Below are 72089 nucleotides of genomic sequence, written 5' to 3' on the forward strand. Positions count from 1 at the left end.
ATCCTCCCTAACCTAACCTAACCTAACCTAACCTAACCTAACCTACCCTAACCTAACCAACCTAACCTAACCTAACCTAACCTAACCTACCTAACCTAACCTAACCTAACCTAACTAACCTAACCTAACCTAACCTACCCTAACCTAACCTAACCTAACCTAACCTAACCTAACCTAACCTAACCTACCTAACCTAACCTAACCTAACCTAACCTAACCTAACCTACCTAACCTAACCTAACCTAACCTAACCTAACCTACCTAACCTAACCTACCTAACCTAACCTAACCTAACCTAACCAACCTAACCTAACCTAACCTAACCTAACCTAACCTAACCTAACCTAACCTAACCTAACCTAACCTAACCTACCTAACCTAACCTAACCTAACCTAACCTAACCTAACCTACCTAACCTAACCTAACCTAACCTAACCTAACCTAACCTAACCTAACCTAACCTAACCTAACCTAACCTAACCTAACCGAACTAACCTAACCTAACCTAACCTAACCTAACCTAACCTAACCTAACCTAACCGAACCTAACCTAACCTAACCTAACCTAACCTAACCTAACCTAACCTAACCTAACCTAACCTAACCTAACCTAACCTAACCTAACCTAACCTAACCTAACCTACCTAACCTAACCTAACCTAACCTAACCTAACCGAACCACCTAACCTAACCTAACCTAACCTAACCTAACCTAACCTAACCGAACCTACCTAACCTAACCTAACCAACCTAACCTAACTAACCTAACCTAACCTAACCTAACCTAACCTAACCTAACCTAACCTAACCTACCTAACCTAACCTAACCTAACCTAACCTAACCTAACTACCGAACCTAACCTAACCTAACCTAACCGACCTAACCTACGACCTAACCTAACCGAACCTAACCTAACCTAACCGAACTAACCTAACCTAACCTAACCTAACCTAACCGAACCTAACCTACCTAACCGAACTAACCTAACCTACTACCTAACCTACCTAACCTAACCTAACCTAACCTACCTAACCTAACCTAACCTAACTAACCTAACCGAACCTAACCTAACCTAACCTAACGACCTAACCTAACCTAACCTAACCTAACCTACCTAACCTAACCTAACCTAACTACCTAACCTAACCTAACCTAACCTATCCTAACCTAACCTAACCGAACCTAACCTAACCTAACCTAACCTAACCGAACCTAACCTACCGAACCTAACCGAACCTAACCTAACCGAACCTAACCTGACCTAACCTAACCTAACCTAACCTAACCTAACCTAACCTAACCTAACCTAACCTAACCTAACCGAACCTAACCTAACCTAACCTAACCTAACCTAACCGACCTAACCTAACCGACTAACCTAACCTAACCGAACCTAACCGTAACCTAACCTAACCGAACCTAACCTAACCTAACCTACCTAACCTAACCTAACCTAACCTAACCTAACCTAACCTACCTAACCTAACCTAACCTAACCTAACCTAACCTAACCGAACCTAACCTAACCTAACCGAACCTAACCTAACCTAACCTAACCTAACCTAACCTAACCTAACCGAACCTAACCTAACCTAACCTAACCTAACCTAACCTAACCTAACCTAACCTACCTAACCTAACCTAACCGAACCTAACCTAACCTAACCTAACCTAACCTAACCTAACCTAACCTAACCTACCTAACCTAACCTAACCTAACCTAACCTAACCGAACCTAACCTAACCTAACCTAACCTAACCTAACCTAACCTAACCTAACCTAACCTAACCTAACCTAACCTAACCTAACCTAACCTAACCTAACCTAACCTAACCTAACCGAACCTAACCTAACCTAACCTAACCTACCTAACCTAACCTAACCGAACCTAACCTAACCGAACCTAACCTAACCTAACCTAACCTAACCTAACCTACCTAACCTAACCTAACCTAACCTAACCTAACCTAACCTAACCTAACCTAACCTAACCTAACCGAACCTAACCTAACCTAACCTAACTAACCTAACCTACCTACCTAACCTAACCGAACCTAACCTAACCTAACCGACCTAACCTAACCTAACCTAACCTAACCTAACCTAACCTAACCTAACCTACCTAACCTAACCTAACCTAACCGAACCTAACCTAACCTAACCTAACCTAACCTAACCTAACCTAACCTAACCTAACCTAACCGAACCTAACTAACCGAACCTAACCTAACCTAACCTAACCTAACCTAACCTAACCTAACCTAACCTAACCTAACCTAACCTAACCTAACCTAACCTAACCTAACCTAACCTAACCTAACCTAACCTAACCTAACCTAACCTAACCTAACCTAACCTAACCGAACCTAACCTAACCTAACCTAACCTAACCTACGACCTAACCTAACTAACCTAACCTAACCTAACCTAACCTAACCTAACCTAACCTAACCTAACCTAACCTAACCTAACCTAACCGAACCTAACCTAACCTAACCGAACCTAACCTAACCTAACCTAACCTAACCTAACCGAACCTAACCTAACCTAACCTAACCTAACCTAACCTAACCTAACCTAACCTAACCGAACCTAACCTAACCGAACCTAACCTACCTAACCTAACCTAACCGAACCTAACCTAACCTAACCTAACCTAACCTAACCTAACCTAACCTAACCTAACCTAACCTAACCTAACCGAACCTAACCTAACCTAACCTAACCTAACCTAACCTAACCTAACCTAACCGAACCTAACCTAACCTAACCTAACCTAACCTAACCGAACCGAACCTAACCTAACCTAACCTAACCTAACCTAACCTAACCTAACCGAACCAACCTAACCTAACCTAACCTAACCTACCTACCGAACCTAACCTAACCTAACCTAACCTAACCTAACCTAACCTAACCTAACCTAACTAACCTACCTAACCTAACCTAACCTAACCTAACCTAACCTAACCTAACCTAACCTAACCGAACCTAACCTAACCGAACCTAACCTAACCTAACCTAACCTAACCTAACCTAACCTAACCTAACCTAACCTAACCTAACCTAACCTAACCTAACCTAACCTACCTACCTAACCTAACCGAACCTAACCTAACCTAACCTAACCTAACCGAACCTAACCTAACCTAACCTAACCTAACCTAACCTAACCTAACCGAACCTAACCTAACCTAACCTAACCTAACCGAACCTAACCTAACCTAACCTAACCTAACCTAACCTAACCTAACCTAACCGAACCTAACCTAACCTAACCTAACCTAACCGAACCTAACGAACCTAACCTAACCTAACCTAACCTAACCTAACCTAACCTAACCTAACCTAACCTAACCTAACCTAACCTAACCTAACCTAACCTAACCGAACCTAACCTAACCTAACCTAACCGAACCTAACCTAACCTAACCTAACCTAACCGAACCTAACCTAACCTAACCTAACCTAACCTAACCTAACCTAACCTAACCTAACCTAACCGAACCTAACCTAACCTAACCTAACCTAACCTAACCTAACCTAACCTAACCTAACCTAACCTAACCTAACCTAACCTAACCTACCTAACCTAACCTAACCTAACCTAACCTAACCTAACCTAACCTAACCTAACCTAACCTAACCTAACCTAACCTAACCGAACCTAACCTAACCTAACCTAACCTAACCTAACCTAACCTAACCTAACCTAACCGAACCTAACCTAACCTAACCTAACCTAACCTAACCTAACCTAACCTAACCTAACCTAACCTAACCGAACCTAACCTAACCTAACCTAACCTAACCTAACCTAACCTAACTACCTAACCTAACCTAACCTAACCTAACCTAACCTAACCGAACCTAACCTAACCTAACCTAACCTAACCTAACCTAACCTACCTAACCTAACCTAACCTAACCTAACCTAACCTAACCTAACCTAACCTAACCTAACCTAACCTAACCTAACCTAACCTAACCTAACCTAACCTAACCTAACCTAACCTAACCTAACCTAACCTAACCGAACCTAACCTAACCTAACCTAACCTAACCTAACCTAACCTAACCTAACCTAACCTAACCTAACCTAACCTAACCTAACCTAACCTAACCTACCTAACCTAACCTAACCGAACCTAACCTAACCTAACCTAACCTAACCTAACCTAACCTAACCTAACCTACCTAACCTAACCTAACCTAACCTAACCTAACCTAACCTAACCTAACCTAACCTAACCTAACCTAACCTAACCTAACCTAACCTAACCTAACCTAACCTAACCTAACCTAACCTAACCTAACCTAACCTAACCGAACCTAACCTAACCTAACCTAACCTAACCTAACCTAACCTAACCTAACCTAACCTAACCTAACCTAACCTAACCTAACCTAACCTAACCTAACCTAACCTAACTAACCTAACCTACCTAACCTAACCTAACCTAACCTAACCTAACCTAACCTAACCTAACCTAACCTAACCTAACCTAACCTAACCTAACCTAACCTAACCTAACCTAACCTAACCTAACCTAACCTACTACCTAACCTAACCTAACCTAACCTAACCTAACCTAACCTAACCTAACCTAACCTAACCTAACCTAACCTACCTAACCTAACCTAACCTAACCTAACCTAACCTAACCTAACCTAACCTAACCTAACCTAACCTAACCTAACCTAACCTAACCTAACCTAACCTAACCTAACCTAACCTAACCTAACCTAACCTAACCTACTAACCTAACCTAACCTAACCTAACCTAACCTAACCTAACCTAACCTAACCTAACCAACCTACCTAACCTAACCTAACCTAACCTAACCTAACCTACCTACCTAACCTAACCTAACCTAACCTAACCTAACCTAACCTAACCTAACCTAACCTAACCTAACCTAACCTAACCTAACCTAACCTAACCTAACCTAACCTAACCTAACCTACCTAACCTAACCTAACCTAACCTAACCTAACCTACCTAACTAACCTACTACCTAACCTAACCTAACCTAACCTAACCTAACCTAACCTAACCTAACCTAACCTAACCTAACCTAACCTAACCTAACCTAACCTAACCTAACCTAACCTAACCTAACCTAACCTAACCTAACCTAACCTAACCTAACTAACCTAACCTAACCTAACCTAACCTAACCTAACCTACCAACCTAACCTAACCTAACCTAACCTAACCTAACCTAACCTAACCTACCTAACCTAACCTAACCTAACCTAACCTAACCTAACCTAACCTAACCTACTAACCTAACCTAACCTAACCTACCTAACCTAACCTAACCTAACCTAACCTAACCTAACCTAACCTAACCTAACCTAACCTAACCTAACCTACCTAACCTAACCTAACCTAACCTACCTAACTACCTAACCTAACCTAACCTAACCTAACCTAACCTAACCTAACCTAACCTAACCTAACCTAACCTACCTAACCTAACCTAACCTAACCTAACCTAACCTAACCTAACCTAACCTAACCTAACCTAACCTAACCTAACCTAACCTACCTAACCTAACCTACCTAACCTAACCTAACCTAACCTAACCTAACCTAACCTAACCTAACCTAACCTAACCTAACCTAACCTAACCTAACCTAACCTAACCTAACCTAACCTAACCTAACCTAACCTAACCTAACCTAACCTAACCTAACCTAACCTAACCTAACCTAACCTAACCTAACCTAACCTAACCTAACCTAACCTAACCTAACCTAACCTAACCTAACCTAACCTAACCTAACCTAACCTAACCTACCTAACCTAACCTAACCTAACTAACCTAACCTAACCTAACCTAACCTAACCTAACCTAACCTAACCTAACCTAACCTAACCTAACCTACCTAACCTAACCTAACCTAACCTAACCTAACCTAACCTAACCTAACCTAACCTAACCTAACCTAACCTAACCTAACCTAACCTAACCTAACCTAACCTACCTAACCTAACCTAACCTAACCTAACCTAACCTAACCTAACCTAACCTAACCTAACCTAACCTAACCTAACCTAACCTAACCTAACCTAACCTAACCTAACCTAACTAACCTAACCTAACCTAACCTACCTAACCTAACCTAACCTAACCTAACCTAACCTACCTAACCTAACCTAACCTAACCTACCTAACCTAACCTAACCTAACCTAACCTAACCTAACCTAACCTAACCTAACCTAACCTAACCTAACCTAACTAACCTAACCTAACCTAACCTAACCTAACCTAACCTAACCTAACCTACCTAACCTAACCTAACCTAACCTAACCTAACCTAACCTAACCTAACCTAACCTAACCTAACCTACCTAACCTAACCTAACCTAACCTAACCTAACCTAACCTAACCTAACCTAACCTAACCTAACCTAACCTAACTACCTAACCTAACCTAACCTAACCTAACCTAACCTAACCTAACCTAACCTAACCTAACCTAACCTAACCTAACCTAACCTAACCTAACCTAACCTAACCTACCTAACCTAACCTACCTAACCTAACCTAACCTAACCTAACCTAACCTAACCTAACCTAACCTAACCTAACCTAACTAACCTAACCTAACCTAACCTAACCTAACCTACCTAACCTAACCTAACCTAACCTAACCTAACCTAACCTAACCTACCTACCTACCTACCTAACCTAACCTTTTTTTTTTTTTTTTTTTTTTTTTTTTTTTTTTTTTTTTTTTCGCTGGAAAAACGCATTACGCGCTTCCCCCACGTGATGGAAGGTGGGGGGGGTGTGGGACTCCCCGGAGCCCTGGACGCCGAGTGCGCCCAGGTACGCCGGGTTTACCCACTAAAAAACCAGCGGTACCCTCTCCGTCTTTCGGCGGGCGCCACGGGATCGCTTGCGCATGCTACCGTGACGCCCTGACGGTCGGCCCGCCTATGCGGGCCTCCAACACCTAGAGGGGGTTCTCGGGGTACTGAGACCCCCCTAGTCCCTGCGACGCCTATTGAGGCGGGGGGAGAAGGTGCGCGTAGCGCTTCTTCCTCCTCCCCGGTCGTCTTCGGCGGAGCGGGTCTGCAGCGGCATCCTCTTCCCGCTCCCGCTCCGCGGCTTCCTTCTGCGACATCACGCTTTCGCAGAAGGAGCGCATCTCCGACCAACACGTCTCACTACCGAGCATTTCGTTGACGATGCTCGGCAGCGAGAGGTCTCCGCCCATAGTCGCCGCAAGGGTGTGCCTCTGGGGCCCCCACGCAGCACACTCACTCAGGGTGTGGTGCGCCGTGTCGACTGGCGCACCACACTCGTGGCAGGAGGGTGACACCTCCCGCCGCGCTATCCCGTGCAGGTACTTACCGAAGCATCCGTGCCCGGTAAGTACCTGCGTCATCCTGAAGGTGAGTGTGCCCTTCTTCCTCTCGACCCAGCGGCTCAAGTGGGGCCGGATCGCCTCCACTGTCGCCAGGCCCGCCGTGGGTGACCCCAGATCCTCCTGCCATCGGGCGATCAGGGCTCGCTGGGCTAGAGCCCTGATCCGCCCGACCTCCGCCGACCCTGGACGGTCGCCGCGGTTCCTCGCCTCGACCCGGAACCGGTACACTTCCGCGAGCACCTCCGCCTGGAGCTCCAGGGCGGATCGCCCGCGAGAAGTGTCGCCGCAGCCCACGACACCGTACGGTACCCTCTGATGCCTCTCACCGCTATGACCCTCTGCGGCTTACGCAGCAGGGCCCGGTTGTCAGCGGTGAGGGCGTCGACCCAGATCGGGGCACCGTACAGCGCCATCGACCTCACTACACCGGAATATAGACGCCGGCATAGCGATCCCGGCCCCCCCACATTCGGAAGGAGGCGGCCGAGAGCGGCGGCGGCGTTGATGAGCCTCGGGCCGAGATGGACAAAATGCTGCCCGAAGCTCCATCGACCGTCCAGGATGAGGCCCAGATACTTCATCTGGGCCTGCACCTTGATCACCGTCCCCCGGACGGTGATACTCGCCCCTCGTGGGGGTCCTTGCCGTGGACCGTGGAACAGGAGGGCCTCCGTTTTGGATATGGAGACCCTCAAGCCCAGCATTCCCATACGGTCCACGGTGAGAGCCGTTCCGACCTCGGCGAGGCGTGCCGCCTCCCGAAAGTCCCGCCCAGTCGCCGTGACGAGGGTGTCGTCAGCGTAGCACAACACCCCCATCCCGGGAAGGACGGGAGCTCGCAGGAGCCAGTCGAAACCGACGTTCCACAGGATTGGGCCGAGAACCGACCCCTGTGGAACGCCGCAGCCTACCCGACGCCGGACCAGCCTCCCATCGACCCCCGCCCAGAGGACCTCCCTGTCCTGGAGGTACGCCTCCAGCAGCCTCCTGAGATAGGTCGGCACCCCATGGTATCGGAGTGCCTCCCGTATCGTCTCGAAAGGGAGACTGTTGAAGGCGTTCGCCACGTCGAGCGAAACCGCCAGGACGACTTGCCCCCGGGCCACCGCTTCCGTCGTCCGAGTCTTCAGGGCGTCCAGGGCGTCGACCGTCGACCGGCCCGCCTGAACCCGTACTGAGCCTCTGAGAGACCCGGACCGACCTCCTCGAGGTGCTGAACGAGACGGGCTGCGAGGACCTTCTCGAAGAGTTTGCCCGTCTCGTTCAGCAGCACTATTGGCCTGTATGCCGAAGGGGAATCCATCGGCCGACCTTCCTTCGGCAACAGGACCAACTTTCCTTCCTTCCAAGGCTTCGGAAACTGCCCGCTGCACAGGCACTCGTCGAACAGCTCCCGAAGCCTTGCACCCAGGAATTCCAGGGCGTCGCACAGAACACGCCCTGGAACCCCGTCCGGACCCGGCGCCGTGTTCTTGGCCCTCAAGCGGCCGAGGGCCATCTCCATCTCCCGCTCCGTGATCAGTGGTGGAGCCACTGCGTCTTCGATCACGGAGCGGGGGGCCATCTGCGGAGGGACATGCTCGCCTGGATGGGGAAAGAGTTCCCCGACCAGGCGCAGGAGGAGTTCCGGCGGCAGCGTCTCAGTGACGGGGGCGCCTTGGGTGCGGAACTTTCCGCGTACGCCGCGGTACGGGCGCCCCCACGGGTCTCGATTGAGACCTGCCAGAAGCTCCTCCCTGGCCTTCTCCTTGGCCTTGCTTATCGCCAGCTGCAGATCTTTTTTCAACTGGCGATAAGCGTCCAGCATCTGTCCCTCCAGGTCCGTGTCGAGGCCGTTGCGCCTTCGACAGCGGACGTAGGCCCTCCGCGCCCGGCAGCACGTCGCCCGAAGGTCGGCGATTTCGGGCGACCACCAATAGACGTGCCGGCAACCTAACCTAACCTAACCTAACCTAACCTAACCTAACCTAACCTAACCTAACCTAACCTAACCTAACCTAACCTAACCTAACCTAACCTAACCTAACCTAACCTAACCTTTTTTTTTTTTTTTTTTTGTTTAACGAGGAGGAAATGCATTTACGCATGCCGCCCGGTCGGGGGACCGGGACGGGTATGTGGGACTCAACCGGGAACTAATGCCCCGTGCCAGGGCACGCTAGTGCTAATGCCCTGTCCTACCCACTAAAACCATCCTCGGGTTTCCACCATGCCGCCGAGTGGTGAGGCCACGGGATCGCCAAGGGCATGCAACCGCGACCCCACCAGCGGCAGCCGCCGTAAGGCGGCTGAATATACATGGAAAGCGCGCCTAGTGCGCGCCTTCCTCCTCATCCTCCACGCGGGAATGTGGCGAACTCCCCGAGTCCGCCACTGGAGGCTGGGCGTCAACGAAGCTGACGCCCTGCGGCGGATAAGATGGTAGGCTCCGCCGCAAACCGCCGGTGTAAAACACCTGGGAGGCTCGAGTAGCGAGCCCTCCCACTCCCTCCTAGCCAACGAGGCCACTCACATGGTCCGCCCTGACGCCGATCAGGGACGTACCAGGAGCAGCCCCGCGGCATCCCTCCCGCCAGTCTTAGCCGTGGCCGACGAGCAAGCTCAAGCCGGCCCCGTTGCCCAGGGTACACCACGAGGAGGTGACTGACATGTACCCCAACCTAACCTAACCTAACCTAACCTAACCTAACCTAACCTAACCTAACCTAACCTAACCTAACCTAACCTAACCTAACCTAACCTAACCTAACCTAACCTAACCTAACCTAACCTAACCTAACCTAACCTAACCTAACCTAACCTAACCTAACCTAACCTAACCTAACCTAACCTAACCTAACCTAACCTAACCTAACCTAACCTAACCTAACCTAACCTAACCTAACCTAACCTAACCTAACCTAACCTAACCTAACCTAACCTAACCTAACCTAACCTAACCTAACCTAACCTAACCTAACCTAACCTAACCTAACCTAACCTAACCTAACCTAACCTAACCTAACCTAACCTAACCTAACCTAACCTAACCTAACCTAACCTAACCTAACCTAACCTAACCTAACCTAACCTAACCTAACCTAACCTAACCTAACCTAACCTAACCTAACCTAACCTAACCTTTTTTTTTTTTTTTTTTTTTTTTTTTTTTTTCTCGCTGGAAAAACGCGTTACGCGCTTCCCCCACGTGATGGAAGGTGGGGGGGTGTGTGGGACTCCCCGGAGCCCTGGACGCCGAGTGCGCCCAGGTACGCCAGGTTTACCCACTAAAAAACCAGCGGTACCCTCTCCGTCTTTCGGCGGGCGCCACGGGATCGCTTGCGCATGCTACCGTGACGCCCTGACGGTCGGCCCGCCTATGCGGGCCTCCAACACCTAGAGGGGGTTCTCGGGGTACTGAGACCCCCCCTAGTCCCTGCGACGCCTATTGAGGCGGGGGGAGAAGGTGCGCCTAGCGCTTCTTCCTCCTCCCCGGTCGTCTTCGGCGGAGCGGGTCTGCAGCGGCATCCTCTTCCCGCTCCCGCTCCGCGGCTTCCTTCTGCGACATCACGCTTTCGCAGAAGGAGCGCATCTCCGACCAACACGTCTCACTACCGAGCATTTCGTTGACGATGCTCGGCAGCGAGAGGTCTCCGCCCATAGTCGCCGCAAGGGTGTGCCTCTGGGGCCCCCACGCAGCACACTCACTCAGGGTGTGGTGCGCCGTGTCGACTGGCGCACCACACTCGTGGCAGGAGGGTGACACCTCCCGCCGCGCTATCCCGTGCAGGTACTTACCGAAGCATCCGTGCCCGGTAAGTACCTGTGTCATCCTGAAGGTGAGTGTGCCCTTCTTCCTCTCGACCCAGCGACTCAAGTGGGGCCGGATCGCCTCCACTGTCGCCAGGCCCGCCGTGGGTGACCCCAGATCCTCCTGCCATCGGGCGATCAGGGCTCGCTGGGCTAGAGCCCTGATCCGCCCGACCTCCGCCGACCCTGGACGGTCGCCGCGGTTCCTCGCCTCGACCCGGAACCGGTACACTTCCGCGAGCACCTCCGCCTGGAGCTCCCAGGGCGGATCGCCCGCGAGAAGTGTCGCCGCAGCCCACGACACCGTACGGTACCCTCTGATGCCTCTCACCGCTATGACCCTCTGCGGCTTACGCAGCAGGGCCCGGTTGTCAGCGGTGAGGGCGTCGACCCAGATCGGGGCACCGTACAGCGCCATCGACCTCACTACACCGGAATATAGACGCCGGCATAGCGATCCCGGCCCCCCCACATTCGGAAGGAGGCGGCCGAGAGCGGCGGCGGCGTTGATGAGCCTCGGGCCGAGATGGACAAAATGCTGCCCGAAGCTCCATCGACCGTCCAGGATGAGGCCCAGATACTTCATCTGGGCCTGCACCTTGATCACCGTCCCCCGGACGGTGATACTCGCCCCTCGTGGGGGTCCTTGCCGTGGACCGTGGAACAGGAGGGCCTCCGTTTTGGATATGGAGACCCTCAAGCCCAGCATTCCCATACGGTCCACGGTGAGAGCCGTTCCGACCTCGGCGAGGCGTGCCGCCTCCCGAAAGTCCCGCCCAGTCGCCGTGACGAGAGTGTCGTCAGCGTAGCACAACACCCCCATCCCGGGAAGGACGGGAGCTCGCAGGAGCCAGTCGAAACCGACGTTCCACAGGATTGGGCCGAGAACCGACCCCTGTGGAACGCCGCAGCCTACCCGACGCCGGACCAGCCTCCCATCGACCCCCGCCCAGAGGACCTCCCTGTCCTGGAGGTACGCCTCCAGCAGCCTCCTGAGATAGGTCGGCACCCCATGGTATCGGAGTGCCTCCCGTATCGTCTCGAAAGGGAGACTGTTGAAGGCGTTCGCCACGTCGAGCGAAACCGCCAGGACGACTTGCCCCCGGGCCACCGCTTCCGTCGTCCGAGTCTTCAGGGCGTCCAGGGCGTCGACCGTCGACCGGCCCGCCCTGAACCCGTACTGAGCCTCTGAGAGACCCGGACCGACCTCCTCGAGGTGCTGAACGAGACGGGCTGCGAGGACCTTCTCGAAGAGTTTGCCCGTCTCGTTCAGCAGCACTATTGGCCTGTATGCCGAAGGGGAATCCATCGGCCGACCTTCCTTCGGCAACAGGACCAACTTTCCTTCCTTCCAAGGCTTCGGAAACTGCCCGCTGCACAGGCACTCGTCGAACAGCTCCCGAAGCCTTGCACCCAGGAATTCCAGGGCGTCGCACAGAACACGCCCTGGAACCCCGTCCGGACCCGGCGCCGTGTTCTTGGCCCTCAAGCGGCCGAGGGCCAACCTAACCTAACCTAACCTAACCTAACCTAACCTAACCTAACCTAACCTAACCTAACCTAACCTAACCTAACCTAACCTAACCTAACCTAACCTAACCTAACCTAACCTAACCTAACCTAACCTAACCTAACCTAACCTAACCTAACCTAACCTAACCTAACCTAACCTAACCTAACCTAACCTAACCTAACCTAACCTAACCTAACCTAACCTAACCTAACCTAACCTAACCTAACCTAACCTAACCTAACCGCACGTTTTACCCCGACGACTCTGTAGAAACTGAAAATGACAAACAGCGATCAATAAGAGCGATCGCTGAGGACAAAACACCGGAGGAAATTCAAGATCTGTCGGACAACGATCCACCTTTCACCGCCGCGGAACTGGAAATGGTTCTTTTGAACCTAAACCCGAAGAAAGCTCCAGGCCCGGATGGACTGACGTCCGACATATGCACTGCGGCTATAAACTGTGACAGGGAGGTATTTTTGGCGTTGGCAAACAAATGCTTGTCGCTATCGTACTTCCCCAATCAGTGGAAGGTCGCCCACGTGTGCATCCTCCGAAAACCAGCCAAAGAGGACTACACCCACCCGAAATCCTATAGGCCGATAGGACTTCTATCAATCCTCGGCAAGATAGTAGAGAAACTCTTAGTGGGTAGGCTTCAATACCATCTTCTCCCGACCCTGCATCCCAGCCAGTACGGATTCATGCCACAGCGTGGAACGGAAGACGCTCTCTACGATTTGGTTGGGCATATCCAGAAGGAAATAAGATCCAAAAAAATAGTACTTCTGGTATCGCTTGACATAGAGGGCGCCTTCGATAACGCATGGTGGCCAGCCCTTAAAAAGCAGTTGGTTCACAAACATTGCCCGAGGAACTTATACGCCTTAGTGGCATCATACCTCCAAGACCGGAGAGTCATAGTGAACTATGCCAGAGCGACCAGCGAGAAAGGAACCACGAAGGGATGCGTCCAGGGCTCAATTGGTGGACCGACCTTCTGGAACCTCATCCTGGACTCGCTACTTCACGAAATGGCAACTAAGGGGATTTATTGTCAGGCCTTTGCGGATGACGTGGTCCTGGTTTTCTCCAACCATCACACAAACCAGTTACAGGCAACAGCGGAATCCACCCTAGCTACCGTACAAGTACCGTACTAACCTAACCTAACCTAACCTAACCTAACCTAACCTAACCTAACCTAACCTAACCTTTTTTTTTTTTTTTTTTTTTTTTTTTTTTTTTTTTTTTTTTTTTTTTTTTAGTTTTACTAGGAGGAAATGCATTGACGCATTCCGCCCGGCCGAAAGGGGGTTGACCGGGACGGATATGTGGGACTCCCGGGGCAGAAGGCCCCGTCCTACCCACTAAAACCTCCTAGGATTTTCGCCTCGCCGCAAGGCGACAGGGCTACGGGAACGCGCGTGGCTCACCACCGCGGCCCTGCCAGCGGCCGTCGCTGTAAAGTGGCGACGCGTCACGAAATGTGCGCCAGGCTGTTACGGCGCACCTTCCGTCTCCACCTCCGTCAGAACCGCGACGGACTGCCCCCCGAGTCCGCCGCTGGAGGCTAGGCGGCAGCGGATGTAAAGTTCCGCCACCGTCCACAATGTGTCAAGTCCGGTTTTTAGGGCATCCGGCCTAGATGGTCGCGGCGCCGCCGACCAGGTCTTCGTCGGCGCAGCGGGAGGGAGTTGGTGTCGTCTTCCCGCTGTCGCTCTGCCGCCTCCTTTGCGGACATTACGGTTTCGCTGAAGACCCGTAATGCCGCCCACGCCTCTGCACTCGCGACCATCTTTCGCACTAAGGCCGGAAGCGAGATGTCATATCCGATAGCCGTGAACAGGGCAGCGCGAGGCTCCGCCCAAGCTGGGCACTCTGCGCGCGTGTGTTCGGCCGTGTCCACGGCTCCGTTGCCACAATGGTGGCACGTCGTTGTGGGCTCTCTGCCGGCCACGTCACACAGATATTTTGCAAAACATCCGTGGCCGGTCAGAAGCTGTGTCAGGTGGTAAGTGAGTGGGCCGTGCTTTCGCTCGACCCACTCTTTCAATGATGGCCTAATGGCCGCTACGAGTTCCCGACTCACTCCCGGAACCCGTAGCCTCTCTTCCCATTTTGCGAAGAGCCTTCCGCCGGCCTCCTCTCTCCAGCTCCGAACTTCCCGAGGATGGGGTCGGTCTCCCTCCGCTCTCGCTGCCTTCAGCCGCCAGTAGACGCTCGAGTTGATCTCGGCCTCGAGGTCCCATGGCGGGCTTCCGGACAGCAGGCAGGCTGCAGTGAACGACACCGTACGGTACGCCCGAGCCGCCCTGAGCGCCATCGCTCGCTGCGGACGTCGCAGGGACGCGACGTTGCGTGTACTCAGAGCGTCCGCCCATATCGGCGCCCCGTACAGTGCCATCGATCGCACTACGCCGATGTACAGGCGTCTGCACGAGCCTCCCGGTCCTCCGACATTGGGGAGAATCCGCCCCAGCGCTCCGGCTGCAGCCACCAGTCTTGGGGCCAAGCGCCGGAAGTGCTCCTCGAACTTCCACCTGCCATCGAGGACGAGTCCCAGGTACTTCATCGTCGACCCGATGGTGATGGAAGTTCCGCCCACTGTGATGGTCATGCCCTGAGGTGGCGCGTTCCGAGGTCCATGAAAAGCAAGGGCCTCGGACTTGTGCAAGGCCACCTCGAGGCCCAGTGCACGGATGCGGTGAACCGCGTGTGCGACGCCGGCTGTGGCTCGATAAGCCGCCTCGCGATGGGAGCTGCCGCGGGCCGACACGAGGGTGTCGTCGGCGTAGCATGTGACGCTGACCCCCCGCAGAGTGGCCCCGCGCAGCACCCAGTCGTACCCGATGTTCCACAGAAGGGGCCCCAGTACCGAACCCTGTGGAACACCGCACGTCATCGGTCTTCTTCTCCAACCGTCGCTCGTCGGGTAGGAGACCGCTCTGCCCGCAAAGTAGTCACCGATCAGTCGCTGCAGGTAACACGGCACGTTGTGGTACCTCAGCGCTTCTCGGATGACTTCCCAGGGCAGGGAGTTGAAGGCGTTGGATATGTCCAACGAGACAGCCAACAAAACCCCACCCTGAGCCACCTCCTCATCTGCCAGGTCCCTCACCCTGGCGATCGCGTCCAGCGTCGAGCGGCCGCGGCGGAAGCCATACTGTCGCTCGTTGAGGCCCGGCTCCATGCTGTCGACTAGGCGGACGGCGAGCACACGCTCGAAGAGCTTGCTCACCTCGTCGAGCAGCACGATAGGTCGGTAGGCCGACGGCTGATCGGGGGCTCGACCCTCCTTACGGATGAGTACGAGCCTTCCCGTTTTCCACCGGTCGGGGAATCTGCCTTGAGTCAGACACGCTGAGAATAGGCGCCGGATGTTCACACCTATTTCTTCTGAGGCGATCACCAGGGCGCGCCCCGGAATACCGTCTGGCCCCGGAGCTGTCCTCTTGGAACGGAGCCTAAGGACAGCAGCGGACAACTCCGCCTCGGTGACCGGGGGCGCCAGATCTCGTTCGTCTCGTTCGCTGCGCAGTGGGGCCATCGATGGAGGGACGAACTCTCGACGCTCCGGGAACAGCGCGCTCGCAACGCTCTCCAGAAGGTGTGGCTGGAGAGTGGTGGTGAGCGGGGGTGTCCAGGGTCGGAGTTTTTGTCTCACGACCCGGTACGGTCTCCCCCACGGATCCCTGTCGAGGGTCTCGAGCCACTCCGTCCACGCCGCTTCCTTCGCCTGTGCTATGGCCTTTTGGAGCGTAACACAGGCGTCTCTGTAGGCGGTGTAAAGGGCCGCCTCCAGATCATGGTCGCGGACTCTCCTCCGTCTGCATCGGGCGTACTGGCGGCGGGCCGCAACGCAGGCTCTCCGTAGCTGACGGAGTTCCGGCCGCCACCAGTATACGCGGCGACGTGGAGTCTGAGGCTTGACTCTCGGCATCGCCACATCGCAAATGCGGAACAGGGCGGCGCCGAGTCGGTCAGCCTCTCGGTCGACCTGGACGACCGGGTCGGAACCGGCGCACCAGGCCTCCACGATGGCCGCCTCTTTTGCCAACTGGCTGTCGAGACGGCCCAGACTCCACCGCGGACCTTCTGACCGCACAACAGCGGGCCGGACGACCGGTGCCGCGGAGACATCGTATCGGATGTATCGATGATCCGATAGAGTCTCCACGGCCGTCTCCACCCTCCAGTCTCGAACACGGCGGGCTAGGGCGATGGACGCGAACGTTACGTCCACGATCGACTCGCCCTGCTGCCGCACGCACGTGCTCTCCGACCCACTGTTGATCACCGCGAGGCCCAGTGACACAGCCCACTCCTTCAGCGCCTCGCCCCTAGCGTCCGTCGAAGGGGAACCCCAAGCCGTAGATTTGGCATTGAAGTCCCCCGCGACTAACACCGGGTTGGGCGATGCCTGCCCGACCAGAGCCCCGACCTCAACGAGTAGCTGTTCAAACTCCGCGAGACTCCGGTTGGGCGAGGCGTAAACGCCCACGATCGCCACACCCCCGACTGCAGCGACTACGAACCCTCTGCCCCTGGCTACCCCTTCGATAGCAGGGGAACCAGCGACGGCAGGGGCGACGATCGCCACCACTCCCTCGTGGTCGGACACCCAGTCGTCCCGTAAATGAACGACATAGGGCTCCGAGACCACCGCCACGTCGATTTGCCACTCTGCCATGCTTTGGACTAGCAGGTCCTGGGCCCTGGCAGAGTGGTTGATGTTCGCCTGGAGACAGCGCCGGGCCATTATTGGGCGGTCTCCATAGGCTCCTCCACAGTCCTCTGGGACGCGGTGACGGGCCCTTTCGCCACCGCTCCTCCCTTCTTTGAGGCGAGACGAGTTTTGCTGCCCTGGCACGCCTTGCTACCGACGGCATGTGCCGCAGGCTTACCGGCCGCTGAGCACACGATACAATTGGCTTCAGCGGCGGTACACTCCCTGGCCCTGTGATCGGGAAGGCCGCAGCGGAAGCACAGACGGCTGCGGTCGACACCCCTATCACATTTGGCCCCCATGTGGCCCCCCTCCAAGCACCTGAAGCAGCGCAGCGGCCTCGGCTCGAGCAGTCTCACTCGTGCCGAGACCCACCCCACCTTGACGCGGCCCACCTCCAGCACTCTTTTTGCCGCCGCCACCGGGCAGCTCATCCAGAGGGAGCCGGAGCCGCCGGAGCGCCGGGCAATAACACCCGGTTTTATTGCTCCAGCGGAACAACCCCCCTCTTCGGCGACCGCAGACACCACCTCCACCGCAGTCACCGAGTCGTCCAGGTCCAAGATTCTCAACTCGACACACTTAGTCGGTCTATGGACCTGGACCGCGTCCGAGCTGAGGACCTCGCGGAGCTTGACCGCCAGGGCATCCGCCGCCTTCTCCGCGTCGTTGGTACCCGGCGGGACCTCCAGCATCCGTGCCCCCGTTGCCGTCGTGCGGAAGCGCACAGAGGTGAGGCCTACCTCGCCGAGCTTAATTCGGCTTTTGGCCTCGGCGAGAACATCCTCATACCTCACCCCTTTCTCCTCGGCACCGGGCTTCAGGGTGATGGTGATCACCGCGGTGCGAGGAGAGCGAAGTTTCCTTCCGGGACGCCTTTCTTTCGACTTCTTTTCCGGCGCCTTAGGCTTCTTGGGCGGCTTATTCGGCTGTTGACGAACAACAGCCGCCCAAGATGCTCCGGAGCCGCCTGGCTTCGGCGCTGGTGGAGGAGCGGTCTTCTTGGCCGCAGCCGCTGCCGCCTCCTTGGCAGCCATGCTAGGGCGTTTCGTCTTCTTTTTTGGCTTTTTGTCAGCCTTCTCTACTACTTTGGCAGTGGGCGGCTCGACTGGTGCCGACACCCTTGCTGTATTGCTGCTAGCTGCAGCTTCTGCCTCCTTGCGGTCTGCAGCTAGCGGAGGCCGCAACCGAGGCTCCGGAAGGAGGCGGCGCTCGATGCCCTCCATCCGGGCGTTCAGCATGTTGCCGAACTGCTCTCGGCTGGACCGCAGCGCCTCCTCCATGATGCGCTTGAGACCTTCCTCGTTGTTATCCTGCGGTTTTCGGCGCATCTCGGCCACCTCTCTGCGCAGTTCGGCCAACTGGCCCGAAAGCTGTGCGTTAGCAGCTTCCAGGCGGGCCACCTCCTCTGACATGGTCAGAGCTCTAAGTTCCGCTACCGCACCTTTGATGGTGTCAGCGGCAGTCTTCAGAGCCCTGACGAAAGTACCCTTCAGGTTGCCCGACTTGTCGGCAACCTGGAGCACCACGTCTAACGCCTGCTGGACTGTCGTGTCCAAAGCGGCGGACGTCTTCGGTGCGTCCTCGGCATGCTCATCTGTCTGTCGGTTCGCTCTGCGGGCCGCTCTCTCTTCCAGCGCCAACTTGGCCGTTTCGTTGTAAACGGCCAACGCGTCCTCCGTTTGGAAGCGATCCGTCTTCGCCTTCGACTTCGCTTCGCGGAGCTCTTCCTGCGACTTCCCTATGCCCACGTATCTTCCATGGGTGGGCGGACGGCCTCGCCCCCTCTTAGTGGCGGGTTTTAGCCACCTGCTCACTGAGGATTCCGAATTATCACCCAGCTGCACGCTCGCGTCGCTCTCAGAGCCAGAGCAGCTTTCCTCAGCGTGAGTCCGCTTCGCGCCCTTCTTCCTCTTCTGTGTCATCTCCTTGGGTGGTATGTCCCCCGACTCCACCGTCATCATGCTGCAGACCGACGAGTCCGACTCGGAGAGTCGCACAGGCCGGGCAGCTAGTCCTTCATTCAAGCCAAGGTCGTTGGTTTCAGCGCGCGCCATCGGGGCGCCCACCTCCACCGCCATATCAACAGTCATACGACTCGACACGCTGTCGGTATCCGACAACGCGCCCATCCTCTCCAGTCGTACCACAGGTATTTTTTTGGTATAATCGGTGTCCGTTATGCTCGCGGTATGGTCGTCGTGACAAATCGATCGTGCGACTTTGTCCCCCTCATATTTCGATATGGGACTGCCCGATCCGTGAAGCGGATCGGGGAGGGATTGACACCCTCCTGAGGAATAATTTTTTTTAGTAGCACTCATTTTAAAGATTTTTTGCCGGGGCTGCCGGCAGGAAGAAGGAAGGATAGGAGGAGGAAGGAATAAGGATGTGGAAGGGTGGGAAAGGAAACGCAGTCGGGACCGAAATACCCTTCGGCCATGCATCCCATCGCGCTGCGAGGCCACTTGGGATTCGGGGTGATTTTTTATCGAGGTTTTCTTCCTCAAACCAACAAAAGAAATTTACAAATTTATATACACCTACCTAATTAAGAAATAATCAAAATAAACATGAAATATGTATAATAACTACGACTATATATTTACAGATATACAACACCCTCATTTGCCACGAGGCCGCGCACACAGTCCACTCTGGTGATCAGAGAAGGACCGGGGCGACCCGTGACCTAACCGCCGCGTCAGTCTTAGCCGTGGCCGGCGAGTAAACTCGAGCCGGCCCCGTTGCCCAGGGTACGCCACGAGGAGGCGACTGACATGTACCCCAACCTAACCTAACCTTTTTTTTTTTTTTTTTTTTTTTTTTTTTTTTTTTTTTTTTTTTTTTTTTTTTTAGTTTTACTAGGAGGAAATGCATTGACGCATTCCGCCCGGCCGAAAGGGGGTTGACCGGGACGGATATGTGGGACTCCCGGGGCAGAAGGCCCCGTCCTACCCACTAAAACCTCCTAGGATTTTCGCCTCGCCGCAAGGCGACAGGGCTACGGGAACGCGCGTGGCTCACCACCGCGGCCCTGCCAGCGGCCGTCGCTGTAAAGTGGCGACTCGTCACGAAATGTGCGCCAGGCTGTTACGGCGCACCTTCCGTCTCCACCTCCGTCAGAACCGCGACGGACTGCCCCCCGAGTCCGCCGCTGGAGGCTAGGCGGCAGCGGATGTAAAGTTCCGCCACCGTCCACAATGTGTCAAGTCCGGTTTTTTAGGGCATCCGGCCTAGATGGTCGCGGCGCCGCCGACCAGGTCTTCGTCGGCGCAGCGGGAGGGAGTTGGTGTCGTCTTCCCGCTGTCGCTCTGCCGCCTCCTTTGCGGACATTACGGTTTCGCTGAAGACCCGTAATGCCGCCCACGCCTCTGCACTCGCGACCATCTTTCGCACTAAGGCCGGAAGCGAGATGTCATATCCGATAGCCGTGAACAGGGCAGCGCGAGGCTCCGCCCAAGCTGGGCACTCTGCGCGCGTGTGTTCGGCCGTGTCCACGGCTCCGTTGCCACAATGGTGGCACGTCGTTGTGGGCTCTCTGCCGGCCACGTCACACAGATATTTTGCAAAACATCCGTGGCCGGTCAGAAGCTGTGTCAGGTGGTAAGTGAGTGGGCCGTGCTTTCGCTCGACCCACTCTTTCAATGATGGCCTAATGGCCGCTACGAGTTCCCGACTCACTCCCGGAACCCGTAGCCTCTCTTCCCATTTTGCGAAGAGTCTTCCGCCGGCCTCCTCTCTCCAGCTCCGAACTTCCCGAGGATGGGGTCGGTCTCCCTCCGCTCTCGCTGCCTTCAGCCGCCAGTAGACGCTCGAGTTGATCTCGGCCTCGAGGTCCCATGGCGGGCTTCCGGACAGCAGGCAGGCTGCAGTGAACGACACCGTACGGTACGCCCGAGCCGCCCTGAGCGCCATCGCTCGCTGCGGACGTCGCAGGGACGCGACGTTGCGTGTACTCAGAGCGTCCGCCCATATCGGCGCCCCGTACAGTGCCATCGATCGCACTACGCCGATGTACAGGCGTCTGCACGAGCCTCCCGGTCCTCCGACATTGGGGAGAATCCGCCCCAGCGCTCCGGCTGCAGCCACCAGTCTTGGGGCCAAGCGCCGGAAGTGCTCCTCGAACTTCCACCTGCCATCGAGGACGAGTCCCAGGTACTTCATCGTCGACCCGATGGTGATGGAAGTTCCGCCCACTGTGATGGTCATGCCCTGAGGTGGCGCGTTCCGAGGTCCATGAAAAGCAAGGGCCTCGGACTTGTGCAAGGCCACCTCGAGGCCCAGTGCACGGATGCGGTGAACCGCGTGTGCGACGCCGGCTGTGGCTCGATAAGCCGCCTCGCGATGGGAGCTGCCGCGGGCCGACACGAGGGTGTCGTCGGCGTAGCATGTGACGCTGACCCCCCGCAGAGTGGCCCCGCGCAGCACCCAGTCGTACCCGATGTTCCACAGAAGGGGCCCCAGTACCGAACCCTGTGGAACACCGCACGTCATCGGTCTTCTTCTCCAACCGTCGCTCGTCGGGTAGGAGACCGCTCTGCCCGCAAAGTAGTCACCGATCAGTCGCTGCAGGTAACACGGCACGTTGTGGTACCTCAGCGCTTCTCGGATGACTTCCCAGGGCAGGGAGTTGAAGGCGTTGGATATGTCCAACGAGACAGCCAACAAAACCCCACCCTGAGCCACCTCCTCTTCTGCCAGGTCCCTCACCCTGGCGATCGCGTCCAGCGTCGAGCGGCCGCGGCGGAAGCCATACTGTCGCTCGTTGAGGCCCGGCTCCATGCTGTCGACTAGGCGGACGGCGAGCACACGCTCGAAGAGCTTGCTCACCTCGTCGAGCAGCACGATAGGTCGGTAGGCCGACGGCTGATCGGGGGCTCGACCCTCCTTACGGATGAGTACGAGCCTTCCCGTTTTCCACCGGTCGGGGAATCTGCCTTGAGCCAGACACGCTGAGAATAGGCGCCGGATGTTCACACCTATTTCTTCTGAGGCGATCACCAGGGCGCGCCCCGGAATACCGTCTGGCCCCGGAGCTGTCCTCTTGGAACGGAGCCTAAGGACAGCAGCGGACAACTCCGCCTCGGTGACCGGGGGCGCCAGATCTCGTTCGTCTCGTTCGCTGCGCAGTGGGGCCATCGATGGAGGGACGAACTCTCGACGCTCCGGGAACAGCGCGCTCGCAACGCTCTCCAGAAGGTGTGGCTGGAGAGCGGTGGTGAGCGGGGGTGTCCAGGGTCGGAGTTTTTGTCTCACGACCCGGTACGGTCTCCCCCACGGATCCCTGTCGAGGGTCTCGAGCCACTCCGTCCACGCCGCTTCCTTCGCCTGTGCTATGGCCTTTTGGAGCGTAACACAGGCGTCTCTGTAGGCGGTGTAAAGGGCCGCCTCCAGATCATGGTCGCGGACTCTCCTCCGTCTGCATCGGGCGTACTGGCGGCGGGCCGCAACGCAGGCTCTCCGTAGCTGACGGAGTTCCGGCCGCCACCAGTATACGCGGCGACGTGGAGTCTGAGGCTTGACTCTCGGCATCGCCACATCGCAAATGCGGAACAGGGCGGCGCCGAGTCGGTCAGCCTCTCGGTCGACCTGGACGACCGGGTCGGAACCGGCGCACCAGGCCTCCACGATGGCCGCCTCTTTTGCCAACTGGCTGTCGAGACGGCCCAGACTCCACCGCGGACCTTCTGACCGCACAACAGCGGGCCGGACGACCGGTGCCGCGGAGACATCGTATCGGATGTATCGATGATCCGATAGAGTCTCCACGGCCGTCTCCACCCTCCAGTCTCGAACACGGCGGGCTAGGGCGATGGACGCGAACGTTACGTCCACGATCGACTCGCCCTGCTGCCGCACGCACGTGCTCTCCGACCCACTGTTGATCACCGCGAGGCCCAGTGACACAGCCCACTCCTCCAGCGCCTCGCCCCTGGCGTCCGTCGAAGGGGAACCCCAAGCCGTAGATTTGGCATTGAAGTCCCCCGCGACTAACACCGGGTTGGGCGATGCCTGCCCGACCAGAGCCCCGACCTCAACGAGTAGCTGTTCAAACTCCGCGAGACTCCGGTTGGGCGAGGCGTAAACGCCCACGATCGCCACACCCCCGACTGCAGCGACTACGAACCCTCTGCCCCTGGCTACCCCTTCGATAGCAGGGGAACCAGCGACGGCAGGGGCGACGATCGCCACCACTCCCTCGTGGTCGGACACCCAGTCGTCCCGTAAATGAACGACATAGGGCTCCGAGACCACCGCCACGTCGATTTGCCACTCTGCCATGCTTTGGACTAGCAGGTCCTGGGCCCTGGCAGAGTGGTTGATGTTCGCCTGGAGACAGCGCCGGGCCATTATTGGGCGGTCTCCATAGGCTCCTCCACAGTCCTCTGGGACGCGGTGACGGGCCCTTTCGCCACCGCTCCTCCCTTCTTTGAGGCGAGACGAGTTTTGCTGCCCTGGCACGCCTTGCTACCGACGGCATGTGCCGCAGGCTTACCGGCCGCTGAGCACACGATACAATTGGCTTCAGCGGCGGTACACTCCCTGGCCCTGTGATCGGGAAGGCCGCAGCGGAAGCACAGACGGCTGCGGTCGACACCCCTATCACATTTGGCCCCCATGTGGCCCCCCTCCAAGCACCTGAAGCAGCGCAGCGGCCTCGGCTCGAGCAGTCTCACTCGTGCCGAGACCCACCCCACCTTGACGCGGCCCACCTCCAGCACTCTTTTTGCCGCCGCCACCGGGCAGCTCATCCAGAGGGAGCCGGAGCCGCCGGAGCGCCGGGCAATAACACCCGGTTTTATTGCTCCAGCGGAACAACCCCCCTCTTCGGCGACCGCAGACACCACCTCCACCGCAGTCACCGAGTCGTCCAGGTCCAAGATTCTCAACTCGACACACTTAGTCGGTCTATGGACCTGGACCGCGTCCGAGCTGAGGACCTCGCGGAGCTTGACCGCCAGGGCATCCGCCGCCTTCTCCGCGTCGTTGGTACCCGGCGGGACCTCCAGCATCCGTGCCCCCGTTGCCGTCGTGCGGAAGCGCACAGAGGTGAGGCCTACCTCGCCGAGCTTAATTCGGCTTTTGGCCTCGGCGAGAACATCCTCATACCTCACCCCTTTCTCCTCGGCACCGGGCTTCAGGGTGATGGTGATCACCGCGGTGCGAGGAGAGCGAAGTTTCCTTCCGGGACGCCTTTCTTTCGACTTCTTTTCCGGCGCCTTAGGCTTCTTGGGCGGCTTATTCGGCTGTTGACGAACAACAGCCGCCCAAGATGCTCCGGAGCCGCCTGGCTTCGGCGCTGGTGGAGGAGCGGTCTTCTTGGCCGCCGCCGCTGCCGCCTCCTTGGCAGCCATGCTAGGGCGTTTCGTCTTCTTTTTTGGCTTTTTGTCAGCCTTCTCTACTACTTTGGCAGTGGGCGGCTCGACTGGTGCCGACACCCTTGCTGTATTGCTGCTAGCTGCAGCTTCTGCCTCCTTGCGGTCTGCAGCTAGCGGAGGCCGCAACCGAGGCTCCGGAAGGAGGCGGCGCTCGATGCCCTCCATCCGGGCGTTCAGCATGTTGCCGAACTGCTCTCGGCTGGACCGCAGCGCCTCCTCCATGATGCGCTTGAGACCTTCCTCGTTGTTATCCTGCGGTTTTCGGCGCATCTCGGCCACCTCTCTGCGCAGTTCGGCCAACTGGCCCGAAAGCTGTGCGTTAGCAGCTTCCAGGCGGGCCACCTCCTCTGACATGGTCAGAGCTCTAAGTTCCGCTACCGCACCTTTGATGGTGTCAGCGGCAGTCTTCAGAGCCCTGACGAAAGTACCCTTCAGGTTGCCCGACTTGTCGGCAACCTGGAGCACCACGTCTAACGCCTGCTGGACTGTCGTGTCCAAAGCGGCGGACGTCTTCGGTGCGTCCTCGGCATGCTCATCTGTCTGTCGGTTCGCTCTGCGGGCCGCTCTCTCTTCCAGCGCCAACTTGGCCGTTTCGTTGTAAACGGCCAACGCGTCCTCCGTTTGGAAGCGATCCGTCTTCGCCTTCGACTTCGCTTCGCGGAGCTCTTCCTGCGACTTCCCTATGCCCACGTATCTTCCATGGGTGGGCGGACGGCCTCGCCCCCTCTTAGTGGCGGGTTTTAGCCACCTGCTCACTGAGGATTCCGAATTATCACCCAGCTGCACGCTCGCGTCACTCTCAGAGCCAGAGCAGCTTTCCTCAGCGTGAGTCCGCTTCGCACCCTTCTGCCTCTTCTGTGTCATCTCCTTGGGTGTGTCATCTCCCGACTCCACCGTCATCATGCTGCAGACCGACGAGTCCGACTCGGAGAGTCGCACAGGCCGGGCAGCTAGTCCTTCATTCAAGCCAAGGTCGTTGGTTTCAGCGCGCGCCATCGGGGCGCCCACCTCCACCGCCATATCAACAGTCATACGACTCGACACGCTGTCGGTATCCGACAGCGCGCCCATCCTCTCCAGTCGTACCACAGGTATTTTTTTGGTATAATCGGTGTCCGTTATGCTCGCGGTATGGTCGTCGTGACAAATCGATCGTGCGACTTTGTCCCCCTCATATTTCGATATGGGACTGCCCGATCCGTGAAGCGAATCGGGGAGGGATTGGCACCCTCCTGAGGAATAATTTTTTTTAGTAGCACTCATTTTAAAGATTTTTTGCCGGGGCTGCCGGCAGGAAGAAGGAAGGATAGGAGGAGGAAGGAATAAGGATGTGGAAGGGTGGGAAAGGAAACGCAGTCGGGACCGAAATACCCTTCGGCCATGCATCCCATCGCGCTGCGAGGCCACTTGGGATTCGGGGTGATTTTTTATCGAGGTTTTCTTCCTCAAACCAACAAAAGAAATTTACAAATTTATATACACCTACCTAATTAAGAAATAATCAAAATAAACATGAAATATGTATAAAAACTACGACTATATATTTACAGATATACAACACCCTCATTTGCCACGAGGCCGCGCACACAGTCCACTCTGGTGATCAGAGAAGGACCGGGGGCGACCCGTGGCCTAACCGCCGCGTCAGTCTTAGCCGTGGCCGGCGAGTAAACTCGAGCCGGCCCCGTTGCCCAGGGTACGCCACGAGGAGGCGACTGACATGTACCCCAACCTAACCTAACCTAACCTAACCTAACCTAACCTAACCTAACCTAACCTAACCTAACCTAACCTAACCTAACCTAACCTAACCTAACCTTTTTTTTTTTTTTTTTTTTTTTTTTTTTTTCTCGCTGGAAAAACGCGTTACGCGCTTCCCCCACGTGATGGAAGGTGGGGGGGTGTGTGGGACTCCCCGGAGCCCTGGACGCCGAGTGCGCCCAGGTACGCCGGGTTTACCCACTAAAAAACCAGCGGTACCCTCTCCGTCTTTCGGCGGGCGCCACGGGATCGCTTGCGCATGCTACCGTGACGCCCTGACGGTCGGCCCGCCTATGCGGGCCTCCAACATCTAGAGGGGGTTCTCGGGGTACTGAGACCCCCCCTAGTCCCTGCGACGCCTATTGAGGCGGGGGGAGAAGGTGCGCGTAGCGCTTCTTCCTCCTCCCCGGTCGTCTTCGGCGGAGCGGGTCTGCAGCGGCATCCTCTTCCCGCTCCCGCTCCGCGGCTTCCTTCTGCGACATCACGCTTTCGCAGAAGGAGCGCATCTCCGACCAACATGTCTCACTACCGAGCATTTCGTTGACGATGCTCGGCAGCGAGAGGTCTCCGCCCATAGTCGCCGCAAGGGTGTGCCTCTGGGGCCCCCACGCAGCACACTCACTCAGGGTGTGGTGCGCCGTGTCGACTGGCGCACCACACTCGTGGCAGGAGGGTGACACCTCCCGCCGCGCTATCCCGTGCAGGTACTTACCGAAGCATCCGTGCCCGGTAAGTACCTGCGTCATCCTGAAGGTGAGTGTGCCCTTCTTCCTCTCGACCCAGCGACTCAAGTGGGGCCGGATCGCCTCCACTGTCGCCAGGCCCGCCGTGGGTGACCCCAGATCCTCCTGCCATCGGGCGATCAGGGCTCGCTGGGCTAGAGCCCTGATCCGCCCGACCTCCGCCGACCCTGGACGGTCGCCGCGGTTCCTCGCCTCGACCCGGAACCGGTACACTTCCGCGAGCACCTCCGCCTGGAGCTCCCAGGGCGGATCGCCCGCGAGAAGTGTCGCCGCAGCCCACGACACCGTACGGTACCCTCTGATGCCTCTCACCGCTATGACCCTCTGCGGCTTACGCAGCAGGGCCCGGTTGTCAGCGGTGAGGGCGTCGACCCAGATCGGGGCACCGTACAGCGCCATCGACCTCACTACACCGGAATATAGACGCCGGCATAGCGATCCCGGCCCCCCCACATTCGGAAGGAGGCGGCCGAGAGCGGCGGCGGCGTTGATGAGCCTCGGGCCGAGATGGACAAAATGCTGCCCGAAGCTCCATCGACCGTCCAGGATGAGGCCCAGATACTTCATCTGGGCCTGCACCTTGATCACCGTCCCCCGGACGGTGATACTCGCCCCTCGTGGGGGTCCTTGCCGTGGACCGTGGAACAGGAGGGCCTCCGTTTTGGATATGGAGACCCTCAAGCCCAGCATTCCCATACGGTCCACGGTGAGAGCCGTTCCGACCTCGGCGAGGCGTGCCGCCTCCCGAAAGTCCCGCCCAGTCGCCGTGACGAGGGTGTCGTCAGCGTAGCACAACACCCCCATCCCGGGAAGGACGGGAGCTCGCAGGAGCCAGTCGAAACCGACGTTCCACAGGATTGGGCCGAGAACCGACCCCTGTGGAACGCCGCAGCCTACCCGACGCCGGACCAGCCTCCCATCAACCCCCGCCCAGAGGACCTCCCTGTCCTGGAGGTACGCCTCCAGCAGCCTCCTGAGATAGGTCGGCACCCCATGGTATCGGAGTGCCTCCCGTATCGTCTCGAAAGGGAACCTAACCTAACCTAACCTAACCTAACCTAACCTAACCTAACCTAACCTAACCTAACCTAACCTAACCTAACCTAACCTAACCTAACCTAACCTAACCTAACCTAACCTAACCTAACCTAACCTAACCTAACCTAACCTAACCTAACCTAACCTTTTTTTTTTTTTTTTTCGGTTGGAAAATCCTCAATGGAGACCCTCCGCCCCGGGGGAAGGGCGAAGGGGACTGTCAGACTCTTACTGACTAAAAACCAACCCGTGTCCTCAAAGTACCCGTGCGTCGGAAGGGCGGGTATCGCCGAAGCATTCTTCACTACCCCCCGACGGGTATTGGCTCGCCAGATGGTCAGGCGGGCCCCGTCACTCACTGCGGCTGTCACCCCGGCCGCTGGACTCCACTAAGAGGCGCGCGTGCGGAACACGACGCCGCCGCCTCGAGGCCTGCTGCTGATCGGACGACGAGACGCCCCGAGTCTGCCGTCCGCAGGCCACGCCCTAGGGTGGTCGAAAGTCGGCCGCCCTACGACGCCCAGTTCGTCTGCTGCGGGAGGGGAGAGAGGAGGCAGCCTCTCTCTCCCTTTCCGCCGCCTCCTTTGCGAGCATCACGTCCTCGCAGAAAGTGGCGACGGCACTCCACCCTGCCTCGCTCCGTAGCATCGTTGAGACGACAGTCGGAAGCGAGAGGTTTCCCGCAGCACCTACGGCCGCGACCGGCGGATGAGCCGGCCGTGCTCTGGCAGTAGGTCTCGCGCAGGCCTTCGACCCGATCTGATGGTCGGCTGGCTTGTTCGATGCCGCACAGATGACGCAGTGCGGCGTTTTTGCACAGCAAGTGCCAGCCTTGTGACCGGGTTGACCGCAGCGGAAGCAGATTTGGCTGCGGTCCACCCCAGCGGTGCACCGTGCCCCCGCATGTCCTCCTTCTAGGCAGCGGTAGCACCGGTAGGGCTTCGGCGGCAAGAGCGCGACCTGCGCCGAGACCCATCCGACCAGAAGTCTCCCGTCCTTTAGTTGTTTCGCCGCCGCTACGGGACAACTTACGTGTGCGGTCCCGAGACCGGAGACTCCCCGACGTATCGTGCCCACCTTGACCTGGTCCGGCGGGCATCCTCCGGTCTTGGAGATGGCGGCGACGACCTCATCCACCGTCACCGAGTCGTCCAGGCCTGAGATGCGCAAAACCACGCATTTGGTAGGCCTGGACACTCGGACGTCGTCCGATCCTAAGGACGCCCTGAGCTTCTCTGCTAGGGCGTCTGCTTTGGGACCACTGGTGGTCCCTGAAATTTCCAGTAGTCGGCCGCCGGTGGCAGTCGTTTTGCACCGGAGGCCCGTTATGCCGAGATCGCTGAGATTGATCTCGGCTTTCGCCTTGGCCAAGATGCCAGCGTACGAGAGACCCCGCTCCTCCGCTCCCGGCTGCAGAGTGAGAGCCACTGCAGTAGAGCGGGGGGTCTTGAGCCTCGCAGCCTGGCGCTTGGCCGCCGCTTGCTCCTTCTGGCGCGCCTTCTTGGATTTTTTAGCGGCGCCCGCAACCGTCCACTCCGCCTCAGGTCTTTTTGAGGGGTTGCGCATCTCGTCCGCGTCTCGTCTCGCTTGTGCCGGTTGGGCGGCACGGGGCGCTGCGGCTCGGGCCGCGCCTGCCTTCTTGGCCGCTTTGTCTTTTTTGGGTTTTGTAGCAGCCGCTTGTGCCGGTTGGGCGGCACGGGGCGCTGCGGCCTGGGCCGCATATGTCGGCGGCGCCGGTGCGCTGCGTTGGTCTGCAGCTAGGGGGGGACGTAGAATCCTCCCCTCGAGCACCGAGAAACGGGCGTTGAAGCTCGCCATCTCCTGACGGATCAGGCGAGTCAACTCCGTCTCCTGCGACGACTGCTGCAGAAGCGGTTGCGGCGTGTCCAGGCCCACCTCCCGCCTGAGGTGTTCGCGGCGGAAGTTGGCCATCTCAGCCTTGAGCTCGTCGTGTTCCCTCCTGAGGACATCCACCTGTGCTGCGAGCTTGGTGTTTTGGGCTCGCAGCAACGCCGTCTCCTCCGTATTGGTGCGGGTGAGAAGCACCTGGGCGCATTCCAGTATTGAGGCCGTGGCCTCTTTGAGCGCCTTCTGACTACAGCCGCTAAGGCCCTTGGACACCTTGCCCACCCTTCTGATGGCCGCAACCGCGTCGGTCACCTTCCGGTTAAGGTCAGATGCAGGGAGCTCCTCTGCCTCGACAGAGTCTATCGACTCCGACAGGGGGGTGGCTCTACCTTCTACCACCCTCTTTGTCAGAACCGCGATCTGTCGCTCGTCCTCCTTGAGTTTGTCGGCGGCTGCTGCGGCCTTCGTTGCAGCTGCAGCCTCTCGCCTGGAAAGGCCGATACCGGCATATTTGCCGGTAGTAGCGGGCCTACCTCTTCCCTTCTTCTCGGAGTCACTCAGTGCTGAGTCCGACCCCGAGTCAACATCCTCTCTCGCGCGTTTGCGTGAGCGTTTGGTGTTATCGCTCACTCGACTCGACACGCTGTCGGTATCCGACAGCGCGTCCATCCTCTCCAGTCGTACCACTGGTATTTTCGTAGCAAAATCGGTGTCCGTTGTGCATGCAGTTTTTTCTTCGGAAAAGCTCGGTCGTGCGACTTTGTCCCCCTCATATTTCGATATGGGACTGCCCGATCCGTGAAGCGGATCGGGGAGGGATTGGCACCCTCCTGAGGAATAATTTTTTTTAGTAGCACTCATTTTGTAAAAATTTTTTGCCGGGGCTGCCGGCAGGAAGAAGGAAGGATAGGAGGAGGAAGGAATAAGGATGTGGAAGGGTGGGAAAGGAAACGCAGTCGGGACCGAAATACCCTTCGGCCATGCATCCCATCGCGCTGCGAGGCCACTTGGGATTGGGTGGTTTTTTATCTTAGAGGTGTCCTTCCTCTGGGGCCGGGCGGTTAAGCCAAGCCCCCCGACGGCGGCATTGGAACATGCCTCCGTCCGCTGTTCGGCCAACCCGACTCAGCGGACCCGCCGAAAAAGTTTGCTCCCCCGTAAATGAGGAGACAAACGAATAAATGAATCCCGCTTAGATGCGCCTGCAACCAAGCGGGTGCGGTCGCGTCTCGACCCCACTACAGAAGTAGAAAGAATTAAAATTTACAATAAAAATTTACAAAGAAAGAGAAAATGAACAAAAGAAAATGGAAAAACAAACAAACAAAACAAACGGACAAAACGGATCAGATGGAAAAATAATACGGAAAACAAATCAAATAAATAGAAGAGAAAAAACCAAACAAAATAAAACAAAAGAAAATAAAATTAACAAACGAAAAACTCCCCCTACTTTGCCACGAAGCCGCTCCACAGTCCACTCTGTTAATAGAGATGTACCGGGAGCGACCCCTGACCCGCCGCGTCAGTCTTAGCCGTGGCCGGCGAGTAAACTCGAGCCGGCCCCGTTGCCCAGGGTACGCCACGAGGAGGCGACTGACATGTACCCCAACCTAACCTAACCTAACCTAACCTAACCTAACCTAACCTAACCTAACCTAACCTAACCTAACCTAACCTAACCTAACCTAACCTAACCTAACCTAACCTAACCTAACCTAACCTAACCTAACCTAACCTAACCTAACCTAACCTAACCTAACCTAACCTAACCTAACCTAACCTAACCTAACCTAACCTAACCTAACCTAACCTAACCTAACCTAACCTAACCTAACCAGTCTCCCCCCGTCCGCAGACGAAAGAACGCGTCGTCTAAGTCGCTCCGCGTTAAAATTACACGTATTTAATCTTTAAAAATTAAGAAAAGTGGTATAAAGTGCTTTAATTTTAAAGAAAGTGTTTTCAAAAGTTGTGGTTAAGTGCAGTGAAAATAGTTAGGAAAAAACTGTTCATCCAGGACTCCATCTTCACCCTTAAAAGGGAAAAATTCCGGGAACAGTTAAAATTCTAACTGTTTTTTAAATACGCTGCCAAAACTGAAGCGATAAGGTACCTTTTTTATTATATCATCTGAAAGGCCTTGCAAATCCGCATCGTTTGATACCACATTCAGATTTTTTCCATTAAAACTCGAGGAGTTAAAGCCAGAAAAACAAGTTTAGGGCGTGGCCCGAAAATCTGACCCTGTACACTTAGAATTGTTTTAAGCATCTCATATTACAGAGAAAATTCTTGTCTACTCGTTGGTGCTTTCGGTTTTTGAATCGGTCTATTTTTGAAGAAGTTATTTACAAAAAACTGAAAAATTCGAATATCCGAAATCTTCAAATCGATTTTAAAAATCGAAACGATCGACGACCCCCCTTTTTCTTTATTACAAAAGTTGCTTATCAATCTTCTCAATAATTCCCCAAAATTTTGGATTTTTCTGCCCAGTGGTTTGGATTTAATTACAGTTTTAAACAGTTTTAAATAGTTGTTCACGTTGTTCTGTACCATTACCAGTAATTCTGTACCGCACCATAAATTCTGAGTAAGCAGAAATTTTGTAGCAAATCTATCAGAGCCCTAAACCCTTCAAAAAAATTTTTTATTTTTTATTTTTTATTTTTAAATATAACATATAAAAAATATATTAATAAGAATCGTTATCTAATCTCTGACTCGAAGCGGGCTGTTTTTTGCCGCTATTGTGTTTCTATTGTATTCACCGGCGTCGTCCATTGTTCGCTCGCTCGCTTTGTGTTTTAAATTATTATACTTAAAATTATAAAAACATTTGTCTTTTATAAATCTATAAATTATATTGATTTATAAAAAAAAATAAAATAACTGTGTTGAGCGGCGTCGACTGTCAACTTTTTGTTGTATTATTATTTATTTGTTTAATTATAACTACTGAAATAGTTATCGAGTGAAGACACGAAGAATATAAGATTGCGGACGAGGGGTTATTTTTAATCATATCGACTGAGAGCAGAAAAGGATTTTTGCTTAAAAAATCCTGGCTTGCCCTCTACGAGACACGACATTTTAATACGACATCTGGTGCCGGTTTACAGCACCAAGAAAATATAAGGACTATTAATTTAATTACTAACTTATATTGACTTGTACCATTTAAATTAAAAATTTGCTACTATTAATATTGTAATTGTCTAGTATAAACAAATAACTGATTTTTAAAAAAAAAAAAAAAGTTTTTAAATCTTAACACGACACCTGGTGTCGTTCTACAGCACCAGGAATAATTAAGATTCAACATTTTAATCACTTTACTCACAGTGGTACAAATATATTACAAGAACCCTTATCTCCGATCTCGAACTCGAAGCGGGCTATTTTTTGCTCGCATTAGTGTCCCATTGTGTGAGCGGCATTCTTTCTATTGTCCTGTATGTAACTAAAGACGCTTATCGCATCGCTGTTGTCAAGTTAAAATAATTATCAAGTTAGCTACGAAATTGTTAAAATTATCTTTTCAAAAAATATATAGAACTGTATTGACATTTAATATATAAATATTGGAATAATTATTACAACAGCTAAATAAATAAATACATCTTGCCTGTTATCGAGTTATATAAAAAAAAAAAAAAATTTTTTACTTAAGTACATAAACCTAAGACAACTTATTTACAAAAGTTAAAATTGTCACTATTGACACCGTAGTTGTCAAAATTTGTAATTTAAGATCAATATTTTAAAATTTTAAATTTTAAAACGACACCTGGTGCCGCTATACAGCAACAGGGAAATAGACTTGATAAATTAATCAATTAATTACTCATAGTGGTACGGCTATAATAAAAATTTAAAATTTTAAATATTAACATTAGGATTACAATATTAAATTAATTTAATATTTAACACGACCTCTGGTGCCGCTATTCTGTACCACGGTATTGTACCCTGATATTAAGTGATAACACTTAACGGACTATTATAAAAACGTTGACGTTAAATTCTTAAATTTGTTTATTAATTAAAATTTTAACACGACACTTGGTGCCACTTTACAGCACCTAATAAAAAAAAAAAAAAAAAATATATATATATATATATACAACAAGACCCGCAGTACCTGACCGTAGTTAATACTAAGACTAGGTTAAGACTAGGTGAAGACTAGGTTAAGACCGGCCTTTTACACCGGTAAACTCACTAGTCCTAAAATCTTGACTGAATCTCTCTTGTCAATTAGCTTAATTATTTCATTAATATTAAAACAATTCAAATTATATTTATATTATTACATTTTTAATTTTACAATTTACAATCTCAAATATTATTTCATTATTTTAACTACATTTTCAAATTTACTATACATTATTATCTACTCAACCATACTTTTAACATTTTAAAATTTAACACATTTCAATTATTTTATTTATTAACAACTCTTTAAATTTTAACTATAAAATATTATTGCTCATTTTATCTTATTTAAAAATTGGACCTCGAATTTTAAATTTATAAACTTAAAACTGCTGTTTAAATAAACTATTTTAACTAACAAGACATTCAATTTTTACACGCGTTTACCTAGTCTTTTGACAGGTGAACTTAGTCTAAGTTTTAATTTTTGACTAAATATAAACGACGCAGCTCCCCCTAAAATGTTCCATACCCCCGTAAAAGGGACAAGTATGGAAAAGAGCCCCAGGATAGTCTCGACATCTTCCAACCACACTGAGACGATAGGATCGTCTAGCACAAGTGAGACCTCCCAAGTTAGAAAAAGTATCGGAGAATGGGAGACTAAAGGACCAGTCACCAAGAAAATGAATCAACCGCAGGATAATAAAGAAGGACCTAAACGAGCCTCATCCGAAGTCTTCATCATTTCGCCAGGGAAAGAAAAAGATCAGGTGAAACCCACTGACAGGGTGACCCAGGCCCGGATCTGGCTCCGGAAAGCGAAGACCCACCTTAGTGAGTCTCGCAATCTGAAGACAGATCTAAAGGCCGGGATCACAATGGCGCTGGACGAAATGTTTAAGCTTATAAAGGAAGAGGCAGGAGAAGCGAAGAAAGGACAACAAGCGAAAAGGGACGGCACATTCATAAAAGAAAAAAGCGAGAAAGGTACAATGACAGAAAGTCACGGAATAAACACAGGAAATGGAGAAGTGCTGGAAATATTAAAATGGCAAAACAAAAAAATGGAGGACACTTACCTGGAAATCGGGAAAGTCCGAGAGGCCATCACCACGTTACAAAATTCCGCGCCAACACAATCAAGGACCTACGCCGAGGCGGCAACAGCAACATCAAGTAAAAACCGTAGGGAACCGGCACTGCATTCCATACTAATCGCACCAAAAGATGATAAAGACACAGGAGATCAAGTCCTAGAGAGAGTGCGTAAAGCGGTCAACGCAAAAGACGGCTGGATCACCGTGGAAAAGGTGCGAAAAGTCAAGGACAGAAAGGTAATAGTGGGCTGCAAGACAACAGAAGAAAGAGACAAACTAAAGGAACGGCTGAGGTGTGTGGAGGAACATATACACGTGGAGGAGGTCAAAAACCAGGACCCCATGTTGATTCTAAAAGATGTTCTCGCCGTGCATAACGAAGAGGAAATTCTCACGGCGCTGAGGAATCAAAACAAAATAGTATTCCACAATCTCAACAAAGCGGACGATAGAGTAAATATTAAATATTACAAAAAAGCAAGAAACCCACACACTAGATACGTTGTGCTTAGGGTCTCTCCGGCTATCCACAGCAAATTACTGCAAATTGGTACAGTGCATTTAGATATGCAAAAAATTAGAGTGTCAGACCAGTCCCCACTAGTGCAGTGCTCCATGTGCCTAGGCTACGGACATGGAAGGCGTTTTTGTAAACAAACCGAGCCGAAGTGCTGTCACTGTGGTGGATTACATTTAAAAGAAAAATGCCCTGAATGGATAGCCGGAGCAGCATCACGCTGCATAAACTGCACCAGTGCAAAACTGGAAGACGTTGAGCACAACGCTTTCAGTGACCAGTGCCCGATACGGAGAAGGTGGGAGGCACTAGCTAGGGCTAAGATAGCCTACTGCTAAGGTGGTCCCCAGCCGTTCCAGGGTAGGCAACCTCATCAGGAAATATGCAGTAGCCCAAGCTAACCTCCAGCGTAAGGAACTGGCAACCAACGAACTCATGATTGAGGCCAGTGAACATAAAATCGCATTTGCGTTGGTCCAGGAGCCATATGTGGGCGGCGTGAGAAGAATGAAGGAATACCGTGGTGCAAGAGTCTTCCAGAACGCAGTCATAGGAGATGGGACTGTGAAGGCAGCCGTAGTCGTCTTTGACGACGACCTGGATGTCATCCAGTGCCCGAAACTTACAAACAACAATATAGTTGTAGTAAGGATCCGAACCAGCGCCTGGGAAATCGTAGCGGTATCCTTCTACTTCGAACCGGATCAGCCCATATGGCCATACTTGGACCAAATAAAGAACATCAGAGAGGAGCTGGGCCCCACAAAACTACTGATCGGAGGAGACTGCAACGCAAAGAGCACCTGGTGGGGTAGCACCATAGAGGACCACAGGGGAGAAGAAATGTCCGGGACCCTGGAAGAGTCCGAATTACAGGTACTCAACGTTGGGAATACACCCACGTTCGACACTATACGAGGGAACAGAAGGTTCACCAGTATAGTGGATATAACTGCATGCTCATTAGACCTGCTGGAATTGATCGAAGACTGGAGGGTAGACCAAACCACCACCAGCTCCGACCACAGTACCATATTGTTTAACATCAAAATGCAAAAAAGTAAGGGTATAAACATCGTAAGAACTACAAGAATTTACAACACGAAAAAAGCCAATTGGCACCTCTTTGGAGATATTCTAGCGCAGGCAAAGTTAGAAAAAGAAATAAACCAAGAGAATATAAAAAGAATATGCAACAAAGAGGATCTAAAGCACGTAGTAAACAAGTATATACAGGCAATAACGACAGCCTGTAACAAAAGTATACCCTTACAGAAAAATAGAACAGTACTTACCATCCCGTGGTGGAGCGAAGAGTTATCCCAACTCAAGAAGACAGTGGTGAGATACAGACGCAGGATAAAGAACGCCGCGAAATCGAGAAGAGAGCATGTAGTCGAAGAGTACCTGAAAAAGAAAGAAGAATATGAGTGCCAAGCCAAGAAAGCCCAAATAAAAAGTTGGAAAAATTTCTGTGAGAAACAGGATAGGGAAGGAGTATGGGATGGAGTTTATAGAATCTTAAGAAAAACCACCAGGAGACAAGAAGACTTGACCCTAACCAAATACGGAGCACACCTGAACCCCAAAGAGTCGGCTGACTTGCTAGCTGAGACGTTCTACCCCGAAGATCTCGCTAGCGTAGACAATGTCCACCATCGCCGCACCAGAGAGGCGGCAGAGCGAATAAACGACAGGCAGGATGCTGAGCATCACGACCCGCCGTTTATTATGCTGGAACTAAAGACCGCGATCGGAGGATTTAATCCAAAGAAGGCTCCAGGTGCGGATGGTTTCACCGCGGACATATGCGGTCGAGCTATACACCAGGACCCGGACGCCTTCCTTGCCCTGTACAATAAGTGCCTAGAAATAGGATACTTCCCGGACACCTGGAAGGAAGCCACAGTGGTGGCATTGAGAAAACCGGGCAAGGAAGATTACACGAACCCCAAATCATATAGACCAATAGGCCTGCTGCCAGTTTTGGGGAAGGTCCTGGAAAAGATGATAGTAGCAAGGATGAAATGGCAGCTAATACCGCGTTTCAGTACTCGCCAGTTCGGATTCATGCCCCAGAAGAGCACCGAGGACGCCCTCTATACCCTGATACACCACATAAAGGGGCAGATAAAGCTCAAAAAGCTTGTCGCCCTGGTGTCACTAGATATAGAGGGAGCCTTCGACAGCGCATGGTGGCCAGCAATCAGAATTCGACTGGCTGAGGAAAAAGTACCGGTAAATATCAGGAGGCTACTAGATAGTTATCTCGACAACAGAAAAGTCAGACTCAGATACGCTGGGGAAGAAACGATAAGAGCTACAAATAAAGGATGTGTGCAAGGGTCAATAGGTGGCCCTATCCTGTGGAACCTCCTGTTAGACCCACTATTGCAGGAAATGGCAAAAAAGAAGTACTTTTGTCAAGCCTTCGCAGACGATATAGTGATGGTATTCGCGGAAGATACGGCTCTCGAGATAGAAAGACAGGCCGGTGACGCCCTGAGTTTTGCTCACGAATGGGGTGTAGCAAATAAACTAAAATTTGCACCGCAAAAGACCTGCGCAATGACAATTACCAATAAAATAAAATATGACACCCCACGTTTGAGCATGGCCGGGGTGGACATCGGCATGACCGAAGAGATTAAAATCCTGGGGCTCATTATAGATAGAAAGCTTACTTTTAATACACACGTCGCAAGCATATGTGCCAAAGGCGCAGATTTTTACAAGAAATTATCGAAAGCCGCAAGGGTTAGCTGGGGGCTACACCCAGAGATAATTAAAACAATTTATACGGCTGCAATAGAGCCAGTCATAATTTATGCAGCAGCGGCGTGGGCGCCTGCGGCGGGGAAACTTGGAGTCCAAAAATATTTGAACGCGGTCCAGAGAGGTTTCGCCCAGAAGCTCTGTAGATCCTACCGCACAGTCTCTCTGAACGCGGCACTACTACTGGCCGGGATACTGCCTCTCGACCTGAGAGTAAAGGAAGCAGCCGCCCTTTATGAAGCACGGAGAGGGTCATCCCGCTCAGTACTAGGCGATCGAGAGACCGAACGAGCGGCTGGATTTGCGGACGCTCCTCATCCGGCGATGCAGATGGACCTGGAGATCCGAAGTCTTTCGGACCAGAACCAGGTAGACCTGAACAATGTGCAGCAGGTGCGAATATTCACCGACGGGAGCAAGATTGGCGGCCGGGTCGGGGCAGCATTATCCGTATGGAATAATGAGGTCGAGACCAAGGCAGTCAAACTTAGCCTACCCGCGTACTGCACAGTCTACCAGGCGGAACTCCTGGCCATCTGCAGAGCCACAGGCGAAATCCTCAAGAACGGGGGGAGTTCCTTTGGTCTGTACAGTGACTCCAGAGCAGCGCTGGAGACCGTAACGGGCCAATGGAACCTTCACCCGTTAGCGGTGGAGATCAGACGCAACTTACATCGGGCTTTGGTACAAAACAAGATGGTGTTCTTGTTTTGGATCAAAGCCCACGCGGGTCTCCCCGGGAACGAACGCGCCGACTGCCTGGCGAAGGAAGCAGCGCTCTCGAGCCGGAGAAAGCCGGACTACGACCAGGTTCCGGTTTCATTCGTCAAGAGGAACATTCGTGAGAAGACTCTCGATGAATGGAACCGGCGATACCAGTCGGGAGGGACGGCTTCCGTAACGAGAGCGTTCTTTCCGGACGCGGTTAAGGCATATAAAATAATTAGGAAAATCAAACTCCAGGGATACCTAACGCAGATGCTCACGGGACATGGTGGGTTCTCCGAATACTTGCACCGTTTCAAGTGTAAGGAGAACCCATCATGTCTATGCGATCCACAAGCGGTGGAATCCACGCTGCATTGCCTACTAGAGTGCCCTATCCACCAAACTGACAAATATAATCTAGAACAAAAAACGGGGGTGAAACTAGAAAGGAGTAGCCTACCGGAATTACTGGAGGATAAAGAGCACAGGAAAGATTTCATGGACTATTGCAATAAAATATGTAAAATTGTAAATATTAGGAATAGTTAGTTTTAGTAAATTGCCGTTAATGTGTAATTGTAAAATATAAAATATGTTTGTGAAGTAGGTATAAGTTTTAATTGTATATAAAACATGTAAATAAAGGCCCTGAATATACATCAGGGGAAAACGGGAGGAACAAATAAGACTAGAATTGACTTTTGATGACAAACGGGGTTTTTAGCCGGTAAGAGTCCGGCACTGCCTGGGCCATCCATTCCCAGGCGTCCATGAGGGATTTTCCCCGTTTGTCCTAACGTAACTTTTAGCGAAAAAATAGAGGGAGCAAAGTTTTAAAAAAAAAAAAAAAACCTAAGCTAACCTAACCTAACCTAACCTTTTTTTTTTTTTTTTTAGTTTTACTAGGAGGAAATGCATTGACGCATTCCGCCCGGCCGACAGGGGGGTTGACCGGGACGGATATGTGGGACTCCCGGGGCAGAAGGCCCCGTCCTACCCACTAAAACCTCCTAGGATTTCCGCCTCTCCGCAAGGCGACAGGGCTACGGGAACGCACGTGGCTCACCACCGCGGCCCTGCCAGCGGCCGTCGCTGTAAAGGGGCGACTCGCCACGAAAGGCACGCCAGGGTGTTTCGGCGCACCTTCCGTCTCCGCCTCCATAAGAACCGCGACGGACTCCCCCCGAGTCCGCCGCTGGAGGCTAGGCGGCGACGGATGTAAAGTTCCGCCGCCGTCCACACTGTATGTCACGTCCGGTTACTGCATCCGGCCTAGGTGGTCACGGCGCCGTCGACCAGGTCTCCGTCGACGTATTGGAAGCGAATCGGGATCGTCCTCCCGCTGTCGCTCCGCCTCTTCCTTCGCGGACATTACGGCCTCACTGAAGACCCGTAATGCCGCCCACGCCTCTTCGCTCGCGACCACCTTTCGAATAATGGCCGGAAGCGATATGTCCAATCCAATGGCCGTGGACAGGGCTGCGCGAGGCTCCGCCCAGGCTGGGCACTCTGCGCGCGTATGCTCGGCCGTGTCCACGGCTCCGTCGTCGCAATGAAGACATACCACCGACGCCTCTCTCCCGACCACTTCGCACAGGTATTTGGCGAAGCAGCCGTGACCGGTTATGAGCTGCGTCAGGTGGTACGTCAGTGGGCCGTGTTTGCGATCGACCCACTCTCTCAAGACCGGGCGAATCGCCGCCACGAGTTCCCCACCGGCATCTGGAAATCGTAGCCGATCCTCCCACTTCTCCATTAGGCGGTGTTTTGCCTCATCTCTCCACCGTTGTATCTCGCCCGGATGGGGTCGAGTTCCTCCTGCTCTTGCAGCCTTGGCTCGCCAGTAGACGCTCGAGTTGATCTCGGCCTCGAGGTCCCATGGCGGGCTTCCGGACAGCAAGCCGGCCGCGGTGTATGACACCGTCCGGTACGCCCGAGCCGCCCTGAGCGTCATCGCCCGCTGCGGACGTCGCAGCGCGGTGACGTTGCGAGCGCTCAGAGCGTCCGCCCATATCGGCGCGCCGTATAGTGCCATCGAACGCACCACGCCGGTGTAGAGTCGTCTGCAGGAACTCCCCGGTCCTCCGACGTTGGGTAAGATGCGCCCCAACGCTCCGGCTGCAGCCACCAGTCTTGGGGCCAAGCGCCGGAAATGCTCCTCGAACCTCCACCTGCCATCGAGGACGAGTCCCAGGTACTTCATCGTCGACCCGATGGTGATGGAAGTTCCGCCGACAGTTATCGTCAACCCTTGAGGTGGCGCGTTCCGAGGTCCATGGAAGATTAGGGCCTCAGACTTGTGCAAGGCCACCTCGAGGCCCAGAGCACGAATGCGGTGGACCGCATGTGCCACTCCCGCAGTGGCGAGATATGCCGCCTCACGAGGGGTTCTGCCGCGGGCCGACACGAGGGTGTCGTCAGCGTAGCAGGTCACACTGACCCCCCGCAACGTGGCCCCGCGCAGCACCCAGTCGTAGCCGATGTTCCACAGTAACGGCCCCAAAACCGAGCCCTGTGGAACACCGCATGTCATCGCCCTCCTGCTGATACCATCCATCGTCGGGAACGCCACCGCCCTGCCGGAGAAGTAATCGGCGACGGTTCGCTGCAGGTAGTCCGGAACGTTGTGGTACCTGAGAGCTTCAAGCACCACTTCCCAGGGCAGAGTGTTGAAGGCGTTGGAAATATCCAACGATACTGCCAGCAACACCCCACCCCGAGAGACCTCCTCCTCTGCGAGCTCCCTCAGCCTGGCGACTGCGTCCAACGTGGAGCGGCCCCGGCGGAAGCCGAACTGTGAATCGCTCAGGCCCGGCACCATGCTGCCGACCAGACGAGCTGCGATTATACGCTCGAAGAGCTTGCCCGCCTCGTCGAGCAGCACGATGGGTCGGTAGGCCGACGGCTGATCGGGGGCTCGTCCCTCCTTGCGGATGAGTACGAGCCTTCCCGTTTTCCACCGGTTCGGAAACCTACCCTGTGCCAGGCAGGCGGAAAACAGCCGGCACGTGCCGTCGCCCAACTGCTCCAGCGCGATCGTCAGCGCGCGTCCCGGTATCCCGTCAGGCCCGGGGGCTGTCCTTTTCGAACGGAGCTTCAGGACAGCCGCGCACAACTCCGCCTCGGTAACCGGGGACGCTTGGCCCGCCATCTCTCCGACGTATTCCGGTTCCATCGCCGGTGGGACGAACGCTCCTCGCCGCGGGAAGAGCTCCTCCGTGATTCGTCCCAGAAGCTGCGGCTGGATGGTGGTGGTGAGTGGGGGTGTCCAGGGTCGGAGCTTCTGTCTCACGACCCGATACGGTCTCCCCCACGGATCTGCATCGAGTGAGGCGAGCCACTCCACCCACGCCGCTTCCTTCGCCTGCGCGATCGCCTTCCGGAGTGATACGCAAGCCTCCCTGTAGGAGGTGTACAGAGCCTCCTCCAGGTTGTGATCGCGTATCCGTCTCCTCCTGGACCTGGCGTATTGGCGACGGGCCGCAACGCACGCTCTCCGCAGCGTCCGCAGTTCCGGGCGCCACCAGTACACACGACGACGTGGAGTCTGAGACTGCACCCTCGGCATCGCCACATCGCAAATGCGGAACAGGGCGGCACCGAGTCGGTCAGCCTCTCGGTCGACCTGGACGACCGGATCGGAACCGGCGCACCAGGCCTCCACGATGGCCGCCTCCTTTGCCAACTGGCTGTCGAGGCGGCCCAGACTCCACCGCGGACCTTCTGACCGCTCAACAGCGGGCTGGACGACGGGAACCGCGGAGACATCGAATCGGATATATCTATGATCCGACAGAGTCTCCACCCCCGTCTCCACCCTCCAATCCCGAACACGGCGGGCTAGGGCGATGGACGCGAACGTTAAGTCCACGATCGACTCGCCCCGCTGCCGCACGCACGTGCTCTCCGATCCACTGTTGATCGTCGCGAGCCCCAGTGACACGGCCCACTCCTCTAGCACCTCTCCTCGGGCATCGGTCGCAGGGGAACCCCAAGCCGTGGATTTGGCATTGAAGTCCCCCGCGACTATCACCGGTCTCGGTGAAACCTGCCCGACCAAAGCCCCGACCTCAACGAGAAGTTGTTCGAACTCGGCGAGACTCCGGTTGGGAGAGGCGTAGACTCCTACGAACGCGTTACCGTGCACAATTGCGGCCACGCACCCTCTGCCTCTTGCGACCCAGTCGATCGCTGGGGAACCGGCGATAGCGGGAGCAACGATGGAAATTACTCCCTCGTGGTCGGATACCCAGTCGTCCCGTAAATGAACGACGTAGGGTTCCGCCACCACTGCCACTCCGATTTGCCACTCCGCCATGCTCTGGACTAGAAGGTCCTGGGCTCGGGCGGAGTGGTTCAAGTTGGCCTGGAGACAACGCAGGGCCATTAGTGTGCGGTCTCCATGGGCTCCTCAGTCCGTAGGGACACGGTGACGGGCCCTTTCGTCACCGCACCTCCCGTTCTTTTGACAGGGCGAGCTCTGCTGCCCTGGCACGCCTTACTGCCCAAGGCGTGCGTCGCCGGTTTACCGGCCGCTGAGCACAGGATGCAGTTCGCTTCAGCGGCGGTGCATTCGCGGGCCTTGTGGTCGGGTTGGCCGCAGCGGAAGCACAAACGGCTGCGGTCCACACCCCTGTCACAAGCGGCCCCCATGTGCCCTCCCTCTTGACACCTGTAACAGCGGAGTGGCCTCGGCTCGAGCAATAACACCCGCGCCGAGATCCACCCCACTCTGACTCTGCCGGCCACAAGAACCTTCTTGGCCGCCGCGACTGGGCAGCTGAGCCACAGCGACCTGCAGCCGTTGGCGCTCCGGACGACCACGCCCGGCCTGATAGCGCCCTCGGAGCAACCTCCATCTTTGGCGACCGCTGCCACCACCTCCTCCGCCGTCACTGAGTCGTCCAGATCCACGACCCTGATCTCGACGCATTTCGTCGGTCGATGGATCTGGACCTCGTCCGGACTCAGGACGTCGCGGAGCTTCGCCGCAAGGGCGTCCGCCGACTTCTCCGCGTCGACGGTGCCCGGCGGGATTTCTAGCATCCGCGCTCCAGTGGCCGTTGTCCTGAAGCGCACCGCAGTCAAGCCGACCTCGCTCAGCTTGATGCGGCTCTTCGCTTGCTTCAGGACAGTTTCGTACTTCAATCCTTTCTCCTCAGCACCGGGCTTCAGGGTGATGGTGATCACCGCGGTGCGAGGAGAGCGAAGTTTCCTTCCGGGACGCCTTTCTTTCGACTTCTTTTCCGGCGCCTTAGGCTTCTTGGGCGGCTTATTCGGCTGTTGACGAACAACAGCCGCCCAAGATGCTCCGGAGCCGCCTGGCTTCGGCGCTGGTGGAGGAGCGGTCTTCTTGGCCGCAGCCGCTGCCGCCTCCTTGGCAGCCATGCTAGGGCGTTTCGTCTTCTTTTTTGGCTTTTTGTCAGCCTTCTCTACTACTTTGGCAGTGGGCGGCTCGACTGGTGCCGACACCCTTGCTGTATTGCTGCTAGCTGCAGCTTCTGCCGCCTTGCGGTCTGCAGCTAGCGGAGGCCGCAACCGAGGCTCCGGAAGGAGGCGGCGCTCGATGCCCTCCATCCGGGCGTTCAGCATGTTGCCGAACTGCTCTCGGCTGGACCGCAGCGCCTCCTCCATGATGCGCTTGAGACCTTCCTCGTTGTTATCCTGCGGTTTTCGGCGCATCTCGGCCACCTCTCTGCGCAGTTCGGCCAACTGGCCCGAAAGCTGTGCGTTAGCAGCTTCCAGGCGGGCCACCTCCTCTGACATGGTCAGAGCTCTAAGTTCCGCTACCGCACCTTTGATGGTGTCAGCGGCAGTCTTCAGAGCCCTGACGAAAGTACCCTTCAGGTTGCCCGACTTGTCGGCAACCTGGAGCACCACGTCTAACGCCTGCTGGACTGTCGTGTCCAAAGCGGCGGACGTCTTCGGTGCGTCCTCGGCATGCTCATCTGTCTGTCGGTTCGCTCTGCGGGCCGCTCTCTCTTCCAGCGCCAACTTGGCCGTTTCGTTGTAAACGGCCAACGCGTCCTCCGTTTGGAAGCGATCCGTCTTCGCCTTCGACTTCGCTTCGCGGAGCTCTTCCTGCGACTTCCCTATGCCCACGTATCTTCCATGGGTGGGCGGTCGGCCTCGCCCCCTCTTAGTGGCGGGTTTTAGCCACCTGCTCACTGAGGATTCCGAATTATCACCCAGCTGCACGCTCGCGTCGCTCTCAGAGCCAGAGCAGCTTTCCTCAGCGTGAGTCCGCTTCGCGCCCTTCTTCCTCTTCTGTGTCATCTCCTTGGGTGGTATGTCCCCCGACTCCACCGTCATCATGCTGCAGACCGACGAGTCCGACTCGGAGAGTCGCACAGGCCGGGCAGCTAGTCCTTCATTTAAGCCAAGGTCGTTGGTTTCAGCGCGCGCCATCGGGGCGCCCACCTCCACCGCCATATCAACAGTCATACGACTCGACACGCTGTCGGTATCCGACAACGCGCCCATCCTCTCCAGTCGTACCACAGGTATTTTTTTGGTATAATCGGTGTCCGTTATGCTCGCGGTATGGTCGTCGTGACAAATCGATCGTGCGACTTTGTCCCCCTCATATTTCGATATGGGACTGCCCGATCCGTGAAGCGGATCGGGGAGGGATTGACACCCTCCTGAGGAATAATTTTTTTTAGTAGCACTCATTTTAAAGATTTTTTGCCGGGGCTGCCGGCAGGAAGAAGGAAGGATAGGAGGAGGAAGGAATAAGGATGTGGAAGGGTGGGAAAGGAAACGCAGTCGGGACCGAAATACCCTTCGGCCATGCATCCCATCGCGCTGCGAGGCCACTTGGGATTCGGGGTGATTTTTTATCGAGGTTTTCTTCCTCAAACCAACAAAAGAAATTTACAAATTTATATACACCTACCTAATTAAGAAATAATCAAAATAAACATGAATTATGTATAATAACTACGACTATATATTTACAGATATACAACACCCTCATTTGCCACGAGGCCGCGCACACAGTCCACTCTGGTGATCAGAGAAGGACCGGGGCGACCCGTGACCTAACCGCCGCGTCAGTCTTAGCCGTGGCCGGCGAGTAAACTCGAGCCGGCCCCGTTGCCCAGGGTACGCCACGAGGAGGCGACTGACATGTACCCCAACCTAACCTAACCTAACCTAACCTAACCTAACCTTTTTTTTTTTTTTTTTTTTTTTTTTTTTTTTTTTTTTTTTTTTTTTTTTTTTTTCTCGCTGGAAAAACGCGTTACGCGCTTCCCCCACGTGATGGAAGGTGGGGGGGTGTGTGGGACTCCCCGGAGCCCTGGACGCCGAGTGCGCCCAGGTACGCCAGGTTTACCCACTAAAAAACCAGCGGTACCCTCTCCGTCTTTCGGCGGGCGCCACGGGATCGCTTGCGCATGCTACCGTGACGCCCTGACGGTCGGCCCGCCTATGCGGGCCTCCAACACCTAGAGGGGGTTCTCGGGGTACTGAGACCCCCCCTAGTCCCTGCGACGCCTATTGAGGCGGGGGGAGAAGGTGCGCGTAGCGCTTCTTCCTCCTCCCCGGTCGTCTTCGGCGGAGCGGGTCTGCAGCGGCATCCTCTTCCCGCTCCCGCTCCGCGGCTTCCTTCTGCGACATCACGCTTTCGCAGAAGGAGCGCATCTCCGACCAACACGTCTCACTACCGAGCATTTCGTTGACGATGCTCGGCAGCGAGAGGTCTCCGCCCATAGTCGCCGCAAGGGTGTGCCTCTGGGGCCCCCACGCAGCACACTCACTCAGGGTGTGGTGCGCCGTGTCGACTGGCGCACCACACTCGTGGCAGGAGGGTGACACCTCCCGCCGCGCTATCCCGTGCAGGTACTTACCGAAGCATCCGTGCCCGGTAAGTACCTGCGTCATCCTGAAGGTGAGTGTGCCCTTCTTCCTCTCGACCCAGCGACTCAAGTGGGGCCGGATCGCCTCCACTGTCGCCAGGCCCGCCGTGGGTGACCCCAGATCCTCCTGCCATCGGGCGATCAGGGCTCGCTGGGCTAGAGCCCTGATCCGCCCGACCTCCGCCGACCCTGGACGGTCGCCGCGGTTCCTCGCCTCGACCCGGAACCGGTACACTTCCGCGAGCACCTCCGCCTGGAGCTCCCAGGGCGGATCGCCCGCGAGAAGTGTCGCCGCAGCCCACGACACCGTACGGTACCCTCTGATGCCTCTCACCGCTATGACCCTCTGCGGCTTACGCAGCAGAGCCCGGTTGTCAGCGGTGAGGGCGTCGACCCAGATCGGGGCACCGTACAGCGCCATCGACCTCACTACGCCGGAATATAGACGCCGGCATAGCGATCCCGGCCCCCCCACATTCGGAAGGAGGCGGCCGAGAGCGGCGGCGGCGTTGATGAGCCTCGGGCCGAGATGGACAAAATGCTGCCCGAAGCTCCATCGACCGTCCAGGATGAGGCCCAGATACTTCATCTGGGCCTGCACCTTGATCACCGTCCCCCGGACGGTGATACTCGCCCCTCGTGGGGGTCCTTGCCGTGGACCGTGGAACAGGAGGGCCTCCGTTTTGGATATGGAGACCCTCAAGCCCAGCATTCCCATACGGTCCACGGTGAGAGCCGTTCCGACCTCGGCGAGGCGTGCCGCCTCCCGAAAGTCCCGCCCAGTCGCCGTGACGAGGGTGTCGTCAGCGTAGCACAACACCCCCATCCCGGGAAGGACGGGAGCTCGCAGGAGCCAGTCGAAACCGACGTTCCACAGGATTGGGCCGAGAACCGACCCCTGTGGAACGCCGCAGCCTACCCGACGCCGGACCAGCCTCCCATCGACCCCCGCCCAGAGGACCTCCCTGTCCTGGAGGTACGCCTCCAGCAGCCTCCTGAGATAGGTCGGCACCCCATGGTATCGGAGTGCCTCCCGTATCGTCTCGAAAGGGAGACTGTTGAAGGCGTTCGCCACGTCGAGCGACACCGCCAGGACGACTTGCCCCCGGGCCACCGCTTCCGTCGTCCGAGTCTTCAGGGCGTCCAGGGCGTCGACCGTCGACCGGCCCGCCCTGAACCCGTACTGAGCCTCTGAGAGACCCGGACCGACCTCCTCGAGGTGCTGAACGAGACGGGCTGCGAGGACCTTCTCGAAGAGTTTGCCCGTCTCGTTCAGCAGCACTATTGGCCTGTATGCCGAAGGGGAATCCATCGGCCGACCTTCCTTCGGCAACAGGACCAACTTTCCTTCCTTCCAAGGCTTCGGAAACTGCCCGCTGCACAGGCACTCGTCGAACAGCTCCCGAAGCCTTGCACCCAGGAATTCCAGGGCGTCGCACAGAACACGCCCTGGAACCCCGTCCGGACCCGGCGCCGTGTTCTTGGCCCTCAAGCGGCCGAGGGCCATCTCCATCTCCCGCTCCGTGATCAGTGGTGGAGCCACTGCGTCTTCGATCACGGAGCGGGGGGCCATCTGCGGAGGGACATGCTCGCCTGGATGGGGAAAGAGTTCCCCGACCAGGCGCAGGAGGAGTTCCGGCGGCAGCGTCTCAGTGACGGGGGCGCCTTGGGTGCGGAACTTTCCGCGTACGCCGCGGTACGGGCGCCCCCACGGGTCTCGATTGAGACCCGCCAGAAGCTCCTCCCTGGCCTTCTCCTTGGCCTTGCTTATCGCCAGCTGCAGATCTTTTTTCAACTGGCGATAAGCGTCCAGCATCTGTCCCTCCAGGTCCGTGTCGAGGCCGTTGCGCCTTCGACAGCGGACGTAGGCCCTCCGCGCCCGGCAGCACGTCGCCCGAAGGTCGGCGATTTCGGGCGAACCTAACCTAACCTAACCTAACCTAACCTAACCTAACCTAACCTAACCTTTTTTTTTTTTTGTTTAACGAGGAGGAAATGCATTTACGCATGCCGCCCGGTCGGGGGACCGGGACGGGTATGTGGGACTCAACCGGGAACTAATGCCCCGTGCAAGGGAACGCTAGTGCTAATGCCCTGTCCTACCCACTAAAACCATCCTCGGGTTTCCACCATGCCGCCGAGTGGTGAGGCCACGGGATCGCCAAGGGCATGCAACCGCGACCCCACCAGCGGCAGCCGCCGTAAGGCGGCTGAATATTCATGGAAAGAGCGCCTACTGCGCGCCTTCCCCCTCATCCTCCACGCGGGAATGTGGCGAACTCCCCCGAGTCCGCCACTGGAGGCTGGGCGTCAACGAAGCTGACGCCTTGCGGCGGATAAGATGGTAGGCTCCGCCGCTGACCGCCGGTGTAAAACACCTGGGAGGCTCGAGTAGCGAGCCCTCCCACTCCCTCCTAGCCAACGAGGCCACTCACATGGTCCGCCCTGACGCCGATCAGGGACGTACCAGGAGCAGCCCCGCGGCACCCCTCCCGCCAGTCTTAGCCGTGGCCGACGAGCAAGCTCAAGCCGGCCCCGTTGCCCAGGGTACACCACGAGGAGGTGACTGACATGTACCCCAACCTAACCTAACCTTTTTTTTTTTTTGTTTAACGAGGAGGAAATGCATTTACGCATGCCGCCCGGTCGGGGGACCGGGACGGGTATGTGGGACTCAACCGGGAACTAATGCCCCGTGCCAGGGCACGCTAGTGCTAATGCCCTGTCCTACCCACTAAAACCATCCTCGGGTTTCCACCATGCCGCCGAGTGGTGAGGCCACGGGATCGCCAAGGGCATGCAACCGCGACCCCACCAGCGGCAGCCGCCGTAAGGCGGCTGAATATACATGGAAAGCGCGCCTAGTGCGCGCCTTCCTCCTCATCCTCCACGCGGGAATGTGGCGAACTCCCCCGAGTCCGTCACTGGAGGCTGGGCGTCAACGAAGCTGACGCCCTGCGGCGGATAAGATGGTAGGCTCCGCCGCAAACCGCCGGTGTAAAACACCTGGGAGGCTCGAGTAGCGAGCCCTCCCACTCCCTCCTAGCCAACGAGGCCACTCACATGGTCCGCCCTGACGCCGATCAGGGACGTACCAGGAGCAGCCCCGCGGCATCCCTCCCGCCAGTCTTAGCCGTGGCCGACGAGCAAGCTCAAGCCGGCCCCGTTGCCCAGGGTACACCACGAGGAGGTGACTGACATGTACCCCAACCTAACCTAACCTAACCTAACCTAACCTAACCTAACCTAACCTAACCTAACCTAACCTAACCTAACCTAACCTAACCTAACCTAACCTAACCTAACCGAACCCAAATTGGTACAGTGCATTTCGATCGGAGGATTTAATCCAAAGAAGGCTCCAGGTGCGGATGGTTTCACCGCGGACATATGCGGTCGAGCTATACACCAGGACCCGGACGCCTTCCTTGCCCTGTACAATAAGTGCCTAGAAATAGGATACTTCCCGGACACCTGGAAGGAAGCCACAGTGGTGGCATTGAGAAAACCGGGCAAGGAAGATTACACGAACCCCAAATCATATAGACCAATAGGCCTGCTGCCAGTTTTGGGGAAGGTCCTGGAAAAGATGATAGTAGCAAGGATGAAATGGCAGCTAATACCGCGTTTCAGTACTCGCCAGTTCGGATTCATGCCCCAGAAGAGCACCGAGGACGCCCTCTATACCCTGATACACCACATAAAGGGGCAGATAAAGCTCAAAAAGCTTGTCGCCCTGGTGTCACTAGATATAGAGGGAGCCTTCGACAGCGCATGGTGGCCAGCAATCAGAATTCGACTGGCTGAGGAAAAAGTACCGGTAAATATCAGGAGGCTACTAGATAGTTATCTCGACAACAGAAAAGTCAGACTCAGATACGCTGGGGAAGAAACGATAAGAGCTACAAATAAAGGATGTGTGCAAGGGTCAATAGGTGGCCCTATCCTGTGGAACCTCCTGTTAGACCCACTATTGCAGGAAATGGCAAAAAAGAAGTACTTTTGTCAAGCCTTCGCAGACGATATAGTGATGGTATTCGCGGAAGATACGGCTCTCGAGATAGAAAGACAGGCCGGTGACGCCCTGAGTTTTGCTCACGAATGGGGTGTAGCAAATAAACTAAAATTTGCACCGCAAAAGACCTGCGCAATGACAATTACCAATAAAATAAAATATGACACCCCACGTTTGAGCATGGCCGGGGTGGACATCGGCATGACCGAAGAGATTAAAATCCTGGGGCTCATTATAGATAGAAAGCTTACTTTTAATAGACACGTCGCAAGCATATGTGCCAAAGGCGCAGATTTTTACAAGAAATTATCGAAAGCCGCAAGGGTTAGCTGGGGGCTACACCCAAAGATAATTAAAACAATTTATACGGCTGCAATAGAGCCAGTCATAATTTATGCAGCAGCGGCGTGGGCGCCTGCGGCGGGGAAACTTGGAGTCCAAAAATATTTGAACGCGGTCCAGAGAGGTTTCGCCCAGAAGCTCTGTAGATCCTACCGCACAGTCTCTCTGAACGCGGCACTACTACTGGCCGGGATACTGCCTCTCGACCTGAGAGTAAAGGAAGCAGCCGCCCTTTATGAAGCACGGAGAGGGTCATCCCGCTCAGTACTAGGCGATCGAGAGACCGAACGAGCGGCTGGATTTGCGGACGCTCCTCATCCGGCGATGCAGATGGACCTGGAGATCCGAAGTCTTTCGGACCAGAACCAGGTAGACCTGAACAATGTGCAGCAGGTGCGAATATTCACCGACGGGAGCAAGATTGGCGGCCGGGTCGGGGCAGCATTATCCGTATGGAATAATGAGGTCGAGACCAAGGCAGTCAAACTTAGCCTACCCGCGTACTGCACAGTCTACCAGGCGGAACTCCTGGCCATCTGCAGAGCCACAGGCGAAATCCTCAAGAACGGGGGGAGTTCCTTTGGTCTGTACAGTGACTCCAGAGCAGCGCTGGAGACCGTAACGGGCCAATGGAACCTTCACCCGTTAGCGGTGGAGATCAGACGCAACTTACATCGGGCTTTGGTACAAAACAAGATGGTGTTCTTGTTTTGGATCAAAGCCCACGCGGGTCTCCCCGGGAACGAACGCGCCGACTGCCTGGCGAAGGAAGCAGCGCTCTCGAGCCGGAGAAAGCCGGACTACGACCAGGTTCCGGTTTCATTCGTCAAGAGGAACATTCGTGAGAAGACTCTCGATGAATGGAACCGGCGATACCAGTCGGGAGGGACGGCTTCCGTAACGAGAGCGTTCTTTCCGGACGCGGTTAAGGCATACAAAATAATTAGGAAAATCAAACTCCAGGGATACCTAACGCAGATGCTCACGGGACATGGTGGGTTCTCCGAATACTTGCACCGTTTCAAGTGTAAGGAGAACCCATCATGTCTATGCGATCCACAAGCGGTGGAATCCACGCTGCATTGCCTACTAGAGTGCCCTATCCACCAAACTGACAAATATAATCTAGAACAAAAAACGGGGGTGAAACTAGAAAGGAGTAGCCTACCGGAATTACTTGAGGATAAAGAGCACAGGAAAGATTTCATGGACTATTGCAATAAAATATGTAAAATTGTAAATATTAGGAATAGTTAGTTTTAGTAATTTGCCGTTAATGTGTAATTGTAAAATATAAAATATGTTTGTGAAGTAGGTATAAGTTTTAATTGTATATAAAACATGTAAATAAAGGCCCTGAATATACATCAGGGGAAAACGGGAGGAACAAATAAGACTAGAATTGACTTTTGATGACAAACGGGGTTTTTAGCCGGTAAGAGTCCGGCACTGCCTGGGCCATCCATTCCCAGGCGTCCATGAGGGATTTTCCCCGTTTGTCCTAACGTAACTTTTAGCGAAAAAATAGAGGGAGCAAAGTTTTTAAAAAAAAAAAAAAACCTAACCGAACCCAGTACACGCCTAACATCTAAGAAAAACACATCGGCTCCGCGAAAAAAAATTCGTAAAAAATAGAATTCCGAGCCGATCGCAATAAAAAAGTGTTCGCGTGAATAACAAGTGTCTGATTCGCGAGGATTATCGTTGGCAGCATCCTAGGACCAAGGATTCCCGAGACACAGGACACCAAAGTTCGCCCTTAGCTGCTCCCAGGAGGAGTGCCAAAGATAGCTGTAAAATCACCGCCAAACAGAGGAGAATAAGATCTTTCCAACGACACCCTCCACGAGAAGATCGGGTAACATCTGGCGAAGATATTAAGGTTATAAATATTAGAAATATAACCTTAAAACCACGCGGTCTGCACTCATAACCTATAACACGCGGCACACGTGCTCAAGCGCCGACACCGCGTAGGACGCCGCTGCAGACCCGAGACAGTGCAAAGACTTCGCCCCATCGGAGGAGCAGCTTCCAACCACCATCAGAACAGGCCGACAGGTGAGGACCAGAAGAATCCAACCTTCCCAGCACCCTATCCCCCCTTGCGAGGACTCATTTGAACCGGCGTGAGGAGCCCTTTCCAAAGATATCCTTTATAAAAAAAAAAAAAAAAACTACCCCCTACAACCCCAACCCCCAAAATTCCACCCCCACTGTGTCCTTAAGTCACAGTTCCCAAGGGTAAACACCGCAGGGAAGCCTGCAAGGGAAAACCCTTAACCCTTATCCCCAATTACCTTTAACCCCTATTTTCCACCCCCAACAAACCACCCCAACCACACCAACCCAACCCCTCTACAAAAAAAAAAAAAACTTTTTTTATCCTTTATTCGTGTGACACACGAGATCTCCCCCCCCCCTCCAAGGTTGGAATACGCGAGCCATAACTCGGGAACGGAGCTTCCTAGGCATACCGAGCTTGGGCTCGTTAGAACCAGAAAGACGTGCCCTATCATCTGGCCCCAACGGTTTTCCGGTTTGAATCACGCGCAAGTCACGCGAACAACCACGCACGGCGATTTTCGGCGTACTCAGCGGGTCATCTCAAAACAACATCAAGAAAAGGTGAGCCCGTACTGACTTAAAAAAAAAAAAAAAAATGTCATCCAAATCCGACATTGTCAACCAACGCAAAACAGCGGAAGCTGCCCCCGAAAAAAGGACCCTTAGGCAAAAGGTCCTCACAAGAGCTAAAAAACCATCCTCGCAGCCATCGCGACCAACCTCCGACCAGCCACAACCATCACATTCAAACGTGGCAGAAATTGTCCTCACACACCACCTAGAGGACCGGTTACAGCAGGCAGAGTCAGATATTGGCGAGGATATGGAGACTTCCTCAGTCGGTTCGGGTGCCTCTTACAAAAGGAGAGTAAGTCTCCTATACACAACTCCCAGGAGAGGTACCGGAGTCGAAATGGACATGGTTACGGGAGCAGCAAATGAATTCCTGCGAAAGGGCAAGGAGGCGTTGGAAATTGCTACCACGATGAAAAAGGAGGCAAAAATAACTGTCCACGATTGCCTGCAGGGGCTGTATGAGACCGTACTCTCCCTCTCGGACTCTAGAAACCGCCACAAAAATAACCTGGAACAGGAGCGCTCCCGGCACGCTAGAGAACTGGTGCAGGCCGAGAGGGCGCATAACAAACAAATCAAACTGTTCCAGGCCGAAGCAGCATCAGTGGCGGAAGAATTACTAGAGGCTAGGAAGGCCATTAAAGAAGTCTTAAAGGAAACTCAGGCGGTCCGAAGCTGGCTAGGCTACGAGACCGCAGAGCCTTTCGCCAACATCAAAACGATCCGAGAGGTGCAGGGAAGGATGGAGGGACGACTAATGACCCAAACTCCCATCACCACCAACACAAAGGACGATAAGAGATGGGAGAAGATGGAGGCCGGCATCATAGGGATCCAACGATGCATTGGTTCCCTAAGTAACCAGCTTGATGTCCTGCGACAGGAGGCGGAGAAGACCAAATGCCTTGTCGCAGACCTACCGTCTACGCCACAAATAGCCGTCCCCCCATCCCCCCCTGAGGTCGACAGCAGCTTCAAGGAACACATGACCATAATACAAGAAAAACTAACAGAAATACAATCCCAAATTGAAAATAAAAAGCCACACACTCCACCGCAAGACCCGACTCCCCACTTACAGGATTTAAAAAAAAAACACTGACAATAATGTCCTCAGACCTGCGCACCCTAAAAGAAATCAAACCCAAGTCCGCTTCGCCTCCGAGACCGTCCTTAGAGACTGAACTGGCGGTACAGGAGGTGAAGCAGACCCTGGCCACCATCAAAAAGGGGGTTACAGAGTTGAGCGAAAAGCCGACAACCGGCCCGGCCACTTTCGCTCAAGCGGCTGCCAAACCACCAAAGCCCGCTCAACCCCCCAATCACACGCTGATTATCTCTTCGAAAAATCCGGAAGAGACCAGTGAAGCGGTGATCACCAAAATCAGAACCGCCCTGGATCTGAAAAACACCGGGGCGAGAGTGGACAGGGTCCGAAAAGCCAGGGACCAGAAAGTGGTCCTCAGGTGCGCATCAAAAGAGGACTTAAACCTAGTAAGGAGCCGGGTCCAAGCCAACAAGGACCTAAATATTAAGGAGCCGGCAAATCGGAACCCACTCGTCTGTGTGCGGGGAGTCTTGGCCTGCTTCACCAACGAAGAGATAATAGACTACACAAAATCGCAGAATAAACACCTCCTGCAAGGCGTTGGTGAAGCAGACCTCAAGATGAGGGTACGCTACAGGAAGCGTGCCCGAAACCCCCATGAATGTCACCCAGTCCTGGAGGTGTCCCCGGAAGTATGGCGGCGGTTCACGCAGACGTCCAAAATCTACGTGGGCTTCGGCAGATGCTCTGTAGAGGATCAGTCTCCCCTTATCCAATGCGCCAAGTGCCTGGGTTACGGGCACACCCGACATCTCTGCAAGGCCACAACAGAAACATGTGGCTTCTGCAGCGGCGACCACGAAGGAAAGGACTGTCCAGTCAGGGCAAAAGCCGAAGCACCACGTTGCGCGAACTGTGTCCGTGCCAAAAGGGACGCCTCAGACCTGGCACACACGGCTTACAGCGAAGAGTGCCAGGAAAGACAGAAATGGGACCACATAGCGAGATCCCGGATCCAATATTGCTGAGGGCTCCCTCCTACCCCCTACACCGGTCTCACCTCAGTGCGCGGACGGCAGGGCGGGCAGGCTTTCATTTATACAGGCAAACCTGCAGCGCTCAAGGCTGGCCACGGCTGAGCTGCTCCAGACGGCTCGAGATAAGGGAATAACAGTCGCACTTGTCCAAGAACCCTACGTAGGAAGGACAGGCGTGATGAAGCAACACCCCGGCACACAAGTCATCCAGTGCACCCTGAGCCGTCAAAAACCAGTGAAGGCAGCCATTGTCGTCTTCGGTGATAGGCTGGAAGTCATCCACGACCCCCAGATTGTCACCGAGAACGTTGCAGCTGTCTTCCTGCGAGCGGGTCAGTTGAGGCTATGCCTGCTGTCCGTGTACTTCGAGGGAGACCAAGACCTACTCCCCTACCTACATCAGATAAGGGCAGCCATACACAAGGTTCCAACCAACAACTTGCTGGTGGCAGGAGACGTGAATGCCTGGAGCCACTGGTGGGGCAGCAACTCCGAGGACACTCGCGGAGCAGAATACCACGCCTTCATTACCGAAATGGACCTCCACATCTTAAGCACCGGCAGCGTGCCGACCTTCGAAACTTATCGAGGGGATAAGTTGTACGCCAGCTGCGTGGACGTGACGTTGACCAGCGAATCACTGTTGGGCAGAGTGGAAGGCTGGAGAGTGGATAGGAGTCTCATAACATCTGACCACAACGCTATCACCTTCAGCTTGCGCCTAGAGAGGGCTCTAGAACCCTTGAAGCCCATCTCTACGCGCAAATACAACACCAGGAAAGCGAAGTGGTCTGACTTCTCCACCAACTTCAGGATAAAGCTCGTCGACAGTGGAATAACGCTGGAACGCGTCTCAGCCCTCACAACATCCGAGGAGCTGGAGGAGATGTTTAACACCTACACATCAATTATCCATGAATCCTGCGAAAGCACGATCCCCAAAATGAAGGCGTGGAAAGGCGATCCTAGGCCACCATGGTGGTCCGCCATCCTAGAAGACCTAAGAAAGGATGTGCTTAGGAAAAAACGCCGAATCCGGAATGCTGCACCCTGCCGAAGGCATCTCGTGATCCAAGAGTACGTACAGGCAAGGGAAAACTACAAAGGGCGAGAGATCGAAGCTGTCACTCAAAGCTGGAAAGAGTTTTGTTCGACCCAGAACCGTGAAAGTGTCTGGGACGGTGTATACAGGGTAATAAGGAAAACGTCGAAAAGGAGCGAAGACCTACTCCTAAGAGATTCAGCTGGAGAAACACTACCACCAGAAAAGTCAGCTGAATTACTAGCGCGCACGTTTTACCCCGACGACTCTGTAGAAACTGAAAATGACAAACAGCGATCAATAAGAGCGATCGCTGAGGACAAAACACCGGAGGAAATTCAAGATCTGTCGGACAACGATCCACCTTTCACCGCCGCGGAACTGGAAATGGTTCTTTTGAACCTAAATCCGAAGAAAGCTCCAGGCCCGGATGGACTGACGTCCGACATATGCACTGCGGCTATAAACTGTGACAGGGAGGTATTTTTGGCGTTGGCAAACAAATGCTTGTCGCTATCGTACTTCCCCAATCAGTGGAAGGTCGCCCACGTGTGCATCCTCCGAAAACCAGCCAAAGAGGACTACACCCACCCGAAATCCTATAGGCCGATAGGACTTCTATCAATCCTCGGCAAGATAGTAGAGAAACTCTTAGTGGGTAGGCTTCAATACCATCTTCTCCCGACCCTGCATCCCAGCCAGTACGGATTCATGCCACAGCGTGGAACGGAAGACGCTCTCTACGATTTGGTTGGGCATATCCAGAAGGAAATAAGTATCGCTTGACATAGAGGGCGCCTTCGATAACGCATGGTGGCCAGCCCTTAAAAAGCAGTTGGTTCACAAACATTGCCCGAGGAACTTATACGCCTTAGTGGCATCATACCTCCAAGACCGGAGAGTCATAGTGAACTATGCCAGAGCGACCAGCGAGAAAGGAACCACGAAGGGATGCGTCCAGGGCTCAATTGGTGGACCGACCTTCTGGAACCTCATCCTGGACTCGCTACTTCACGAAATGGCAACTAAGGGGATTTATTGTCAGGCCTTTGCGGATGACGTGGTCCTGGTTTTCTCCAACCATCACACAAACCAGTTACAGGCAACAGCGGAATCCACCCTAGCTACCGTACAAGAATGGGGCATCGAGAACAAGCTGTGCTTCGCACCGCACAAGACAAATGCGATGGTGCTAACTAAGAAGCTCAAATACGATGCCCCGGTTATTCATATGTGCGGTACTCCGCTTAGTCTAGTGACGGAGATCAAATTACTGGGTCTCATCATAGACTCTAAGCTAACTTTCAATGCGCATGTGTCCGCAACCTGTAAAAAGGCAGCGGACATATATAAACAACTCGCGTGCGCGGCGAAGGTGACTTGGGGTCTAAACGGAGATATAGTCAGGACTATAAATGTGGCGGTGATAGAGCCTATCGTTCTTTACGCAGCAAGCGTTTGGTCTCCTGCAGCGGAGAAGCTTATGATTAAAAGTAAGCTTAACTCGCTGCAACGAGGCTTCGCTCAAAAGATCTGTAAGGCGCACAGGACGGTATCTCTGACATCGGCACTCATCCTATCAGGCCAACTCCCCCTCGACCTCCGTGTCAAGGAGGCTGCCACCCTTTTTAAAATCAAGAAAGGCTACTGCGTGGACCTTATACCCCCGGGGCGTGAAATAGAGCAAAGAGTGGGACCTCTACAAAACCCACATCCATCGCAACTCATAACAACAGAGTATGCATGCTTAGAGAATCTGGACCCACAAACCCTTGAAGAACACCATATCGTCGGCCCCCTAATATTCACCGACGGCAGCAAAATAGAGGGGAAGGTCGGAGCTGCCCTAACATGGTGGGATCATGGGAGGGAAACCAGAAACTCCACGTTCCGCCTAGAGCCGCACAACACTGTCTTCCAATCCGAAATGTATGCACTCCTCAGAGCTATCAAGATGGTAAGGAAATCGAAACATCGCTCTGCTAACATCTTGAGCGACTCGAGATCCTCTCTTGATCTGCTACGGAGCCCTTCAGTCACTCATCCATTGGCTCTGGAGATGAAGGAGTGCATTCGACAGATCGGAGAGGAGGGCGGAAGCGTGCGGTTCTTCTGGTTAAGGGCCCACGTAGGAACACCGGGCAACGAAAGAGCGGATGAGCTAGCGAAAAAAGCGGCCCTCACGAAAAAAACGGCACCTGACTACGATAAAGTTCCAATATCGTATGTCAGGAGGCGGATACGCGAAGATACAATCGAGGCATGGCAGACGCGCTACAGCTCCTCAGAAACCGGTTCAGTGACAAGAGCGTTCTTACCCGACGTCAAAATAGCAAAAAAAGTGGTAAGAACGTCGGTACTATCACCCACCGACACCCAGTTACTGACCGGCCATGGGGGGTTCGCGGCGTACCTCCATCGTTTCAAACTAAAAGACAGTCCTTCGTGTGTCTGCGATCCCGAATGCGATGAAACGATCCTCCACTTAATCCTGGCATGCCCAAGATTCGGCAAAGATAGGATGGAGTTCGAAACTCGAACAAACATCACCCTCACCCAGTCCTCACTCCACGTCATCATGGAGAAGGAGGATCTTAGAACACCCTTTATCGCATTCGCGAGAAAAGCCGTACAAGTGACTGCTAAAAGAAACAGCTCAAATGCTCAACCATCTGCTGCAGCCATAATACCCTCATCCCAGCACCATCCCAACATACCACTTAGCACCACATACACACCAACCAACACAAACAGAACACACCAACCAAGTACAACACAAATAATACACACCACACAGCAGACTCAACCGACGCAAACGCCAACGCAGACCACCCTGAGCAGGGGGATTCGAACTCTCTCCTCCACCATGCGGGGAATACTCATGAAGAGACACCATCCCACCGCGCCCATACAAACCACCCACTACGCCACATTTGCGGAAGTAATCCAAGACGTAGGTGAATGTGGCGTTCCAGGGATTACAGTAAAAGGCGTGGCCCTCTTCATGAGCGACGACAGAGAAAGGATGGGCATCAGTTTCTGCCGCCACGAAAGCTCGGACCGCGTGACGGTGTCGCCTGGATTGGCCCTGCTGATCAAAGGGAGCACTTCAAAAGTGAGCATTAAGCGCACCACCATCGAAGCGCTTACCATGCAGATGCCGGGAGCCCTGACCTGCCGACTGGTGCGATCACAAAACAAAGTGGTCGCACTTTTCGAATGGGAAAGGGAAACCTCATTTGCATTGGCATGTCAACAGCTCTCGGAACTCAGCGGGCGGGCCCGGGATGGCACCCCACGGCGGATAAGCGTGGACGCCATGAGAGTTGGCTCTGAAACAGGCGACGTAGCAGTCCGCTTCGGCTGCCTGTTAGCATCTAAAATACACGAGGTTGTCATATACGAAGATAGGGGGGAAGACCTAGGATTCTTAAAACCTGAGGCCACACCATCTCTCCCCCCTGCGGAGCCGACAACCATGGAGTCCCCTCTAAGTGGATCCGAGCGACTACAGCAGAAGCTGGCGGCGCAGAAGCCTGCCCAAACTTTACACACCCGCAGAGAGCCGTGCTCCCCCCTACGAGAAATGGCTTTGATTAAAACTATCCGAGATCTGGTCTCACCGAGGAACAAAGGGTCAAAATCGCCCCAACTTGCCCCCGGGCCGTCGACCTCAACAGACCAAAAAGCGCTGGCGATCAGGGAATTCCTTAAGTCCGACGACCTGGGAAAACCTAAAACGTCACGCTCAGGGTTGACAAGGGCTGACTGGGGACAAATTTCACCACCAAAGCTGAGACCAGCGTCAAACCCACGGGACCACGCAGTGAATGCATTCATAGAGTTCCAGGCTATAGTGAGGGCGACTCGCGACATACACTTAGCCACCTGCAAGAAGATCATGCAGGCCTACCAGCGATCAAACGATAAGCTGCTGGAGGTGGAGCTCAATGAAGCAGAGGCGGCCATATACAACAACGACACATCCCAGATCATCAAAGGGAAGATGTCGGGGTGGTACATGGCCGCTTACAGCGCTGCCTGTGGTTTCGTGGGCCTGGTCGAGGCAGACGGGCGAGGAGACTCCCCCATCAAGTTCCTCACACCACCTGAAGACCCAATCGTGGTGGTCGCCAGATGCACGAGGATAATGCTAGATGACAGGATACTGGGGATGGCTAAGTCCATCTCAATAGGTTCTGAAGTTGAAGCACCCCTTGTGGACTGGAAACTACCGCGATTATCTTGGATCAATGGAGTACCGGGATGTGGAAAGACAACTCACATTGTCGGGAACTTCGACGAGAACACAGACATCATAGCCACCACCACCCTAGAATCCGCCAAAGATCTCCGTCAACATCTAACACACCGTTTTGGCCCCAAAGTCAAATCAAGGGTACGAACTATGGCTTCAATCCTTGTAAATGGTCTTCATGAGGACACCAGGTGCGACCGCCTAACGGTCGACGAAGCCCTCACGAACCATTTTGGAAGCATAGTTATGGCGGCTCGCATAACAGAGGCGAAGGAAGTGATACTCGTTGGAGACATCAATCAGCTGCCTTACATCGACAGAGAAAATCTGTTCGAGATGAGGTATTGCCGGCCAAACCTGACCACCACCATCACATGTGAGTTGTCTTGCACATACCGATGCCCCATGGACGTCGCATACGCCATCAGAGACGTCTACAGAGCCATTTACTCAGCGAACCCCGTTGTCCACTCCCTAAAAATGGAGAGGTTCACTGGCGTGAAAATACCATCCAACCTAACCAGAACCCTATACCTGGTCCACACGCAGGAGGAAAAGAAACTTCTGGTGGACCAGGGATATGGTAAAGGTGAAGGTTCTCGCGTCATGACCATCCATGAGGCACAGGGAGAGACCTACGAGGAGGTAATCATCATCCGAACCAAAAGTGCGAGGCTCACAATACATCAAAGTGTGCCTCACGCCGTGGTAGCAATAACTAGACACACCAACACCTGTGTCTATTACACGGATGTCTGTGACGACGCAATCGGCAATTTCATCAGCCGAACGATCGGGGTCTCAGCTAAAACATTATTAGAACACAGCTTAAAAATGGCAATACACCAGCGCAACAACACCATCGCCGAGGCTGTTCTAAATCTGATTCGTGACGGGGCAGGGTCCGCTGTTCATAGTATAAGATCGACTAAGTTAAAATAAATTCCCAAAACTATCTGTATAAAATTAAGTATACATAATTAAAAATAAGGTATAACCATAGTTTACTATAAAATAAATGTAATAAAAAAAAATAAAAAAATAATTTGTATAGAAATAAGTAAATATTGTTAATAATAAGGTATAACTACTATAATTTACTGTACAACAAATATGCTAAATAGTAGAAAAAAAAAAAAAAAAAAAAATGTACATAAAAAAAAAAAAAATACAAACATAAAGTCAGTACGGGCAAGAGCCTCCGGCAAGAAGACATCGCCGGCGGAGGCGGAGAAGATCTTCGCTGCTCATCGATCTACAGTAGTTGATAAGCTAGTACTGTTAGAATAGTAACTACTGTAAATCCCAGTGCGCTAAAATTGTCACGTAAACATAAATTAAATTGTAAAAAAGGCACGGGCAAATGCGAGCCTGTGGATGTAGAAAAAAAAAAAAAAAACCTAACCGAACCGAACCGAACCGAACCGAACCGAACCGAACCGAACCGAACCGAACCGAACCGAACCGAACCGAACCGAACCGAACCGAACCGAACCGAACCGAACCGAACCGAACCGAACCGAAGGGGCAGATAAAGCTCAAAAAGCTTGTCGCCCTGGTGTCACTAGATATAGAGGGAGCCTTCGACAGCGCATGGTGGCCAGCAATCAGAATTCGACTGGCTGAGGAAAAAGTACCGGTAAATATCAGGAGGCTACTAGACAGTTATCTCGACAACAGAAAAGTCAGACTTAGATACGCTGGGGAAGAAACGACAAGAGCTACAAATAAAGGATGTGTGCAAGGGTCAATAGGTGGCCCTATCCTGTGGAAAATCCGCAATGACAATCACGAATAAAATAAAATATGACACCCCACGTTTGAGCATGGCCGGGGTGGACATCGGCATGACCGAAGAGATTAAAATCCTGGGACTCACTATAGATGGAAAGCTTACTTTTAATAAACACGTTGCAAACATATGTGCCAAAGGCGCAGATATTTACAAGAGACTATCGAAAGCCGCAAGGGTTAGCTGGGGGCTACACCCAGAAATAATCAAAATAATTTATACGGCGGCAATAGAGCCAGTTATAATTTATGCAGCAGCGGCGTGGGCGCCTGCGGCGGGGAAACTTGGAGTCCAAAAATATTTGAACGCGGTCCAGAGAGGTTTCGCCCAGATCATATATAAATATAAATAAAAAATTTTCGGTTTTCGACCGATAACTCTCGAACGGATAGGCCGATCCGGGAGATTGAAATGTCAACGGATGCAGAGCAGAGGGCCCCACAATCGCGCCGAACACGGAAAAAAGATCGAAACAATAATAAAAAAGATATAAACGAAAAACTTAAAAATAGCTTAAAAACAGACAAAAACGGGAGATATAAGTAAGTTAAAAGTGGAATAATAATTTTAATAGTGAGAACTGAATGAGGTATTTTTTTCAGATTTTTACGACAAGAAATGGAGAAAAAATTTTGAAAAATGTACTTCGAATATTTAGAGTTTCGGATCGCTTAAGAAGACTTTCAAGAGCGATCCGATTCTTATAGCGAATAATCGATACAGATTCTGTTTGTAAAAATTAATAGCTCCGGAACGGAGACGCCGATCCGGGAGTGAGATGTCTCGATGGATGCAGGGCAGAGGGCCCTACAAATGCGCCAAAGAGCGAAACAAGATAAGATTACAAATGAACGAATTAAAAATAATAAACAGAAAAATATAATGAAAAAAGGTGAAAAATTTTTCGGTTTTCGACCGATAACTCTCGAACGGATAGGCCGATCCGGGAGATTGAAATGTCAACGGATGCAGAGCAGAGGGCCCCACAATCGCGCCGAACACGGAAAAAAGATCGAAACAATAATAAAAAAGATATAAACGAAAAACTTAAAAATAGCTTAAAAACAGACAAAAACGGGAGATATAAGTAAGTTAAAAGTGGAATAATAATTTTAATAGTGAGAACTGAATGAGGTATTTTTTTCAGATTTTTACGACAAGAAATGGAGAAAAAATTTTGAAAAATGTACTTCCAACCTAACCTAACCTAACCTTTTTTTTTTTTTTGTTCAACGAGGAGGAAATGCATTTACGCATGCCGCCCGGTCGGGGGACCGGGACGGGTATGTGGGACTCAACCGGGAACTAATGCCCCGTGCCAGGGCACGCTAGTGCTAATGCCCTGTCCTACCCACTAAAACCATCCTCGGGTTTCCACCATGCCGCCGAGTGGTGAGGCCACGGGATCGCCAAGGGCATGCAACCGCGACCCCACCAGCGGCAGCCGCCGTAAGGCGGCTGAATATACATGGAAAGCGCACCTAGTGCGCGCCTTCCTCCTCATCCTCCACGCGGAAATGTGGCGAACTCCCCCGAGTCCGCCACTGGAGGCTGGGCGTCAACGAAGCTGACGCCCTGCGGCGGATAAGATGGTAGGCTCCGCCGCAAACCGCCGGTGTAAAACACCTGGGAGGCTCGAGTAGCGAGCCCTCCCACTCCCTCCTAGCCAACGAGGCCACTCACATGGTCCGCCCTGACGCCGATCAGGGACGCACCAGGAGCAGCCCCGCGGCATCCCTCCCGCCAGTCTTAGCCGTGGCCGACGAGCAAGCTCAAGCCGGCCCCGTTGCCCAGGGTACACCACGAGGAGGTGACTGACATGTACCCCAACCTAACCTAACCTTTTTTTTTTTTTTCGGTTGGAAAATCCTCAATGGAGACCCTCCGCCCCGGGGGAAGGGCGAAGGGGACTGTCAGACTCTTACTGACTAAAAACCAACCCGTGTCCTCAAAGTACCCGTGCGTCGGAAGGGCGGGTATCGCCGAAGCATTCTTCACTACCCCCCGACGGGTATTGGCTCGCCAGATGGTCAGGCGGGCCCCGTCACTCACTGCGGCTGTCACCCCGGCCGCTGGACTCCATTAAGAGGCGCGCGTGCGGAACACGACGCCGCCGCCTCGAGGCCTGCTGCTGATCGGACGACGAGACGCCCCGAGTCTGCCGTCCGCAGGCCACGCCCTAGGGTGGTCGAAAGTCGGCCGCCCTACGACGCCCAGTTCGTCTGCTGCGGGAGGGGAGAGAGGAGGCAGCCTCTCTCTCCCTTTCCGCCGCCTCCTTTGCGAGCATCACGTCCTCGCAGAAAGTGGCGACGGCACTCCACCCTGCCTCGCTCCGTAGCATCGTTGAGATGACAGTCGGAAGCGAGAGGTTTCCCGCAGCACCTACGGCCGCGACGAGGTCACGGCGCTGCTCAGCCCATGCTGGGCACTCCGCCAACGTGTGCAACGCCGTATCGTCGCGACAATCGCCACAATGGTGGCACTGGGACGTCGGCTCCCGGCCTATGCGACACAGGTACTTCCCGAAGCACCCGTGCCCGGTGAGCACCTGCGTCAGCCGGAAGCTGAGGGCGCCGTGGCTCCTGTTGAGCCACTCCTTCAAAACGGGTCTCACTGCCGCTACGGCGGCGGCTTGCCCAGTCGTGGGTTGCGCTAAGCGCGCGTGCCACTCCGCCACTAAGACCTGGCGAAGCTCTGTCCTGCGTGCCTCGATCTGTCGAGGCATCAGGCGCTCACCCCGCTCGACCGCCTCCGCGCGCCACCAATAGAGCGACGCGAGGAGCTTTGCCTCGAGGTCCCAGGGCGGGGAACCGGCTAGGAGGCTCGCTGCCTCGAAGGAGATCGTACGGTATCCCCTTATCATTCTGACGGCCATCGCGCGCTGCGGTCTTCTCAGCACGGCGACGTTGTTTGCCGTCAGGGCATCCGCCCACACTGACGCGGCGTATAGCGCCATCGACCGTACGACCCCCGTGTAGAGCCTCCTGCACGAGGAGTTGGGTCCCCCCAGGCTGGGCAGCAAGCGCGAGAGCGCTGAGGCGGCGCCCAACAACCGGGGGGCGAGCCGTGTAAAGTGCGGCCCGAAGTTCCACCGACTGTCGAGGACGAGTCCTAGGTATTTCATCGTCGACTCTACAGCTATGGATACCCCTCCTACGATGATGCTGGAACCGGGAGGCGGTTTCGTCCTCGGCCCGTGAAAACACAGGGCCTCCGACTTGTGCAATGCCACCTCCAAGCCCAGCCGCCGGATCCTACCCACGACGTGCGCGACACCAGCAGTCGCGCGTATGGCCGCCTGCCGGTACGACTTCCCACGCGCTGTGACGAGAGTGTCGTCGGCGTAACAAATGACGCCGACGCCGTGGAGAAACGCACCGCGCAGAGCCCAGTCGTACCCCACGTTCCACAGGAGTGGTCCCAGAACGGAACCCTGCGGAACGCCGCACGACGTCTCTCTCCGACCCCATCCTTCTCGACCCGGGTACACGACCGCTCGGTCCGACAGGTAAGCCGCGACCACGCGTCGGAGGTAGTGCGGCACTCCATGGTATCGGAGTGCCTCCCTGATGGTACTCCAAGGCAAGGTGTTGAAAGCGTTGGCGATGTCTAGCGACACCGCCAAGACCACCTCACCCCGGGCGACTGCCTCCTCCGCGAGGGCCTTCACGCGCATGATCGCGTCCACCGTCGAGCGCCCCTGGCGGAAACCGAATTGGTTATTTGCCAAATCCGGCCCCACCCTGGTCATGTGCTGAACGAGGCGACTGGCGATGATTCGCTCGAAGATCTTACACACCTCGTCCAGCAACACGATCGGTCTGTACGCAGATGGTGAGTCTGCAGGTCGCCCCTCCTTCTTTATCAAGACCAGCTTTCCGGTCTTCCACCGGCTTGGAAACTGGCCTCGTTCCAGACAGGCGCTCAAGAGCCCTGATAGTCGCGGCCCTAAGTGTCTCATGGCGAGGACCCATGCGCGACCTGGAATGCCGTCGGGGCCTGGGGCGGTGTTCTTGATGCGAGCCGCCGCGACTCTCAGCTCCACCAGGGTCACCTCTGGCACTTCGTCGTCGTCTTCGTCGTCGTCGTCGTCATCGGGCATGTTCCGAGGCGGAACCATAGCCGGTGGTGTGTGCTCCGGTGTTGATGGGAACAATGCACTCACTACCTCCTCCAGCAGCTGTGGCTGAAGACTCCGGGACAATGGGGGGGCCCACTGGCGCAACTTGCCCCTCACCATCAGGTAGGGGCGTCCCCATGGATCTAGGTCCAGAGTCTCCAGCAGTTCTCCGTTGGCCTGGGCCTTGGCCCGGACGATGGCCAGCTGGAGTGCACTCTTTGCCTCACGGTAGTGAGCGTATAGCTCCGCCTCTTCACGATCTTGATCGGCCGCCGCTGTAAAGGGGCGGCGGCGTCTTCTTCGTCGTCGGCACCTTGTGTACCAGCGTCGCACCCGAACGCAGACTATGCGCAGCTGCGCAATCGACTGCGCCCACCAGTACACTTGGCGCCTAGATGGTAGCGGCCGGACTCGGGGCATGCCAGCGTCGCAGATGTGCGACATGCTCTCCCGGAACCACTCCGCCTCCTCGTCGATGTTGGTAGGCCTGCCTGGAGAATCCAGCCAGGCCTTGACGATTGAGGCCTCCAGGAGAGCCTCCCTGTTCAGCCGTTTTATGGCCCAACGCGGACCGTCTCCGACACCTGCCGAGGCCGGGGCTGGAACCGGCCGAATCGAGGTCTGGGCGGAGACGCTAAACCTGATGTATCGGTGGTCGGATAGCGTCTCGACGTCCTCCAGCACGTTCCAGTCGAGGACGGTGCGCGCGAGAGCGGGGCTAGCGAACGTGAGGTCCACTATTGACCCACCCCGCTGCCGCACGCAAGTCTGCACCGAACCTCGATTCAGGAGGAGCAGGCCCTGCTCGACCGCCCACTCCTCTACTAACTCGCCTCGCGCGTCCGTGGACGGGGAACCCCAAGCCGTAGACTTGGCGTTGAAGTCCCCCAGGACGAGCACGGGACGAGGGCGGCTACGACAGACGACCGTGCCCAACTCCAGGGTGATACTCTTGAGATCTGCGAGAGAAAGGCTGGGGGCGAAATATACCCCCACGACCACTATATCACCCCAGACTGCCGCGACATAGCCCCGCCCTCGGGTGACGGCCTCGAAGGGAAGGATGTCGGCGCCGGATCTCAGAATGAGAACCTAACCTAACCTAACCTAACCTAACCTAACCTAACCTAACCTAACCTAACCTAACCTTTAACTTGCTTAGAATAAGCACATGTAATGAAATCCCTTTACCGTCCAACGACGAAAGTGATGGGTATGCAGGTAGTGCCATCCTGATCAGGCACTCTATTCCCTTCTCCCAAATTCCCTTACCTCCTTTTAGCCAGCATATCAATGCCGTGCCTATAAAAGCCTTTAATATATCCTTTTTATCCCTTTACATTCCCCATCCTAATTCTTCTCTTGCTCCTGAATTACACTCCATCTTCTCTTCCATTCCAAGCCCTATTCTTGTTATGGGGGACTTTAATGCCCATCATACATTATGGGGTTCCTATCACTGTGACGGATTTGCTCCCTTGTTGGTGGACATCGTTGATGATGTAAATTTATGCATTCTCAACGATGGCTCGCCGACTCGTAGAGTTTATCCAAATCAGAATCCGTATTCTGCCGTCGACTTATCCCTATCAACTCCCTCCCTATCTTCACAATTATCTTGGAATACCCTCCCATCAACATTTGGAAGCGACCATTTTCCTATCCTTCTTTCACTTAAGAACAGATCCCTCACATCCTTCAAATCATCCCCTCTTCTAAAATACAGACTAAAAAATGTTAACTGGTCAGCATACTCTAACTCTGTTGATGCCATGTTAGACTCCCTCCCTGGTTTTGTGAATGATGAAAATATTGTTGCTTACTACGAACTTTTCCTTAATGCTATCAAATCCTCTGCTGATGCCCATTTTCCTCTAAAAAATATAAATAAAAAGACTTTGCTTTCTCCTCCTTGGTGGGATGAAGAATGTAATGTCATGGTCCAACGGAGATCTGAAGCCGAAGAGTCATATACAGTCTCTATGACTCCACAAAATTTCATCAAATATCAGCGTATTGATGCCAAAATTAAAAGACTGTTCAAAAAAAAGAAAAAGCTAGGGTGGACCAACTTCTGTGAATCCCTCAGTCCTCGATCTCCTCCTCAAACAGTTTGGACAAATCTTAAGAAATTTCGCCGTTCCCTCAACTCAGAAAATCCAAATGCCAATAATCCCTCCATATGTGTTCAAAATAAATGTAAAGGTCAAAGGCTACGAAAACTGGAACAAATAAAAGTGTAATAGTGAAGTGATAAAAACAACAGAAACAGTTCTTTCTTATTCTTATTTTCTATCATAATTCAAGTTATTGTCACTACCTATTTACTAAAACAGAAAAGTGAAAAGAAAGAAGGAAATTGTGCAGTAAAAACAATAAATTTACTTTGTTTATAATAGAAGTATATAAGTCGTCGGTATATCATGATTACGATTTTTATGGCTACCTGATTACTCTGTTTCGCAGAACTATAAGAATTTCAATAACTAACATAATTAGAACATTCGAGTCATATGGGAATTGGTGTAATGGAATCACTATAAGAATTAAGTTAATGAATGCGTCGAGTGTTGAGAGTTCTAATCCACGGTGAACGTAATAAGTTGTGTTTTTTTTTTTTTTGACTTTAAACAATAATTTATATATATTAATTATAAATGGAAAACGTAACAATTAGAAAACTTCGAAACAATTATGATTCTGATTCTGATATATCATATACGTCTTCTTCTCCTCAAGAATCCTTTGTCCACTCAGTCCAGATTAAGACTTCGAAAAATTTGGCAAAATCGGAGATGGACGAGTATCTCTTAGACGATCTTAAACAACAAGTAGAAGACTTAAAAGGGGAACTTCAAAATATAAAGGCTGAAAACAGCAAACTGAAAAAAATTATTGAGGATCATTATTGTACTAACGCACAATCGTATAAATCTCCATTGCAATTAGCCAAGATACAATGTAATCAAGCAAATAGGTTCTTTTCAACACCACGGCACAGATATGTAATAAATCAAATACCGAGATCTTCTTGCTATTTTCCTATTACAAATAATAAAAGTTATGTCAGCATGCCAAAAAGACTTTTTCAAACGCCATTAGCAGAATCAATATGCAACCAAAGACTTACTGAAAATAATAACAAAGAGTTGGATCTAGCAAAGATTGTGTCAAACATGAATGTGGAAAATAAAGTATGTACTGTTCCCAACGAGATATTGGAGGCGCACTCAACTTGCAAAAAATCTAACATTTCTAACAAGAACAATAACAAAGAAAAGAATAAGGCTAAACTTATAATTCTCGGTGATGAACAAGTGCAAGGATTTTCAACAAAATTGAGAAATTATCGAAGCCAAATAGAAAACGATATCTATACCATATCATCTTGGATAAAACCATATGCGACCTGTGAACAGGTCCTCAGTAGTTGCGATAATATATTGCAAAATTTGTGTAATGAGGATATTATTGTATTTGAATTTTAAGACAAAAGAGATAGTCTCTGGCTCAAGTATTATTAATACTAATATTAATTTACCTAATAGTAATTTAACCTTGGATAAATTCCTAAATCTTAAAATTAGAAATAATCAAAACAATAATAATAGTAAACTTGTAAACCTGGTGCACCAAAACATTCAAGGAATGACAGGAAAAGATTTAGAAATTGAGTTATTCATAAACAGTAATGCCATTGATATTTTATGTATAACAGAACATTGGCTTGTAAATTATCAGTTTATGTTTAACTTTAGTGGTCACCAGATGGCTAGTATGTTCAATAGAAAAAAAGCTATACGTGGTGGCTCATTAATACTTATTAACAAAAATCTAAAATTTAAAGAACGTAAGGATGTTGTGAGCCTTTCTATTGAGCAGACTATTGAAATAGCCTGTGCAGAGCTTGAGCATGTCATTGTTGTATGCGTATACAGACCTCCTAGCGGGTTATATGAAGCATTTGAGAAAATATTGGAAAGTGCATTATTGAAATTATCTGGATCAAGTAAATATATTTTTATTTGTGGTGACTTCAACATAAATTTATTAGAAAACTGTAGCACAAGTATTAGATTCAGATCATTATTATATTCATATAACCTCATTAACTTATTCTTAGAGCCAACTAGAATCACTGAATCCACTGGAACATGTATTGACAACATATTTACCAACTGTGTACCTAATCATAAATGTATTATAAATATGTTAAGTTCTGATCATTGTGGACAGTTGGCTTCATTTAATTCGCAAATAAATAACAATGCTAAGGATTTAAAACAGACATTTGTTCCAATCAATTTGTATCGAATTGAGAAGTTCAGAAGTAATATCATGGCAAAGCTCTCATATTTACAATTAAATGATAATTCTAATGAGCTTTATAACAATTTTTTTAAATTAATTAAAACAGAATTTAATGCCATATTTACTTCCAAGACAGTCTATTCTAGGAATTTTCTTAAAT

At 53.4% G+C, this 72089-nt stretch overlaps 4 protein-coding genes and 1 pseudogene across 4 annotated transcripts; 1 reads left to right on the forward strand and 4 right to left on the reverse strand.

Annotated features, from left to right (window-relative positions):
• Window positions 1-7587: 7587 nt before the first annotated feature.
• On the reverse strand, window positions 7588-7964 carry LOC125075726 (annotated as a pseudogene).
• Window positions 7965-11380: 3416 nt separating this feature from the next.
• Window positions 11381-11767, reverse strand: LOC125075724 (the record flags this gene model as incomplete). The annotated part of the gene is made up of 1 exon (XM_047687426.1): window positions 11381-11767. A coding segment is annotated over exon 1 (387 nt), but the record flags the coding sequence as incomplete, so codon positions are not given.
• Window positions 11768-27492: 15725 nt separating this feature from the next.
• LOC125075670 lies at window positions 27493-27879 on the reverse strand (the record flags this gene model as incomplete). The annotated part of the gene is made up of 1 exon (XM_047687381.1): window positions 27493-27879. A coding segment is annotated over exon 1 (387 nt), but the record flags the coding sequence as incomplete, so codon positions are not given.
• A 19644-nt stretch (window positions 27880-47523) lies between these two features.
• On the reverse strand, window positions 47524-47910 carry LOC125075671 (the record flags this gene model as incomplete). Its single annotated transcript, XM_047687382.1, has 1 exon — window positions 47524-47910. A coding segment is annotated over exon 1 (387 nt), but the record flags the coding sequence as incomplete, so codon positions are not given.
• Window positions 47911-49541: 1631 nt separating this feature from the next.
• On the forward strand, window positions 49542-53811 carry LOC125075464. The gene is made up of 4 exons (XM_047687181.1): window positions 49542-49559; window positions 50647-52914; window positions 53390-53536; window positions 53656-53811. The coding sequence occupies exons 1-4, from the start codon at window positions 49542-49544 to the stop codon at window positions 53809-53811; spliced, it is 2589 nt and encodes an 862-aa protein (XP_047543137.1).
• Window positions 53812-72089: the final 18278 nt, after the last annotated feature.

Source organism: Vanessa atalanta, chromosome W (assembly GCF_905147765.1).
Source record: "Vanessa atalanta chromosome W, ilVanAtal1.2, whole genome shotgun sequence".
Taxonomy (NCBI): Eukaryota; Metazoa; Arthropoda; class Insecta; order Lepidoptera; family Nymphalidae; genus Vanessa; species Vanessa atalanta.

Coding starts and splice junctions, on each gene's coding strand:
- LOC125075464 (XM_047687181.1), top strand. Junction 52,915..53,389: donor GCAATAAAATATGTAAAATT/GTAAATATTAGG, acceptor TATCGTTGGCAG/CATCCTAGGACCAAGGATTC. Junction 53,537..53,655: donor ACCCTCCACGAGAAGATCGG/GTAACATCTGGC, acceptor GACACCGCGTAG/GACGCCGCTGCAGACCCGAG.